Raw genomic sequence first — 62534 nt, 5'->3', positions numbered from 1 at the left:
TGTCCATATTTTAAACGTATCGATACGTATGAATTTATCATCGTACCGTAGCAAATATCTTTATTATTTTTATGTATATTTTATATTAATAATTAATTTTAATAATTAATTTTAACGTACACATAATATGATTATTTTTTTAAATTATATATATATTAAACAAAAAGAGTTTAACATAATTTAACCGTTAAACTATAATTTTTTTGTTTTTTATTATAATATATAACTAATAATAATGTTCAACAAGCTTGTAAGAAAAATAATTATATAGAAAATTATACAAGGCAAGTTACGTAAAAATAGAGGATCATGTAATATGTATTATTTATTATATTTTGTTTTATGTAGTTGTCTTACAAAAACTATTTGCGTAATATTATTAAGTAGAATTATGGAATTTTATCTTTTTCATGCATGATCTATTAGAGGTTAGAGCCTTAAGAGGGATATGGGTTGTGTGAAAATTTGTGAGCCATGTTCTCCTGGGTTTAAATTAAAATTTCTTAGGTAATGTTTTAAATTAATTTTTTTAATTAATTTAAAGCTTCCTAATAATTAGACGTAAATATAGTGACAACGACGGATAAAAATTAAACTGTATAAAGTAGCATTTATGAGAAAAATAAAATTTATATAACAATATTACTTAAAAAGGACTATCAAAATAGTAATAATAATTATAGGGTAGAGTACAAATAAATAAAGTAATGGTGGATAAATTTTAGATTTTTTCTTATTATATTTTCTATTTAAAAATTATATCTTAGTTAAAACATCTTGTTATTCAACACCATATGCCATAACTATCAAGTTCACAAATAATATTTATGCTTATTATACTGGACTTAAATTGTGTATCAAAAAAATTAAAAAACGTTCTCAACATGTAAAATCTTTGTCTTTTCTTTTTGTTAAAAAAATTTTGTCCTTTTGTTGCTTTGTTCAACAGAATCTTTGTTTTTTTTTTTAACATAAAATAAAAAAGTGTGCAAAACTCACAAAACTATTTTATTTTATTTGTTCCTTCTTTCACAGTTCACACAATTTATTCATTTTTTTACTTGGTTAGAATCAGATCACACAACTATTTCAGTATTTTGCAACTTATTTTTCAGGTCATCATTTCATAACCTAGGTTAAAAATAATGAAAATAAATCCTCTTTCTTAGTATTATAAGTTTTGGTTTGGTGGCGAGGAATTTAACAGTATGCATGAAATTTTATATTCAAACTTATTAGAGATCCAAAAATAATGTGACCCATATTTTTGTGAGACGTTCAAGTATTTATAACTTACACACACGCACATAATTAAACAATTAATCACTAAAATAATCAAATTTATAATAGTAAAATAATAAATATGTATTATATGAATAATTAAAGTTTATAATAATATAAAAATTATTTATAATATTAAATATGGTTAACCACAAAAAACGTTCCGAATTATTCAAACGCTGACAAAGAATGTACTCGAATTTTATTATTGACAAAAATACCTTTAAATAATTTAAAAACACAACAACAATACCCAACAGTAAATATATATTTTCAAAAATTTCTTAGATATTGAATTTTGATGTGAATTTGTACAAACATAATTAAAAAATGGGATATTATTATTCTTAAAATTTGGTGATTTTTTTCTAAGTATATATTTTTTGTAATTTTTTAAAAATATTATTAGTTGTTAACAAAAAATTACCAAAAAAATATATACTCAACAAAAAATCACCAAATTTTAAGTATAATAATATCTTATTTTTTTAATCATGATTGCAAAAAATTGCATCAAAATTTAATCTCTAATATATTTTTTGAGAAATACTTATTTAATGTTAGATAATCTTGGAAAAAAACTAACATTAAATATATATTTCTCAAAAAATACATTAGAGATTGAATTTTTTGATGTAATTTTTTTCTAACATGATTATACAAATGAGATATTATTATTCTTAAAATTTGGTAATTTTTTGTTATGTATATATTATTTTGTGATTTTTTAAAAGTATTATTGGTTGTTAACAAAAAAATTATAAAAAATATATACTTACCGAAAAATCACCAATTTTTATGTATAATAATATCTTATTTTTATAAGCATATTTGCAAAAAATTATATCAAAATTCAATCTCTAAGGTATTTTTTGAAAATATATATTTACTGTTGGGTATTATTGTTGTGTTTTTAAATTATTTGAAGGCATTTTTGTCGATAGTAAAATTCGAGTACATTTTTGTCGGTGTATGAATAATCCAGAGACGTTTTTGGTGGTTATTAAATATATTTTTATAGGTGGTAGCTAAATAAATGAGTATTAGATTGTATTTGTTTTGAGGTATTGAGACTGAGACTAGAGAATTGAGATTGAATATTGTGTTTGGTAAACGAAAATTAAAACAAAAATTTTAATTTTAAAACACAAAATTTGATTTTTTTTTAGTACTTCTAAAAAATAAAAATATCAGAAACTGAATTTTTTAAAAGTAAATATTAAAACTTTAATAATATTTTTTTATAATTTTAAATTTATCTTTTATTTTTTATTTATTTTAAACTAAATATAATATTAAAACAACTCAATTTAATCCATCTTCTAATTTCTATCTCGCTGTTTCAATTTCTCTCCCAAAAGAAACAAGTCACCCAGTGGGGACAATGAGGGACCTGAAAAAAAAAAGAAAGAGGGCGAGGGGGGTGGTTTTACAATTATAGTTAATAAGAGTATAAGTATCTGACAGGAGTCACAGACGCTCATGAAACACATGATTCAAAATCCTCAATTATTCAAACAATTATTTACAAGCATGATAGGTTTATAATTAGAATTGGCACCCATAATTTTACACTCCCACAAAAATGAAAAAGAAAAAGACAGTAGTAGGTCGCATAATTACCCCTCAAGAGTGAAGAAAGGGGCACACATAAATAGGCAAAACCACCATACTACCATTATTAATATCATAAATTCATGATAATGAAAATGCAAATGCAAATGCAAATTGAAAAATCATCCCAATCAATCATGTAGAAAAAATGTTACATTATTAAGCATGTACAATACATTACATTACTACACTAGACAACATTATTTATTTGTAACGCTACATCCACTATTTAACAAGTGTTGACATTTCATTCCAGTAACATACACTATACAATTTAATTTAATTTAATTTTCTCTTTCAGTGTCTATATTTTCCTGCGTTTTCTTTTTCTTTTTCTCGTTTGCAGAAAGTGGTTGGTTGCAGAGGATGTTACCTCTGACTATGAGTTTGATGAGGGTGCTGGGAAGTGGGAAACTGTTCCCACCGGAACACATAGTCACCGATTCAGAGGACATACCTTTTGGAACACTGTGGTGGTTTGTGTACGCTGGAATTTCATGTTTTCTTGTCCTCTTCGCTGGGATTATGTCTGGTCTCACCCTCGGTTTGATGTCTCTTGGTCTCGTTGACCTTGAGATTCTTCAGCGTAGTGGCACTTCCACTGAGAAAAAACAAGCTGGTACTTCTTACCTACCAACTTTCTTTTTTCTGTTTCTTGATTCTCAAATTTGTTCTTATTCTTGTTCTGTGTTTCTTGCAGCTGCTATTTTGCCTGTTGTTAAGAAACAGCACCAGTTGCTTGTTACTTTGCTTCTGTGTAATGCCTGTGCTATGGAGGTACTATTTCCAATTTTTTTTTAACTAATTTTTTTTGCAATTGAAGTAGTTTTTGAGTGAATTGGAGTCTGTGTTTGTTTGATGATGCAAGATAGAATCTTGTTTGCATATGTTATATGAATTGGAAGCTAGGGCTGGAGAATCATAATATATGAGCTAAGTTTGACTGAGTTTTCACATGGTCAACTAGCTGCTCCTTTACTTGTATGTAGTAATTATCTTTAGAGTAATATTAACTTGAATGATGTTGTGATTAAATATGTATCAGCATTTCATTTTTTTTAGAGTAACAACTTGTCAAGAAGAGCATGTTTTGTTGAGTTGGTTATCTGAAATTAGCAGAGTCTAAAAAGAGCTCAGTTAATACAATTCTTGATGATACTGGCTCATTGAATAATTCTTTATGAATCTTTTATTGTTGGTCCAAGAATATGGCAACTTCTTGTTTATTATCTTGTACTTTAATAGTGATTAAATTTTGTCTTCGCAGTAACTAAGCCATAGCATTTCTCTCGGATGCTCTTGCATTAATACAATGTTAATGGTGTGAGAACTTAAGGTGAAAAAAGATTATAAAATAAAAATATCCATCATGAGTATTTGGGTCAATTATAGAATAAGTGAACATCTAATCCATTGTATGATTTTAGCCGATCTTCTAACTACTAATGCTGGATTCTTCTCTTTTGATCTGCAGGCACTTCCTATCTACCTTGATAAAATTTTTCATCCTGTTGTTGCTGTTATTTTATCAGTAACTTTTGTTCTAGCTTTTGGAGAGGTAAAATACTTTTTCAATCCATGGTTTTTGTCATGCTCAAACATTTTGATCTTGACATTAAAGAACTAACTGTTTCGATGTCTTTCGGCTTAGGTTATCCCTCAAGCTATATGCTCAAGATATGGACTCTATGTTGGTTCAAATTTTGTGGGACTTGTACGTGTTCTGATGATAATTTGTTTTCCAATTGCATACCCTATTGGAAAGGTATATATTATGATTCTTTAAACATGTTAGCTTCTATCAAGGAAATTATATTAAGATAATAACATCATTAGCTTTTGGTCTGTTGCATTTGTAACAAAATCATGGCCATTTTTGAGTTCATACTTTATACTACACCTTTATGCTTCCAGGTTCTGGATATATTACTAGGACACAACGATGCACTGTTTCGGCGAGCGCAATTGAAAGCCCTTGTTTCAATCCATAGCCAAGAGGTAATCTCTGTTCAAATCACCATGTGCATTTTGTAAAGTTATTTGGATTTCCTGGAAAAATGTTCTAATTTATTACCGTGAAAAGCAAACCATGATAACAACTATATAGGGAAGGCTACTAATTTTACCATGATGAATTTTATAGTATCTTGTATTCATTTTTTTCCCCTCCCTAAATTTAATTTTCTTTATCATTTAAGGCTGGTAAAGGCGGTGAACTCACACACGATGAGACAACAATTATCAGTGGAGCACTTGATCTCACTGAGAAGGTATGCACTGATTTGAAGAAAAGTAATCTTTTAGGCTTTGTAATATAACAGAAAATTCATCAACATTGTTATGCAGACTGCAGAGGAGGCTATGACACCAATTGAATCTACATTTTCTTTGGATGTTGCTTCCAAATTAGACTGGTAAGTATGCATCTGCAAGATTTTCTGTTCACATATCAATACCGGCTAATTTTCTTTCTCATGTCTGCTTGATAGTAATTATTTTATAAGCCTATACCTTACTGTAATTGAAGTTAACAGAGAATTGTTGATCATTTAACTTTAATCTCATTCTTTCTCTTGTTCCATGATGAAAATTGAAGTTCCAGACTGTCAAATCATGATTTGTTCCCTGATGGAATTTATAACATAAATAAGAAGGCCTTCTTGATAACTTTATTTGTTATGACCTGTCACTGAGCCTAAACTCAGTTCTGATCATGAGCACGCACACTTAGAGGTGAAGCAAACTTATATATCTTGTTCCCTGCTTTTTGGCAGGGAAGCAATCGGGAAAATTCTTGCACGAGGCCATAGTCGTGTCCCTGTATACAGCGGAAACCCCAAAAATATAATTGGCCTCTTACTAGTGAGTTTGATTGCCTATAGTGTCCAACTTAATGAATTGTTTCGATGTTACTGGCTAAAAAGAACTGTTTGCCAATCTTTATGATTATTGATTTGGCAGGTAAAAAGTCTTCTAACTGTAAGAGCCGAAACTGAGACTCCTGTTAGTGCTGTTTCGATCCGGAGAATTCCAAGGTATGATCAATAATCTCCTTCTATTTCATATAATCTAATTGTATTTTCAAGTTTAACTGAATTTGTATTCTTGTAAAAAACACAGGGTTCCAGCAGATATGCCTTTATATGACATCCTAAATGAGTTTCAGAAAGGAAGTAGCCATATGGCCGCCGTAGTCAAGGTTACAAGAGATAGAAACAGCACTCAGGCTAATGGAGACACTGACAAATCTAAGGATAATGAAGTTTCCAAGCACAATTCTCAACTAACTATGCCATTGCTAGCAAAGTCTTCCGACAAATCGGAGAGTGTTGTCATCAGCATTGACAAAACTCATAAGCATGCTGCAGACAAACAATATCAACAAAATGGAACCGCAACAAACGGTGTTCACCATTTTTGTGAGAACACTGATGATGGTGAAGTTATTGGCATCATAACACTGGAGGATGTTTTCGAAGAACTCTTGCAGGTTTGGATTTGCTTGCACAACAGCACTAGCCTCATAGATTATAAATGTTTCACCCCTTTAAGCTTATGTAACTAGGATCTAGGGGAATTTTTGTGCTTTATTGTTGCAACTATGAAAATGCATTAGCAATATATTGTGTATAGTTTGAAGAAATTTTGGTGATATTTTTCTTTGCAGGAAGAAATCGTGGATGAAACTGATGTATATGTAGATGTACATAGAAGGTGATTTAAATTTTGCAGTTCACTTATACTCTCTTTCGAGTTTCGATCCCTTTGCTTATACTCTTTGAATTTGGCAGAATACGTGTAGCTGCTGTTGCAGCTGCTACATCAGTGGCGCGAGTTCCATCTGGCCGGAAGTTGACAGTTCACAAGCCTGTAGTAAGTTAGAATCAGTTTTTCTTTCACTTCTGTCATGATATCATCACTCCTCCTAAAACCTTAAGCTGATAGGAGGATGCAACATAAACGGTTATATCTCTAACAACTTCTATGTTTCTTTCTCTCTTGGAAGCATTCAAGCTTGGACTAGAAAGAAAGATAACTATTATCTTGGGGTAGTTTTTATTGCATACTGAAAAGAAAAATCAGTATTCTTTTCAATTGCTAATGAATTATGAAGTGCATACTAAAAAAATGGTTGCTGCTCTTCCAACCAAAAACATAATGTTCTATTAACATTTCACTAACTGATAGCCTGAGAAGTTGTTATGCAAATATTTAGACAATGACAGAATGTTGTTCACTTTCAGGGGAATCAAGCAAGCAAGTGAAAGTTTGATAAAGAAATTTAGAAGATGAACTTCAATCAGCAAAGTGTATTAACAAGCATAGTTTGTGTGGCCACTAGTGCTCTTTTTGTTAGGATGACATAGCATAATACACGGCCATATACTGCTATATAATAGTATAATACATAGATAATGTATTTTGGGCCATTGTAACAAAATGTAGAACTAGGATTTCTAATATAAACTCCTGAATTCTACTCTTTTTTGTCCTTAAATCCTAAGCTATTTGATTTAATAATATCAATGATACATTGATACTTGTTTTGCCTGTCATATTCATAGCAATGTTGCAAGCTGTATCTCATATAATTTCTACAATATTTGAACCAACATTTTTCATGGATAGTGTAAAGTATATTGTTGCTGGCAAAGAAAAACTATAGGCCATGGGAAATTTTGGGTTGTCATTTTCTGTTCACGTGAATCAATAATCATATATCCCAAAATTGAATTGTGTTATTATTTTTTACTTTTAAATATGAAGGTAACATGATGAAAATAATTAAAAGTAATAAATATATACTATTTTTGTGTAAAAAATGTATACTTTAAAATGTACCAAAAAATACTTTAGATATGCATATTTTTTTCGTATTTAACTATCTTAATATAAAAAAAATATAGATATATTTGGATATTCTTAAATACAATATGTATCCGTGTGTTCAATCTTATTCTTAATATAAGTTGTTGAAATAAATTTAGAAATAATATAAATTATTAATTATTATATAAAAATATTGAAAATACCTTGTATAAATAAAAAAAGGCAATATTTATATCCAAATCAACATATTTTCAGGCTTCAACACATGGTCAAACTATTTATTTTGGTAAAACATTGCATTCAAATTTAGCTACAATGTTTGACAATGTAACTTTCAAGTACTTACCTGTCTTTAAGATATTCATATTGATCGTGTTTGAAATATTGCATGAATAGACTCAAATTAAAATGAAAAAAAAAAACAATTATAGTATACTTATTTTGTAAATTTTTCATTTCACATCTTAATAGATTTGCACCTCCTTCAATTAATTTTTAAATAAATGAAAGTGAGTGATTAATGAATGAACAATAGTTTACCACCAATATTTTATTGGGAAAAAAGATATGAAAATGATATTAATGAAAATCTTTTGATTGGAATTGGAGGAAGCTTAATTGCATAAGTCCACATCTTGGCTTTAGTACAAGGATTGTGACCAAAGAACAATTTTTGTTTTAATGTTTTTCAAAAATGAATATTCTACAAATGGCTCAAGTACATTCCTGCATTACACTACTGTAGCTGATTTTTTTTTCAAATTTTCAATTATATTTTTTTTGTTGTCCACGGTATCCTCAACCCGACAGGTTAATGACTAATCCGTCGCGGATCGAAACTCCATTTAAACTTTTAAGGGTCTGCCACTGGCCAATAGGTTGCTGCATGCACAAAACGAAATTCAAACCCCTAACACTTGTTTAAGCGGACGAGTGAGTTGATCACTCTGACCAACTTAAGTTGGTTAAATTTTCAATTATATACTCACCCATCACCAACCATTAAAAAAAATGTCTAGAAAAAAAATATCTTTTTCAACAGAAAATTCCATACCTTGAACTGTTTATCACTTGTGGCCAAAAACAGAAAATTTAATTATTATTTTATCTTCAGGGATGCGATGAGTTTTCTAGTGTCAATCAACAGCTACACGTGGAGTATAGTGTAGCTGAAATAATATTGTTTATTATGACTCATAAACTGCACAAGTTAGTTCAGTTGCAATGGAAATAACAAAATAAGATCAATTTTGCAATGGAATGAAAATTGCACAGTTGCATTTGATTTGCATTGACTATTTTTTTTAGTTTGATCCATATTATTTATAACAAAATAAGGTTGATTTGTAATATAATATTATTTGTAGAATATATTAATATGGTGATTAATATTTATAATTGGTAATTATAAAGTGAAATTTAGAAATAAATAAAATTATTATATGAAAAATTATCTTCTTTTTATTTTTCCTCTCATCTTCAACTTCAACACCTCTTCCATTGTTATGAAAACAACACCTCAAATATCTTCAATGAATAATTAACAAAAACGTTTCTTTCACTTCCTTGTCCAACGCCGGAAATAGGAAAACCGCCGCCATAGCCTTTGTGTTTTGTCATGTGTGAAATTACATTGTTATCCTCGTTTTGTACATCAAGATTTCACCAAAAAAAAAAAATTGAAAATTAATTTATTTTTTTAATGATCTCTTAATCTTAGATAAAAATATTAAATTTTTGTTTTCTAATATCTTTAAAAAATAATATATATTTAATTAAACTTTTTACTTATTTAAAAATAAATTAAAATTTTCAATTATCAATAAAATTTAAAAAGACATAACTGATATAATTAAAGAACTTCATTATATACTATATATCGCATGTCTATTTCATATTTCATGTTAGATTAATAGATAGGATAACTACTAAATAATGATTGTACCTTATACATTAATGAGTTCTCACTTATTTCTATTCCCTAATTTTGGTATCAATTAACTAAAATCAATGATTAATATAAAATATAAAATACAAATTAAAATAAATTAAAAATAATACATATTTATATATAAATATATAATAACTAATTTTGATATATAAATAATATTTTTATTTTAGTATAGTATCTTCACCTTACCATTTTAGCAAATAGACTAAAGAGCAATATATTCAAGAGGAAAAAGAAAAAAAAAACAACTTCAAAATTCAAAGAAGGCAATTTGGTGATATATGATTATTACATACATGTTAGTTTACATATAAATATATATAATCTACACATGAAGGTAGGTGGAGCCTTGCTTAGTACTTACGTACCTAGCTAATAATTAAGATTACAAAAGGTTTTTGTAATAATAATTTGTTGATTGCTACTACCTTGTGCTGTGATTCTGATCTAGCTATGTAATTATCTCAAGAACATGAAGTACTACATGATACTAATCATGGCAGCACAAGAGTAAAACAGTGCATCTCCAAATAATGTAAAGACGAGTCCTCTGTTGCCTAATGTACTTTGAACATCTCCCTCTTGATGACCATACCTTCCTAACTGTTGTTGATGAGGCCATTTCAAGAACTTGATGTTTTTTAATTTGGGTTTGGTGTAATAGAGTTAGTTGTTATTGTTCAAGAATGAAAGAATGAATGAATGAATGGATGGATGCTTATAGATATATATAATGTAATGTAAGAGTTATTGAAGATATGAAGGAATTGAATTTGTGGTGGAATATATGAATGTGGCCCATGGTTGAAAAAATGTGGGACATGTTCCATTGTCCACCTAAGATGATCAACTTCCACCTCTGACTTTGTCTCCTTTTTCCCTAACCCTCTTGACATGGACTTCTCATCCACTTCTACTCAAACTCACTAATTAATAAGTAGGTAATGCTATGAAAAAAAAGAAAAATAAACATTTATCTTATTTAGTATTAATTAATTATTACTTAATCCATTTTTTTTTCAAAATGAATAATTTTATTTTTGTAATTTTTTAATGATTTTAAAGTCGTATAAATTGACTTAATTAAATTTAATTTTTTTATTTTATTTTAGAATAATCATTCACTCGACTAGACCGAAATTGGATTATATACATTCTCATTATGAGAAAGGGGTTATTTGAGTGTATCTAAATAGATATTATATTGCAATAATTAATTAATACTAAATAAAGTAAATTTGGACTATTTTTTGCTAATTTAGTTTGGTTATCAAATATTTCTGTTAATAAGTTTCTTTTTTATTCGCAATCGATGAGTTTAATTTTAATGCGTTAACAAATACAATAAAATAAAAACAAAAATATTTGATAATAAAAAAATATTAGCAAAAAAAAATCAAAACTTGTTTTATTCTGTATTCAATAATTATTACTAGAATTATCGAATGTTAAATAAGATAAATTTATGTTTTTTTTTTTGTCGATCTCACATTATCAAAAATAAAATTGATTTAATTTAAATTTGATTCGGATTATATTATTGGAAATATTCTTGGTTTTTTGCTTTTGTTGGATATGCATTCGCATCTACAGAACTATATGCTATAGTTTAGTAGCTTCACCTACACTATGCTTCTTGTTATCTTCCTTCCTTTTTTTCTCTTTTAACTGTTTTCTTATCCGATATATATTCCATTAAGATATGAAATCACAGAAGGGTGCAAGGCTTTTCATCTATCAAAATGAATGACTAATAACAAAATATCTTGCTTCAAAATATATTCTTGATCATTAGTTGGTCACTAATTAAAGGCATGCATATATATATATCATCATTATTCAAGATATTTTGTACCGTTTGTGGCAATATATATGGTTACATCACTGCATTTTATTCTAACCTTGTAATGCATTTCTATTTGTCACAATTTTTTAAATTTCTGTGAATGCTAAAATGTTTGCCACATTATTGTAATTTTAATATTTCATGATATACATAACATATCATAGGTTGTAGATTATTAGATATGAAATAAATCTATAGTTATGATTTTTTTTTCATTAGCAGTTAATGATCATATATCGCATCATTTAAACAACTAGTTAACACTAAATAATGATCATATGTTTTTCATAGTGGTTACTCGAAGTTGAAACCTTGAACTAACTATTTATAGTGTTAGTTGGAGAAAGCACTTGTGTGTGAGATTTATGTCTTAATAAGTAGTCTATCCCTAATATTAAAGAGATAAAAAAAATCTAAATTTATTTTATTTAGTATGTATTAATTATAGTAGTAATTAATTAATACTAAATAAGATAAATTTTAGTTATTTTTTATTAATTTTTGTTGTTATTAAATATTTCTGTAGTACATGGTTGGATTATCCTTTTCATTAATTAGATGGGGAATGTTAGGGGACAATGATTTTGTTAAACAATATGAACAATCACCAATCAAATAAAAATACACTACACTTTTAAATTAACCATCTAAATTTTAATATTAAAATAACTATCCGTACACTAGTACAATGAACATCCGATATATCTATTATTTATATTGTTTAATATTTTCATTGATCATCTATGCTTTTTCTAATTAGATATACCTTTTAACCTTTAATTTCAAGTTTAACTATTCTACATTATTGTTTAATAGTTTCACATACATACAAACAGAAATTTATAATTTAGTTAAATTTCAGAAAACAATGAATAGTTAGTCAAATAATTTTTGTTTAATTTAATATATATAATACATAATTGGATATATAAAGAGTTATATATATTAATAAGGCGGAATTTTTGTCATTCAAAAGTCAAAACTCTCTAATGGTCAAAATTATTTATAAGTAGTCTTTTTTAATTCGTTGACTCTTAAAAGTACAAATGTTATAAGTTACAAGATCTTAAGAGAGGATTGTTCCACAAAAATTAATAATTATGGTAAAAAAAACTCAATATCTTATAAGACGTTTTTTCATGTGTTGGCTCATATATTGGTTTTTCGAAACTCATAATAATAACAATAGTAATTAATCAAGGACATCCATATATGAATGAGATTTTTATTTTCAACATTCCACACATGAAAGATCTAACGAGAAACACGTATGATTCACTTTTCACAAGACATTTGATGCACCACAACTTATTCGAGAACAAGAAGAATAACGAAAAAAAAAAATCTTCACAGCTATTAGGAATATATATACTAATAATAAATATGATGAAAATAACTTCAAGGTGAAAATTTAGGTGCAGTCAATTTTGCGTGTAGTTAATAGTTAAGAATCGTTAAATAATTTGATTGATTTGACTAAATTTTTATTAAATAATTTTTAATTATTAATTTCACGTAAAGTTTATTACACTTAAATTTCTATCTAATCCTAAATATATATATATACACGTTAATCGTTATATAATAATTTAGTCAAATCGATTAAATCATCTAACGATTTTTAACTATATATATATATATATATTGAATAGAAGAAAGAGCGGCGTGGGTTGGCAGTTGGCACAGGAGGGCGAAAAGATCAAATGAAAAGAGAAAAGAAGAGAATTGAAGAAGTTGAAGAGGCATGCATGGACACAGTAGAGTCCACTGTCACGTGTTACGGTGTGGATCGGACAAAGCTAAACCCATAACAACGTCCCTCTCACCCCTCATCTTGCCGGAACTACATCATTAATATTTCATGGTATTTAATTATTTTCTTATGTCCAAGATTTTTTTTACCCTATTTTATATATTACGTACATTTAAAACACATTTTAATTCGTAATTATCCCAAGATACTCTTCTAATGGCTAAGAAATCATGGCAACGAAGATTGTAAATCATAGGATGGGTTTGATAGAGTTAATCGGAAATGTATAAGTTAAATAAAAAAAAATATGTATTTATAAAAATAATTTTTAAAGATAATTTGTATTTTTTAGTATTAAAATTAAAAATTTAATATAAAATTATAGTATATTAAAAATATTTATATTTACTTATATTTATTATTAAATTTATATTTTTCTAAAATTATTTTATCTCTTAAAATTATTTCATCAAACATTATTGTTATAACTTATACTTATTAAAAGTATTTTTATTTTATTTTAAAAAACATAATGGCTACTATTTTTAAAAAATTATCTTTAAAAATACTAAAAAAAACTAATCAATTTTAGAAAAATAGAACAAATTTTACCAAACCAACAAATTAAGATCTAAATTAATAGGAGAAGATTATGTTTAATAAAATTATGTAAAATGTTCACGTCAAATCTCTATGCGAAGATCTTCAGGCTGCAATGAGTGTTCTAAGATCTCTGCATTTATGTGCAAAGGCCCACGTGAGTTTGTCATTTATGTATACCTCCATAATAGATAAAGTGGGCCTAAATGGGCCACATTGTGTGAAGCAAATCCATTGAGTCCATTACACGTGTAATATGGGCTTTGATATTGGGCCATAGTTCTCCATTTTAAGTCAGTAATAATTTATACACATATTTATAGAAATTTTGTACACAAAAAATATATAATTTGTATATATATTTATCAAAATTTATACATATAAATTAATACAATTTGTACTTATATTTTTTAAAAATTATAAATATAAATTAATAAAATTTATTTATTAAAGATAATTTAATATTGGAATAAGTATGATTTTGGTCCCCAACGTAGGGGTTCAAAATTTTTTTCGTCCCTTGCCTTTTTTCGCAATAAAATGGTCCCAGAGATTCCAGTTTATTTTAAAATCGTCCTTTGCCCCCAAAAATAATTTTTTAATACCAAAATGCCCTTGCTGGTTGGTATTCCTTCCCGCGAAATCATTTTTCCTTCCCGAATCAACGCATTGTCTGAGAATAGGATTGCAGAGTGAAACGATTGTTTGAAACCCTTGGAAGGCCTACCTGCGAGGACTATTCTGCGTTGGTAGCTTGAGAGAGGTTGCCGCTCAACTTTGTGGCGTTAACTTGGCTTCGTTCATACAGAAAGCCCTTGGCGAGATAAGCATTATGTGAATGTAATTTCTCGTTTATTAATGTGGATTATGCGATGGTGTATTGAAGGCTAGGGTTTGAACTGATTGTAGTTGTTGTTGTTCATAGTTGGTTGTCTAACTCCCTGTGTTGATTAATAGGGTTTTTCGGGGAGGAGATGGCGCTCATCAACATGCGGGTGCACCATGGTGGGACATTTGGATATGAGAATGGTACGCTCAAGTACTTGAAGGGGCAATCTACAGTTGTGGAGGACATTGACGGCGATCGGTGGAGTGTGTTTGAGGCATACGAGGAATTGAGACAGCTTGGATACCTGAAATCCACCATCGCCGCGTTATGGTACAAAGACCCAACTGCGGATGATTTTGAGAGTCAATTGAAGCTGTTGAGAGGGGACACAGAGGCAATTGAAATGTATACCATAGCTGGGAGGAGAGGCTTTGTTGATCTATTTGTGGTGCATGAGGTTGAGGAGGCCGATGGGTTCCCAGAGGTGGGTTTTCTTGACGTGGGGGGAGAAAGGGTAGGTGGTGAGAATGAGGAACCTTTGGGTGGTGGTCTAGATTTAGTGGTGTTCGAAGGGAATGTACAAAAAAGTGATGGAGCTAGGGTTGCTGCTGAAGCCGAATGCGAGAATAAGGACGATGGAGCGGAATTAGGCCAAGAGGGACATGAGGCAGATAGTGACGATGTTACCAGTGGTGAAGATAGTGATGACCCAACATATTTGCCATCTAATGAAGAGGAAAATAGTGTGGAAGACATCCACTTCACTGACAGTGATGAGGTCTACGACTATGAAAGTGGATTCGGTGAAAATAATGCCAAGCCGAAGGACTGTAATGCAGAGAAGGGCAAAAAGGTTGTGACTAGTGATTTGGATGATGAGGATGCAGTTGACAGTGATGAATTGGAGCAGGACCATGTAATTACAGGAGATGGGTCGGGTGCTGATGATGGGGAGGATGCTGCTGAGGATGAGGGGCAGAGGTTTCCAGTGCACAAGACTCAAAAGGACATGGGAAATTACTAATGGAAGGTGGGCACATTATATGAATCCCGGCAAGAGTTCAAGGACACAGTGGCGGCCTATGCAGTCCACACAGCTAGGAACGTTAAATTCAAGAAGTGTGACTTGGTGAGGGTCCGGGCTGTTTGTCAGCAAGGCTGCCCCTTTTGGTTATATGCAGCCAAGGTCGGTGAGGAATCCCCTTTTGGTATGTCATATTAAGTTCTAGGGTTCATTTATCATTATCATTGCCATCTATTTAATTTCACTACTACATGATATGTGTGTAACTGTCTTTATGGTATACATTTTGATTGTAGGCTCAAAGTTCAACCAAAAGAGCTAAGCAGAAGACACCAAAGCTGGCACCTGGTCAGACAGTTTGGGGAGGGAGAAAGAGGAATACCACACCATCAAGAACCAATGTGCCAGCATCTCAGCACAGGAAAACCCCCACAAGGCCCAAAAATCTTCAAGCTTGGCCCACCACAGAAGCACCTCAGCCCAAGAAAGCTTTCACTCAACCCAACATCCTAGCCCAGACCAAGAACAAGGCTGCATCAGCTGCAACCTCCACCAGCAACAAACAGCCCCTTAGCCAGTCATCTGTGCGAAAGAGACAATTTTCCAACAATCAATGCAGTGCACCTCATGTACCCCTGCAGAAGCTGAGGATGATGGCCAAATTACCTCAATCGCAGTGGGAAAATCTTTAGGATATGCATCTGAAAATGTTTTCTTTCTCACGTGTTAATGTTTTGCAAGCAGTGTTTTTACTTTTGGTAATGGATATTTACCTTAAGAACATTAACTTAGTTACATTGGTTTGATTACTGTATTTTGGTATTAAGTGCTTTAAGACACTTGAAGTATTGTATCTCTGTGTTTTGGTATTAATTAAGTGCCTTAGGACACTTGAAGTGTTGCATCTCTGTGTTTTAGTACTAGCCATATGTAGGCAAACAGTTTAATTGTGTATGTTTTAAGTAGGCTGCAAATAAAATCTTTGCCATTACTAATTACTGAATTTTCAGATCTTGTATTCAATGATTTTGTGCTTTACTCAAAAACTACATTTACATTATAAAATAACACAACTCCACCATTAAAGAAGGTGATAATTTGGGCAACAATAAAAACTACTTTCCTTCATTAAATCAAACAGTTTCAAACATGCTACACACCTAAACCACTTTAACACCACAAAATACCCTCAAACTCTACCTACACATAACATTCCATACGAAATCATCTATAACCTAGGTGCATTCCATTCGACTGCTTTAGGTTATACTGATTCTGCAGTAATAAGAACAAAAACCCCACCCACCCAACAATACAAAGAGCACCAACGAACCAAAGCTTCGTCTCCACCTCCTTCAATCTTGCCTTTAATTTCGTTATCTTCCTCCTATTTCTTGCAAATTCAACCTCTTGCTGAACACCTCCAGTTTTCGGATCTGCCCATCTGAAGAAATCACAGCCATCCTGAACCTGACAGAAGCAACAGAAACATATGAAGAAATCCCAAATTCTCAGACCCACAATAGCAGAATAGGAAAAACACGTTACCTCATAGTATACACAACCCCAAAATCTTCGTCCCGGGTTATATTTCGTCGATGACGTTCGCAAAATCGACCTTTCACCATGGCCACAGAGAAACTCCTTCGCATCTGAACGAAAACGTGAGGCTCTTGAGCTCTGGGCAGCCATGGACGCCGCTGTCTCCTGAACCCTAGCCGTCAACCTTCAGCAGCAGCTCCCGTCGTTCATCCTCCCTCCCCTGTACTTCACATTCATTCAATTTCACTATTTACTCCTTTTATTATTATTATTTATATTAATTAACATTATCAATATCTGTTAAAACGGTCGTAACGGAAGCTAACGACCATAGGGGTAAAATCGTCCAAGGGACGATTTTAAAACAAACTGAAACCTTTGGGATCATTTTGTTGCGAAAAAAAGGTAAGGGACGAAAAAAATTTTGGACCCCTACATTGGGACCAAAATCATACTTATCCCTTTAATATTTATATTAATTAAATGATAACAAAAAATATTAAAAATTGTTACCCAAAAATTTCTCTAATTTTATTGTAGGCCATGATTTGTAATTGGTAGAATGGTAGCAAACTAGCAATCACCATGATTTTATTTGTGGGCTATCCTACACCTACAAACATTTTTATAGTTAAGTTTAATTAAGTTAACACAAATTCACCAAAAAAAAGAATGCGTATGCATTACCGTTTTTTTTGTTAGAAAGTATAAAAATTTATTGATATATTACATAAATATTTATATATAATACATAAATTTTTACACATAATATATAAATTTTTATTGTGAATATATTTTATTGGTTGAGTGAGTCAATTGTAGTCTTTAAAAAAGTTGTGTTTTGTGCATAAAAAATTTGTGCTAAATATCAAAATTTTTGTATAATATGTCTTTTGTTGGTTGCGTATTAATATTTTGAATATATAATCCTTTCAAAATGTGTATGCACATCAAATTTCTTGTATTATATATGTACTGATATTTTTAAATTGTGTATATTTTACTTATTGAGTATCAATGTTTTAATCATGTAGTTTTTTAAAATTTTGTGCTGTATACCAATATTTTTGTATAATAGATAATATTATGTTGTAAATTAAAATTTTTGTGCTTTAAAAAAAAAGATAGAGACGATATTATTAAAAAAGAGAAAAAAAAAAGAAGACAACGCCAACAAGTCAACAACTAGATAAAAATAAAATTGTACGTACATATTTGATTTAGTTGGAACTTGATTGATAAAATTAATTGATGGCGTAGCATTATTATTTATTTATTTCTTCAAAACTAGATCAATAATTTTCATTCTCTAATGGTGAAAAAAATATCTACTTTATTGAGTGTCAAGGTTACCATCATCAGCGGCTAAAGTTTGCCCGATTTTATGCTACTTTCCTTTATATATGAGTGGTAATAAAGTACTTTTTTTTTTTTTTGGATATTTTCTAATGAAGTTTTGATAACTCTTAAATGTTATGAACAATAATAATAAGGGTGGAGCAAAAGTTATATAAAAAATTGTTTATTAATAGAACAATGACGTAAGAAAAGACTGAAAAAAGATAAGATAAAACTTAAGGTATATTTTAAGGGTAATGTTACCGTGAGAAAGTAATTTTTTTTTTCACCTGTTTAAACGTACGTGAGTAAATAATAAATGTACGTGTGTAGTGTGGGTTTTGATGGAGGAAGATAAGATCTGCAAATTATCAAATCTATGTTGCGTATTGATAGAAAATAATTAATTAAGTGAAATTGATTATTGATTAATGTTATTTATTAAGATTGCGGGCTTTTTTTATTGGACCTTGAATGTTTTTGTTATCTAGTTGGTCTCCAATTGATTTAGGCTTAGGAAAAAAATAACTGAATGTAAATTAAAAATATAAATTTAGTGTGATAAAAAATTTTCACACAGAACAATGTAAAAAATGTTATTGAAATTAAAAATTAAATAGATTGAATTTAAATTAATAATTTAATGGGATTCAATTTGATAAAAATAAATGTACTGATAATTTGATATTATTTTTGTCGTATAATTAATTATGTTCATAAATAATTATTTTTTTGTTTTGAAAATAATTATTTTTTGTAATATACATAAGAAAAAAATCAAATTTTCTATTTTTATGGTAATATAAATACATAGGGAGTTTTTATTATGTTAACATGACGCTCATACATTAAGTTTAAAAATTATTTGCTTAGGTGTTGTCACTCAAAATCTTTAAAATTTTATTTATAAATTATAAATTATTATTATTTTTAGATTGTCATTTTTTGAATTTTTAAATATGTTTTATTAGGTTATTAGATATTTAGTTTTTAATATTATTAAACTAATTTAAAAAAATTATTTATAAATTATTTATGTAGATTGGTATCTTTAAAATTTTTAAACTATAGTTACATTTTATTCTTATTATATAATTATTACTCTTTTATTTAAAGAAAAAACAAATAAATTATAATTTTTGAAGAAACTAAGTTCACATAATAACTAACATGGATTTGAACCAACATATCGATATGCACAGACTTCCAGAATCGTCAGGATCTTATAATATGGATTTAGTTTTGTGAGTTTTGACACTCTCAATACTCCTGGATTTGATTACACCTAATTAGTTGGAAAGTTTATTGTTTTAGAAAAAATAAATTTATTGATAAATTTATTTATTTCATCGATTTTTTTCTTAGCAAACTTATTGACAACAAACTCTTTTTATCATTTTAAGTTATTTGCTTAGGTTGTTACTTTTTAAATTATAAGTTGTTTGTATTTTATTCTTTTAAATTATTATTTATTATTTATTTAGGTTGTTATTTTTAATTTTAAGTTATTTGCTTAGGTTGTTATTTTTTAAAGGTTTAATTATTTTGCTGATCCCTATAGTTTCACCAAATTGTTAATTAGGTCCCTATACTTTTTTTTCTTTCAATTGGGTCCCTACACTACTTTAATTTTGAAATTAAGTCCTTCCTAGTGTAAAAAATATTAGAGTTAACTGGATATTTTTTCTTAAATTGAAGATATTTATAATAAAAAATTTAATTTAATATTTGAACGCATGTATTTTGGTAAAAATATTATGTTAATTTTAATATTTTTAACATGAAAATGACGTAATTACAAAATTAAAAATAGTGTAGGGACCTAATTGAAAAAAAAAAGTATAGGAACCTAATTAAAAATTTGGTGAAACTATAGGGACCAACAAAGTAATTAAACCTTTAAAAAATAACAACCTAAACAAAATAACCTAAGCAAATAACTTAAAATTAAAAAATAACAACCTAAATAAATAATAAATAATAATTTAAAAGAATAAAATGCAAATAACTTAAAATTTAAAAAAGTAACAACCTAAGCAAATAACTTAAAATGATAAAAAGAGTTTGTTGTCAATAAGTTTGCTAAGAAAAAATCAATGAAATAAATAAATTTATCAATGAATTTATTTTTTCTAAAACAATAAATTTACCAACCAATTAGGTGTAATCAAATTCAGGAGCATTGAGAGTGTCAAAACTCACAATACTAAATCCATATTATAGGAAGGGCACTCTACTATACAGATTGAAATGGTATAGAGAGAACCAACGCAAGTTGGCACAGATGGATGAGGGTCTGTGTTCCTTAACCATCTCTCCCGGGTTCGATAGGGAATAGTCATTGGGCTTCCACCCTGATGGATACCCTGATGCAAATAAAAAAAAAAAAGAAGTGGTATAGAGAGAGAAAATAATTTTTTTTATAATTATTTTTTATTATTTTATTGTTATTCAAAGTGTGAGTCCTACCCTTTTTAATCTCTTTTTCATCCCATAAAAAAATATGTAAACTTATATCTTTACAGTATAATTCACCATTATAAGATACTTGATGATTCCATAACTTTGTGCATAATGATATGTTGGTTTAAATCCATATTAATTATTATGTGAACTTAGTTTTTTCAAAAATTATAATTTATTTATTTTTTTTTAAATAAAAGAGTAATAATTATATAATAAAAATAAAATATAACTATAATTTAAAATTAAAAAAATAACAATTTATGTAAATAATTTATAAATAATTTTTTTTAAATTAGTTCAATAATATTAAAAACTAAATATCTAATAACCTAATAAAGCATATTTAAAAATTCAAAAAGTGACAATCTAAAAAGTAATAATTTATAATTTATAAATAAAATTTTAAAGATTTCTAGTGATAATAATTTTTAAATTTAATGTATGAGCATCATGTTAACATAATAAAAACTCTCTATTTGTATTATTATAAAGATAAAAAATTTGATTTTTTTTCTTATGTATATTGCAAAAAATAATTATTTCCAAAATAAAAATAAATAATTATTTACAAATGAACATAATTAATTACACAACAAAAATAATAGCAGTACGTTTTTTTTTATCAAATTGAATCCTATTAAATTATTAATTTAAATTCAATCTATTTAATTTTTAATTTCAATAACATTTTCTATATTGTTCTATGTGAAACTTTTTTTATCAAATTAAATCCATATTTTTAATTTACATTCAGTTTTTTTTCCAAACCTAATTTTCATATGAAACAAATAAATGATCACATTCACCAAAACCAGCAACAATCAACTGGAGACCAATCAAATAACAAAAGTATTGGAAGTCCAATAAAAAAAGCCCACGCCCTTAATTAATAACATTAACTATTAATCAATTTTACTTAATTAATCCTTTTTTATTAACACGCAACATAGATATTGATAGTTTGCAGATTTTGTCTCCTCCATCAAGACACACACCACAGGCATTAATTTAGGTAGCGTTTGGTGGAGAGACAGAGACAGAAAGACTGAGACTGAGAGACAGAGACTAAGAGACAGGGATTGAAACAAATCTCAGTATTCTGTTTGGTGCAAAATGGGAGACAGGAATTGAAACAAGAATGAAACTCTAATTTAATTTGCATAAAGGGTAAAATTGGAATTAATTAATTGAAATAAAAGTATTTTAGGTATAAAATGTTATTAAAGTTTCAGTCTTCATCTCTAAAAATTTCAGTCCCCTGTGTCCCTACTTTTTGGAGGTACTGAAATACTGAAATTTTGGAGACAGAGACAGAAATTTTAGTACCAGTCTCTGAACTAACAAACACGATACTGAGTCTCAGTCTCTCAATCTCAGTCTCAGTACCCAAAAACAAACGCTACCTTATTGTTTACCCACGTACATTCAACAGGTGAGGAAAAAAAATTGCTTCCTCACCGTAGCATTGGTCATATTTTAATTATGTTAATTTTCTTTAAAACATTCCTTCCCCTTACAATACGGTTGTCACTATCATTATCAATTCACATGCTTCTGTTTCTTTACATACAATCTTTACAAATTAATGGTTTCTAATTTTTTTTTTTAAAGAGAGAAAATAGAATGAAACTTGCTTGAGTTTTTCTTTTTAATATTAAATTATTACAAGTAATTTTTTTAAAAATGGCTCAAATTATGTGTTATGCGTGGTTTGGACTCAAATAAACCTTATTCTGTTAATGTTGCAAGTGTGAGAAATGTGTGATGGACGAATACTTGTGGTGGAGGAACTAAAAAAGAGGGGAGTTCACACCTGAGGGAGTGTTGCAAGTGTGAGGAGTCCCACATCAAAAGAAGAAAGAAAGAGTGAGGAGTTTATAAGATAAGTGTGTAAAGTATATAAAGTTAGTCACACATTCAGTTGTTCTTGTTTATTAGTCTAGGAAAAAAAACAAAAGTTAAGATCCTAAAAGTAAAGATCAAAGCAGAAACAAGTCTCGAGGAATATATATAAATATTGAGTGTCATCATTGTGGTTGGACATGTGAAGGAGAAAGCACAAATAAAAATGGTAAGTTGATGGCTTGATGTGAAGACTCACACTTAAGGGGGAGATTGTTAATATTGCAAGTGTGAGGAGTGTTAAAGTTAGTCCGACATCAAAGAAAACAAGGATTCTTCTCTGAAGTCTCTCCAGTTGTCAAGAGCTTCCCACGGCGGCCCAACCCAACGAGTGGTATCAGAGCCGATGATTAATTGGTCTGGTTTAAGAAATATTCTGGTTTTGGTTTAAGGAGTATTCTGGTTTTAAGAAGTATTCAAAGTGAAGAATCTAAAACCTATTTTCTCTCTTTGCGTAGAAACAAAAATTCTGTTTTTCCTTTTTCTCTCTTACTTTTTGGCTACACTCTCTACCTCTCAATGACTCCAAAATCTGATTAAAATTTTGACACAATAAATACAAAAAAATACTCTCAAAATATTGGATTTAGACCTCCAAAAAAAAAAAAAAAAAAACTCAACACAAGTCATAAAGGAGAAAAGTTTTCTTCTCCAAGTTGAATATTCGTTCATAGGATCCTATATTTATAACTATATGACCCAAACCAGGGGCGGAGCTAGAAATTATTTTGGGAAGGGCTAACATGAAAAATATAAGTTAAGAAAAAAGAAAAATTAAAAATTAATAAAGGGTTAAACTAAAAAATTAAAAATTTAATACATACATTTTATTAGTTTGGGGGGCCATTGCCCCCTTGCTCATAACGTGGCTCCGCCACTGACCCAGACTATGTAATGTTAAGTCACAGGTCACTAGGTCAGTTATCCAACCAGTGATCTAATAATCAAATTAATAGGCCACAATATGCTTGTGTGTGGTGGTGTTTTTTTTTTTTTTTGGGTGGGGTTGGGGTGATGGGAGAATATTATACCAAGTACATTATTTTATTTCTAGTAGAATACAATTTATATATATATGCTTAAACAAAAAGCAATAACCATCTATCTCACCAATCCAACTTCCAAATATATAATGTACCAACTTTAGACTTCAAATCCAATTAAATCCTAGAAGTCTTGAAGAGGATTAAATTGGTATCAAAATTGTGCAAATTACATAGAGATTATGCTTGTGAGACACGCTGTGAAGCTACAAGATAGGGTAACAGAGATGTGATAGGAATAAGTGACCCATATTAATTACAAAGAACCCTAATAGGTCTACCATGAAAGTGATTACTTGCTAAGAAGACTAATAGTCTAATAGAGAGATACTGGTGAAAGTTAGCTCATTTGGCAAAGAAAGAAAAGGAGTTTGAATAGCTTGTATTTGTACAACAAACGTCTAGCATAAGAGCTAGCACCTGTAACATGAATCATTAAACCGATCGAATCCTTAAGGGTGATGTTAGGTGGTTTGAATAATGAATATATTTTAAGAAGGTCAATAGAACCCTATAAAGGAGAATGAATCGTAGTTAGATATAGAGGAAAACCTAAGGAAAACAAAAGAGAAATTATCAAAATCAATTCAGATATTATGCTTAAATATGGTTATGTAGAGTGCTATAACATCCTTTGATTTAACGTAGCCAACTCCATCTTGTTGGACAAAACTTTTGTGTTAATAAGATAATTTTGTCAAAACAAAACTTCAAAAGTTATTCAATATAATTACTTCAAAGTTCTAATCCAATATAGGTTATTTGGTAGTCCTTATGTGTAATTATATATCCTATACCAAATATATTATATTATGAATTTTTTTTAATTTAATATTTAATAATTTGCATATTAGATAAATTGGGCTTTTTTTTACATGGGCCATTAATTCAACTATGAAAATGAAACGGGGCATACCAACTACTAAATGCAACAATCGTTTGTTGCATTAAAAAGAAATTAATTTAAACCTAACTACATTTTCAATTTAAAGATATTTCTCTTATACCACTCAAATTTCCTTTTTTTCCTTTTTTTTAAAAAAAAATAAGCTCAATATATAAAGTGGAATAAAAAAAGACAACAAATAGAAATAACCTAAAACAAACAAAGAAAAACAACCAACGCAAAGAACGTTAATAGTTATTCTCATGTTATTTTCGGCATTGCTATCAACAACAAAAAAATATATATTTAATCATTCTTTGTAGTTCAAAAAAAAAACGTTAATAATTTCATCAACCCCTTTTTCTTTATTCTAAAAAATTTTTCTATTCTTTTTTAACTACATATTTCAATTTTTTTTCAGTATGTACACCAAAAAAAAATAACCAGTCAAATTGCATTGTCTGAATTACAAAAATTAAATTTAAACATAATTATTCAATTTTTCAATTTCAAGTTCATCTTAAACATAATTTCCATATAAATTAGAAATCTACTTGTTCTCAAAATATTTTCTTTTTATTCGTTTTTTTATTTTTCTAAATTTTTATTTTACCGTTTTCAAAAAACTACATTACTAAAAGTTAATTTCATGTCACATGCTCAATTTAACATACACCAAACTAACCTGGTGCCTTCAAGTTTCAAGGGATATATTTTCCAATAATATTAATCTCCCCTCATTCATGATCCATGTGAGGCCTCTATATACATCTGTTGCATGATATTACATAACTTAAAATTTTGTTCATTTATTCATTTAATTTATATTACATATATATTAAAATATTTCAATTTTATTAATACAAATAAATAATAAATTCATAATGGACAATAAACAAACGAAATTTTTATTTTTAATATTGGAGTGGTAGTGGTGTTTTTTTAAAATGTGGATTGCTGGGGTGTTATACTCAAATGTGGAATCGTTTAACAAGAAAAGCAGAAATCGGACCGTTTGATTTATTAGAGGTATAGAACTCGGACCGTCCGATTTCTAGAGGTACACAAATCGGACCGTCCGATTTGTAGTAAAAAAAATTTTAAAAATTAGAGATACAGAAATCGGACCGTCCGATTTGTAGAGGTACAGAAATCGGACAGTCCGATTTGTGACAGGTACACAAATCGGACCGTCCGATTTGTGGTAAAAAAAATTAAAAAATTTGAGGTACAGAAATCGGACCCTTCGATTTGTGTACTTCCACAATTTTAAAAAACACAAAAAATTACGATATTAAAGTATATCACAACTTCTACTTCCATAACAAAAAAAATTAGCCTAAACAAACTAATACAAATATGATATTAAACTGCACCCATTCTATTTTACCTAATTTTCCTCTCATCAAAACCATTATTGCCAAAAATAAATTTCTTCCATAATTACCAAAAATATGACTAAGCCCATTTTTAACACATCTACACAAAGCAATCTAGGCTGAACAAGCTTTCAACTTGGCTGATAGTGATGTTGATGAACACCACGCCTTATGCGATCCAGCTTTCACTGTCAGAGGAAACAATGTGAAAATGAGGCTGATTTTTTTTATACGAAATTTTTTTTTTCTCAAAATAAATAATTTAACTTTTAATTTTACTAGAATATATATTTTGTAAAACGAATATTAAAATATATTTTTTCATAAATTATATAAACCGCAACGAAAGATTCATCGTTTATAAATAAACGTAAGTCGCTGCAGAGATCTTACGGATTATGTTCGAAACTAAAACTGCACATAATCCGTAATAGCAGTGTTGCGGTTTGTGTGTGAATTACAAACGTACATAAACTGCTCTATCTACTCTACAACGGTTTATGTTGACATGCAAAATAATTAGAAATTGCGGTAGGAATCTTGCAGTTTCTGCGTATATATGTTTTTTGCTTACAGTTAAACATTTTTCAACCTAAACCTTTTAATTTAACATAGTTTTCACCAGCTTCAAGTTTCAGTGTTTCATTCATGTCTGACATCTCATCATAGAAAGAGAGAAGAGAGTTGTTAAGAAGGTTTAGATTTCATTTTTTATTTTTATTTTTTAAAAATAATTTTTATTTTTAATTTTTTATATTTAATTTTTTTAAAATACCATATTTCTAAATGTTAAAAATAATAAAAATATATTTAGCTAGTCTATAATAAAAATATTTTCAATTTGTTAAATTTTTTTATTTAGTATTAAGTAGGTACTACCTGAATTAAAAGAGTTATGGTGAATAATAAATTAATTTATTAGTCTCATTTTTTAATAGTTGATTTATATAAATGCAATTAATTATTTTAAGATTGTAATTTATTTTATATTTGATATTATGTAAATAAATTGTTCTTAAACTTAAAAGAAGAATCAGGAACATCATTGAAATTTTTTTTATCAAATGGCAGAAAACTTAGACAATGAAATGAACCAATAATTAAAGAAGACATAGCCTAAAAAAACAAAAATAAATAAATAAACACAACATCTCAACGCCAAAAAATTGATTTTTTGATAAAATTAAAACAAAATAATAAAAAAGATCGCTGAAAAAATCAATATATATATATATAAAAGAAAGCGGAATTACCTGAGAATTGGATGATGGGAGAATAAACAATGCAGTAGGACTAATGCTAGAAGCATAGTGATCATGGTGATGCAGAGCAAGAAGATGGAGAGATGTAGATGCGAAAAGGGTAGTGGTTTATCCACGTTTGCAAATCACACATAAACCGCGACACCTTTCTACCGGATTAGGTGCACTCGTAAATAGCGGGACTCCTGTCTCAATTTATATAGTTTATGAAAACAATGTATTTCAGTATCCATTTTGCAAAATGTGTATTCTGTAAATTTGGAAGCCAGTTTATTTATTATGGTAAATTGTCCGAAAAAATATTGGTGTTTTTTTTTAAATGGGATTATTTGGTGTAATTACGTATGAGTGGATTTTGTAGATGAGAAGTCAACACATGAGGGGCATGTTGCAAAACGTAGAGGCGTGTTGGACACGTGGCAACATATTGGCCAACACGTGGATGCATGTTAAAATCCGTGCAGAGTGTGTTGAATGATTTTCACACTACTATAATACATTTCAAATATCAATATTCAACTAAAATACCATCTTCATTTCCATATTAAAAATAATTTCTATAAAAATAAATCTTTTTAATTTTTTAACAACTAAAGAAGTAAGATGTAATTTCTCATCATTAATTTTATAAATATGAATTAAAAATCACACTTTATATTTTCAATTTTTTTAACAGTTGAAATGATTTATTATCAAGACGATGCAAAATCATCAATAGTTCAATACCTCTCAAGTACACAGCCAATCTCAACCCCACCATAAGGTCTTCCAAGATCTTCACCCTTCACATTATTTATGTTATATCTCAACGGTGGACAGAAACTGAACATCATATTCAGGTTAGGTACAGCAGAAAGTAAATCACTCTGCATCTTCACTAGACCGAGGCTCTTGCTTCAAAAATTGGTTGCATGGAAATTGGAAATGGCAGTATCTCTAGAGCTGAGATCAAACGAACAAGGTATATAAACTTAGGCCAATTATTCACCATTAAGGAAATAATGTTTTGCCTATACGTTCATCTTTCACGCTCTTTAAATGCTAATATTTCTTCTTTTACAATATCACCACCAATTCTCTCTCTTTTTTTTTCTATCTTTCTTTCGGAGACATCTCTTTCCCTTTTTCTTTCTTAGATGTCATTATTGATATTTGAACGCATGGATAAGTGGGCGAGCAAGGCAAGTCATGGTTGTACATATTGTTCTGTAAGTTAGTGTGGCTTCATCCTCTCCAAGAATCAATTTTGGTTTTGGTTTTCTTTCCTGTCTGGTTGATTGTTCATTCAGTCACAAGATAGCTCTTTCAGTGACAATGCAGACCTCCCTGGAACATTGTCTCGTACACTAATAAATTTATCATACAAAAATAGCGACACACTCGAGAATGTTCTCTAAATTCATTTAGAGAGCGTCTCGAGTGTGGTAAGAAAAAAGCGGAGTGACCAAACTGTGTCTTTATTCTTGTCTGAGAAATTTCGTGACCGTTTGAGTATGCAGCATTTGATGTTAAGAATTATTTTTGTTCTGAAATTGTGTTCTATCACAAACTCTCTTAAGAAGGAAAGAATCAAAGGTATGTTTTGCCGGTATGGAAATATCAAGCAAGTAAGTTTCTTCTCTTCTCTTGTGGCTCTTCAAACACTAGTTATTACATCAAACAATATTTACTGTGATGTCTATATTGATACTTTGCAATGTTCTGGTTCCTAATATTGTCTGCTCTCATCCAAGCCCTAATAATATAATAATTTTGCTACAACCTGTAAACAAAACTCAAGATTTCTGATACAAGTTATGGAAGTGCATAGGAGGGGATGAGCAAATGGTAATAGAACTCCAAACAAAATCACATTAAACTTAGCCTCTAGTGCAACTATGGAGGTGCTTCTTGAGTTTAAGTTCAATAACAGATAGAAAGGTTTCTAAATAACAAAAAGGAAAAGAAGATTTTGGAAATTTTAGAAATGTTTGAAGACTAACATTGGGAGATAGTTTAAAAGTTACAGTTGAGCATAGTGCAAGTATATGTTTTTAACCTTTGTCTAAACATTTTCTCCTTCCATAAAAAATTTACTTTAAGCGATCTATATTATCTCTGCTTCTTCCTGCTTTGTTATTATTCCTTGGAGCTTTGCCATTCATGTTGACTCAAAGAATGTAGCAGGAAGAGGAATTTATGTTATCTGATCATTTGGTATGCATTTTATATGCGTATGGAGAAGGTTTAACTGTGTGACTGGCTTTTTGTGTTGATGTTGTGGAAACAGATAATGGAATAATAATTTGAGGAAGAGGAAGAGGTGATTCTCATGTTGTTTTATGAGTAATTTTGTGCCATTTGAAACAATTACTTCGATGATATGCAAATTTGCCACGAGTATGATTATTTGTAGGCATTCATGTTATGGGAGCTCTTGGGGACTAGTTGGTTTTTATTTCATTTCATGTTTCTAAGTTCTCTGCTTTTGGGGTTTGAGTCTTATGGAGGAAATAGTGTAACAAGATTTTATTTCTTTTACTGTCTTATTCCCTTATAGCTCACAAAATTATGATATAGAAAACACTAAAAGTGAAATAAAAAACAAACAGACCCTTGTCTTCTCTCTGTGTTGTTAATTTATTTGTCTCAGTTGTGGTTTATATGCATAGAAAGACCATACACGAGGTGGTTGCAGGAGATCTACGTAGACATGATACATGATAGAGCACAATATGTCTGGTCTATATGGCCAACCCCACTAGGTAGGATAAGGCTTTGTTATTGTTTTGTTGTTCTGGTTTATTTGCACCCATGCACACAAAACTGTTTGTCCTAAAGCCAGTCTAAAGAGTTTGTGAAATGCCGATTGGTTGTCTGATGCTGTGTGTTTCAGGGGTTACAAACGATTCTTTAAGAGAACGGCTCTAGAGACATCTGACTACCTTAAAGATCAGAATAGCGATTGTAGGTTGAAGATATGTTTTGCTATTCTTTTTTAATTTGCTTTGTGTTCTTGATCCATTCACGCAGACCTGCAAATAGAAAAAAAAATCTGGCATATTTATTAAATCACTACATGGTAGATTGGAGATTATAGCATCTTGTAACTTAACATTAAGATCCACCTCTCTCTAACAAAGGCATTGTATTATTATAGTAAGACTAACACAAAGATATGTCATCTGTACAAGTTATAATTCAATAAGCACACTTGCAGTCACATGCAAACAAAGAATGCCAAGGGTCTACCTTAGAGAGGCAAACTCATCTTCAGAACACATGTGCATGTAAGAAGTTAAGCAGATATGAACTGTCTATTCATCTTTGAAATAGTAGTTGTGCAATTAACAGGTTAAGCAGATATGAACTGTTTATTCATCTTATGAGTGTGTGGTGTATGAATAACGTCTAGGATTAGAGACTGTCAAATCCAACTAACAAAAAAATGTATTGTAATTCCATCGTAATTCACTTATTCTATTCTAGTGCTAAATTTGGAACAACAAATATTAAACTCAAATAAAATTATGTAAAACAAAATCATGTTATAAAATTATTTGGTAGCTAAATTTTTAGTATTTATAAATTTTTTATATTCAAATAATATTATAGTATCAAATATAAATAAAATAATTCTATCAGAAATTACTTTTTTAAAAAATTTAACATGATAAAAAAGCACATAAATTATTATATTTCTAACATTACTTATCACGTAATTTATTTTTGAGTTTGCATGAATTTTTTTCATAAACCTTTTTCTTTTATTTTTATTTGCATTATGTTATTTTTTAAAAAATAACTAGAATTTAATTCTAAATCTTTATTTTTTAAAGATTTAAACTAATAAAAAAAATAATAATAGTATTTCTAACAAATTCATTTGATATATGCTTTTTGGCTGAAGTGCACATGCAATTTACCATGTGCATACCTCGTTATTCATTCACATATATATAAACCTTATTTCTAACAATTTTTATTTATTTTAATTTTTTATCATTAATCATGGATTGTAAATTATTTTGTAACAAGTTCAATAAAATTTATTAGCTGATCAAAATAATTATTAAAAAAATAATAATGTCACTATTATTTTTTATAACACTCCATACATGATCATTTTCTAATCATTATTAAAAGATAATTTAGTCAAATAAAATAAACAATAATTTTACCGAATAAAAAACTATATATTTGTAATAAAAAGAAAGAAAATGAAATTAGTGTAAGAAGTTAAGCAGATATGAACTGCGTATTCTTGTGCAATTAAGAGGTTAAGCAGATATGATACAGTAGAACAAGCCAAGATTTAATGGTTCTGTTGAAAAAACAAAAAGTTATAATACACACAGAAAGTAGTGTATCTTTTCAAATTGACCTCAATCTTTTGTTTCAGAACATATTTTTGATACTGCAGCATAATAGCAATTAGGATCATAACCACCAAACATTATAAAAGTTATATGCAACAAGATGTAAGAGGGAGTTATCTCTAAATCGTTTATTATCCTCACATTTTTTTTTAAATAAAACGAAACCTTATTATAAACCTTGGTCAAGTCATCAATAAGAAAAATTTTCTTCTCCAAGTCGAATATACGTTCATAGGATCCAATTCATAATTATATGACCCAGACTAGGAAAGGTTAAGTCACCAGGTCACTATTTAACAATTAAATTAGATAGGGATAAGTGATCCATATTAATTATAAAGAACCTATTTGATTATGCCTAGTAGATCTACCATGGAAGTGATTACTTGCTAAGAAGACTAATAGAGAGATATTGGTAGATATTGGTGAAAGTGAAACCAAAGAGATTTACATATAGTTCTTGACTCTTTGCTCATTTGGCAAAGAAGTATAGAGTACCAATATATTATTTGTCAATTTATTGCTAACAATGATTATTTATTATATTTTAAATACATATATAAAGAGACACATCCAGAAGATATATCTATAAAGACACTTCTATTAAATACAGCTATAAAAAATATATTTTTATTAGACACATCACAAAGACACTTCCATTAAACATAATTATAAATAAGAGTTGGCAGATATTGGCAAAAATGCTGTTGATAATGTAGCGGAGTTGAATTTAACATATCAAATTTTCAATATATTGAATATAATAACTCTGATATATTATTTTTTAAAATTTGGCAGCATTTTTATTCTTTTTGTGATACATTTGTTAGTAACACTTAGCACGTGAGCACGTGACATAGGAAATTAGGAACAATATACTTTGGTGATATAAATAGAGCATTTATGTTGATGTGGCGTGAATAATGCAACTCTGATTTTTCAAATGAATCTATGAATGGTCTATTACACTATTAAGAACGAGCAGCAGGTAATCCCTGCCAATACGCAACTACCTATTTCTTGCAAGTGACACAGCCAATACAGCAACTACCTATTTCATCTTTCATGCTCTTTAATAAATGCTAATATTTCTTCTTCTTCTTCTACAATATCACCGCCAATTTAAAAAAGAGACTTACAGAATTCTAATTAAGGAAAGAATCAAAAGTATGTTTTGCCAGTATGGAAATATCAAGCAAATAAGTTTCTTCTCTTCAAACACTAGTTATTACATCAAACAATCTTTTGTTGTTGTTGTGTAAACATCATTTAAAAAGTTCTTTGAAAATAGATTTATGGTTGGGACATTATTTGAAAGCACATTTCTGCTGCATACACATGGCCATTGAAGTTTGCCTTAAACTCGTATAAACTTGGATGTTCAATTCAGGGTGGGATTTGTTTTTTTTTTTTTCCAAATTCTTGTAAAAATAATTTAATATAATATTTTGTTCAAATATTTTTCCTTCTGATTTGATGATATCCTTCTTATGTATGTATATGTATTGCTTGTCATGTAAAATATTATCAAATTTAGACATATCTTCTTGAATCCCTGAAATGCTCTTTAAGTTTTTATTCACAGAAGATATGCATGATTGCTAATATGTGCCCAAAAACTGTTGATTGCCTTTTGGTGCTGAAAGTTGTCTTCTTAAGTATATAACAATCTCATTTCTTAATTGATGATTATATGTTCAATAAGTAAGTGAGAACTGTCTTGAATAAGTAATTCAATTGCAAATTCGATTATATGTTCAATAATCTTTTAAATATGGTGGTTTTCATTTTGATTTAACATGAGCACCTCCCTATTATTTACATAGAAGATAAAAATATGTCTTATCATAGAATTCACCAGCTAGTTTTATGGCTATTATATCCAATAGGATGATGACATTTTATGATATTTATGTGTTTCTTCAAAGATATTTAAGGCCATAACGAAAAAGGCCACTTTTTAATTTAAATATGGAAACAAAAGTGGAGTTAGACTCAGATGTGGGGAATATAGGTGCTTCACAGTTATGTGGTGTTACTGAAACAGAACTCGGACCATGCGAGTTCTCCATCACTAAAAAAATTGAAAATAACAAACAACTCGGAGGGTCCGTTTTCTAACTTCCGAAATTTATATTTGCCCAACCACAAGTCGGACCATGCGATTTCTTAACCAAAATTTTAAAATCAAACAACTCGCATGGTCCGATTTGTATACTTCTGAGTTTTTTCAATTTTTTTAACACAAATCGGACCCTCCGATTTGTGTACTTTGAATTTTTTCAACATTTTAAACACAAATCGGAGGGTCCGATTTGTGTACTCCCATAATTTTAAAAAACACCAAAAATTACCATGTTAAAGTGTATCACTCATTTTACTTCCATATCAAAATTTTTTAGAGCACCTCCCTATTGTTTCCATAGAAGATAAAAATATGTCCTATCATAGAATTCACCAGCTAGTTTTATGGCTATTATATCCAATAGGATGATGACATTTTATGATATTTATGTGTTTCTTCAAAGATATTTAAGGCCATAACGAAAAAGGCTAGCTGGTGAGCCTTTTTTTTTTAAATTTTTTTTCTTTCATTGTTCATGCTTTTGTCTCAGTATTTTTCTGTATTTCTGCTTTTATTATTGAGGGGCTTCCTTTTTCATGTATTGTAAAAGCAGGTTTGCCATTAAGGAAAACTGAGAGTCTGAGAAGTAATCCTTCTTTTAAATGAAGCATTGTGCCTATTACGTTTAGAGTTTACTAACCGAGACAATGTAATTTAAAAGTTAATCCATGTTTAAATGCCCTAGACCACGGATCTTGTCTTGTACGTGTTAACTAAGTAATCTTTTTTTTATCCTTTTTTTCTTTTATTAAATTCTAAAAACAGAAAATGCTAAATACAAGAACTCCTCAGAATTTATGCTTGTGAGTCACACTGTGAAGCTATAAGATAGGTCAAGAGAGATGAGATAGGGATAAGTGACCCATATTAATTACAAAGAACCCATTTGGTTATGCCTAGTAAGTTAATAAGTTTACCATGAAAGTGATTACTTGCTAAGAAGACTAATAGAGAGATATTGGTGAAAGTGAAACCAAAGGAGGTCAATAGAACTCTATAAGGGTGATGTTAGGTGGTTTGAATAATGAATATATTTTAAGAAGGTTAATAGAATCCTATAAAAGTGAATGAATCATATAGAACTTAGTCCTATAGCTAGATATAGAGGAAAATCTAAAAAAAAAAAGAGTAATGATCAAAATTAATTTAGATATTATGCTTAAATATGGTTATGTAGAGTACTATAACATCTTTTGATCCAACATAGTTAATTCTATCTTGTGGGACAAAACTTTTGTATTAATAAATTTCCAAATTTTAAAGTACTAAAATCTTCTCTCTCCATTGTCTTTTCAATTTTCATGCATATAAATACGAAATTTAATATATTTATTTATTTAATTGATTCAAGATAATTTTTTTCTAATGAAAAATTATTAGAGATGAATTTATTAATTTTAGATTTCAAATTTTCAATTGTAATATAAATTGATAAAAGACCAAATTTCTCTTATTTTCAAATTTAAGATTATTTATAATTTGAAAAAAAAAGTTATATTCATTAGTAAATTAGTAAACAATAAAAAAGAAGCAATTTTGAATAATGGGCCGTGACTCCAATCCCATTGTGGAGACCAAATTGGGTAACTATTACTGTTTGTTTTAGTTGTTGGCAATGGGCTTCTGGATACCACTGTCGAAACAGGATTAGGCACTTCTGTCTGCCAGATTCATATTCTTATTTGGACCTTTCTTAAGTATAGGACTATAAAACATTATTTTTATTTAACAAAAATGTCTATTGTAATTTTGTATATATATTTGAAATTAGTAATTAATTTTAATTAATGTCAATTTTTGATATACACTTAGTACTTGTTTGGCGTCATTATTTTGATAAAAAAAATTTTTAGTATGTTTAGCAAATTTTTAATAGTAAAAATAAAATCACTAGAAAAATAAAAAAAATATTTTTTTGAGAAGTTGTAATTTATATCTTTTTTAAAAGATTTTTTCTCTTAAAAAAAAGATATTTTTTATGTAATAAATAAACAAAAAATTACTTTTGTATTGTTATATCTAAATATAATTGATAGATAAAAAAAATTTTTGTATGAGATACTCAAACATAAAATTATTTTTACTTTTTCATAAGATCTTTTAAAAAAATAACTCAAAATTTTTTTTTTTTAAAAGCCCATCCAACCAAGCTCCTAATATACCGGTATTTTGTATTGTATATATGTCTCTCTCTATTGCATGCTAATTATGCTTTAAAAATTAAAATCGGAAGAAAAATGTTCTAGGAAGGGGGATATATATACACACAACTTTTGATAATGAGAAAATAGCATCAAAATTTATGAATGGCCTATACGCAACTACCTATTTCTTGCGACATCTTCAACTGTGTTAAAAAGAAAAACAAAGCTTAATATTATATCACTCTGCATCTTCACTAGACCCAGGCTTCTTTAAATTACATGGTTTCTATCTTTCTTTGGAGAAATCTTATATATCCATGCAAACTTCTCTCTCTTTCCTTTTCTCTTTCTTAAATGTCATTATTGATATTTGATATTATAAGATACAGAGATGGTGATGGTGACGGTGATACATACACCTTTTTACCTTGGCTTTATTATGAAATGGGTGGTGATCTTTGACTTGCTGATTCTCGTAGTAAGAAGAGAAGGATCTTTGAAAAGCTTCTCCTCCTCCTTCCGCTGCTGCCTACCAAAGAAGCATGGATAAGTGGGCGAGCAAACAAAGTAATGTAAGTGTGGCTTCATCCTCTCCAAGAATTAATTTTGATTTCGGTTTCCTATTATATTGTTCTTTTGTTTTGTATTATTCATAAATTTTTTGTGCATCAAACAGTAAAACAGTTCATTCCTAGTTGGTGATCCAGACCTTAAGCCTGGTGAAATCGCTGAAGGTCTGCAGATCACCAAGCTCAAGGTATGGATCACCAACTAAGAATGAACTGTTTTCTTGTTTTCTTGTTTGATGCACAAAAAATCTATGAATAATACAAAACAAAGGAACAATATAAAAGGAAACCAAAACCAAAAATTGATTCTTGGAGAGGATGAAGCCAAACTAACTTACAGACAGTATCTTTATTTTTAGTGACCGGAGATATGGGTTTGAGAATGCAGCATTTAATGTTCAAAATTATTTGGAAAGAATAACATTTTCATTTAGACAAGGAAATTATTCGCAGAAGAAACCTGAAATTGTGTTTTATCATTAACTCTCTTAAGAAGAGATGTGAAATTCTAAGGAAAGAATCAGAAGTATGTTTTGCCAGTATGGAAATATCAAGCAAGTAATTTTCTTCTCTTCTCTTGTGGCTCTTCAAACACTAGTTATTACATCAAACAATATTTACTGTGATGTCTATATTGATGCTTTGCATTGTTCTGGTTCCTAATATTGTCTGCTCTCAACAATTATGCTTATTTCCCCAGCTACTTTTCATCCAAGCCCTAATAATATAATAATTTTGCTACAACCTGTAAACAAAACTCAAGATTTCTGATAGAACACAGGAGGGTATGAGCAAATGGTAATAGAACTCCTAAAAAAACCACATTAAACTTAGCCTCTAGTGCAACTATGGAGGTGCTTCTTGAGTTTAAGTTCAATATCAGATAGAAAAGTTTCTAAATAACAAAAAGGAAAAGAAGATATTGGAAACTTTAGAAATGGTTGAAGACTAACATTAGGAGATAGTTTAGAAGTTACAGTTGAGCATAGTGCAAGTATATGTTTTTAACCTTTGTCTAAACATTTTCTCCTTCCATAAAAGATTTACTTTAAGCGATCTATATTATCTCTGCTTCTTCCTGCTTTGTTATTATTCCTTGGAGCTTTGCCATTCATGTTGACTCAAAAAATGTAGCAGCAAGTGTTCAGCTGCATAAGGAAACTTTACTTCTACAGATAAGAGAATGGAGGGTGATGATTGCATCACTGTCACACTTGTTGAATACTCATAAACAATTCCATACCACTTGATGGTGTTTCATAAATTTAGTTTAATCTGGTGATTTGCACATTTAGAAATTGTCCTCTTTATTTCTATTTTCTTGTTGTTGTTGTGTAAACATCATTTAGAAAATTCTTTGATAAACAGAATTATGATTGGGACATTATTTGAAAGCACATTTCTGCTGCATACACATGGCTACTGGAGTTTGCCTTAAACTCGTATAAACTTACATGTTCAATTCAGGGTGGGATTCGTTTTTTGTTTTTTATTCTTGTAAAAATAATTTAATATAATATTTTGTTCAAATATTTTTCCTTCTAATTTGATGATATCCTTCTTATGTATGTATATGTATTGCTTGTCATGTAAAATATTATCAAATTTAGACATATCTTCTTGAATCCCTGAAATGCTCTTTAGGATTTCCGGAGATCAAGAAGGTTGATATTCTCTGGAAGAGTCTTCCTAAATCATTGAATTCCGGAATTGGTTGTTCCGCGGAACTTTACTTGAGTGTTACTATGTCCGCTGAGAGCTGTGGAAGATTCTGGGGTGTTCTAAAGTTAGGTTCTTTTTTGTTATTTATTTACTCTTTGAGTTGAATTTTTGGTTGGGAAATTGGGATTGATGCTCCCACTAATGACTATGTTTGAGAGTGTAAATAAATAAGTGGAAGCAAATGGCCCCAAAAGAACATCAACATGTATTCCTGTTGTTTGCATGCTTACTAATTAAGTATGTAAGGTGATAGAATGAAAGAGAAGTTCATGTTAACCGTTTTGATTTTGAGGAATGAAAAATGGAGGATGGAATTGCTGTTTTGCACCCTCCTTTTAAATTGTTTTCAAATGTACTTTACTTGAGTTTGACTCCTCTACTGCCTGTAATCAAATCTTACTTCTATTTGGTTGACTTATGCAGAACTTCCAGAAAATATCAGCTGCCTAATGGATTGTGAGGCTGCTGATATCTTGCAAACAAGGTATTCAAAAGCAGATAAAACAAGATATCTTATCCATCTGCTTTTGAATGCCTTGCAAGATATCAGCATACTTGTTTTCAGGTTTGTTTACATGGATAAGAAGCACTAATGCTTTGCTTTATATGACTGTTCTCTCTCTATCTACATTTTGTTCAACTTTGTTCTTCCCTTGACTCAAACATTAGGCCACGTAAAGGTCATGGCATCTCTGAGAATGAGGTATCAATCTCATTCTATTTTCCCTTTGTTATGTATTATTTAACATTTTTTTTAAGTTTTTATTCACCGCAGATATGCATAAAGTAATATCAGGGGCAGGAAATTATGTATGACACAGAAAGGGAATAACTAAAGGGAAAATAAAGTAAATAAACAAATCATTACATAATTTCCTGCCCAAAATAATTCACATTTTCTTACATGTTTACAGAAACAAATAACTAAAGGTAAATTCCATCAATCAACTACTGTTTTTTCTGGTACATTTCTCATCAATCAACTCTTAAAATAACAAACTATACCACAAGGCCTAAAGTTCATTTTTTTTTTTAAATACAACAAACAATATAACACAGAGAAGACCCTAGACATGAAATATGTGATCAATAAACACTAGAAGAAACACCATCTACTAAATATACATTCTTCCTGTTTCACTTATCTTCATCACAATCAATTTTAAAATAACTCCAAAGAGTTTCAAGCCTCCCCCAATGCCTTCTTGATCTCATCCTGCAAAGATGACAAAACAACTTGTAAGTCAGTGATTTTCAGCTACAAAAACAAGCATGTGCAAGAGAGAAAGCACCCTTGCACGCAAGTGCGCGCACACAAGAATAAAGAGAGAATCAGAGAACTAAGAGGGAGAGTACTTCAATTGCCAATGGTTCAGTGGTTGGACCGTATCGCTGGATGACATCCCCTTCCTTATCAATCAAAAACTTAGTGAAATTCCACTTTATCCTAGACCCCAGAAATCCAGATTTACGTGACTTAAGAAATTTGAAGACAGGTGCTGCACTTGATCCATTCACGCGGACCTGCAAATAGAAAAAAGAAAAATCTGTGCATCTTTATTAAATCACTACATGGTAGATTGGAGATTATAGCACATACATCTTGTAATTTAACATTGAGATCCACTTCTTTATAACAAAGGCACTGTATTATTTTAGTAAGACTAACACAAAGATATGTCATCTGGGCAAGTTATAATTCAAATTTATTCAATAAGCACACTTGCAGTCGCAGACAAACAAAGAATACCAAGGGTCTAGCTTAGAGAGACAAACTCATATCAGAACACATGTGCATGTAAGAAGTTAAGCAGATATGAACTGTGTATTCATCTTTGAAATATTTGTGCAATTAACAGGTTAAGCAGATGTGATCAGTGTAACAATCTTTCCACTAGTCGTCTAGAAGGTTCAAGATAAATGGGAATAGATAAAAATTAAAAAGAGAAAGGAGAGGGTTTAAACTATGATGCAGTAGAACAAGCCAAGATTTAATGGTTCTGTTGAAAAAAAAAGTTTATAATACACACAGAAAGTAGTGTATCTTTTCAAAATTGACTTGAATCTTTTGTTTCAGAACATATTTTTGATACTGCAGCATAATAGCAATTAGGATCATAACTACAAAACTTATGCAACAAGATGTAAGAGGGAGCTCTGCTTTAGAGGCCACTATATATATGGTTTGACATTCGATGCAGTTATCTCTAAATAGTTTATTTTCTTCACTTTCTTTTTTAATAAAACAAAACCTTACTATAAGCCTTGTCCAAGTTGAATATACGTTCATAGGATCCTATTCATAGCTATATGACCCAGACTAAGAAAGGATAAGTCACCAGGTCAGTGGTCCAACTACTGATCTAACAATCAAATTACAATATGCTTGTGTGTGGTGGTTTTTTTTTGGGAGAGGGGGGAAGAGGGGGATACTACATGAAGTACATTATTTTATTTCTGGTAGAAAACAACTACTATATATATATATATGCTTAAACAAAAAGCAATAACCATCTATCTCACCAATCCAACTTCCAATATATAATGTATCAGCTTTAAACTTCAAATCCAACTAAATCCTAGAAGTCTTGAAGAGGATTAAAAAAATGGGTATCAAGATACAGTACTCACCTATTTACCAAAAATGCGGATATACAAAATTGTGCAAATTACATAGGGATTAAGCTTGTGAATCACACTGTGAAGCTACAAGATAGGGCAACAGAGATGAGATAGGGATAAGTGACCCATATTACAAAGAACCCATTTGGTTATGCCTAGTAGGTCTATCATAAAAGTGATTACTTGCTAAGAAGACTAATAGATATTGGTGAAACCAAAGAGATTTACATATAGTCTTTGACCCTTTGCTGATTTGGCAAAGAAGTATAATAGGTTACCACGGGAGCTTTTATGGAAGGCCATGGAGAAGAAAGGAGTTTGAATAGCCTATATTTGTACAACAAAGACATGCAGCCAATAGGTTATGACCACAACTAGCATTAGACCATAGATAGGATAACCAAAGGTTTTCCTTTTCGTATAGGACTACACCAAAGGTCAACTCTAAGACCTTATCTTCTCAGCCAAATCTTGTGTTTAATCAAGCGCTTACCACTAAGCCAAAAGCTATAGCTTGCACATCTAGCATAAGGACTTGCACCCATAACATGAGCCATTAAGCCCATTGAATCCTTAAGGGTGATGTTAGGTGGTTTGAATAATGAATGTATTTTAAGAAGGTCAATAGATGACTGTATTTTAAGAAGGTCAAAAGGACCCTATAAAGGAGAATGAATCATATAGACCGTAGTCCTATAGCTAGATATAGAGGAAAACCTAAGGAAAACAAAAGAGAAATGATCAAAATCAATTTAGATGTTATGCTTAAACATGGTTATGTAGAGTACTATAACATCCTTTGATCCAACGTAGCCAACTCCATCTAATGGGACAAAACTTAGTTATCATTATTGTATATTTCTCTTCCCCTACAACTATTCTATATTCAATTGTTTTTATCTATCTTTCCCTTACAAGTGACCAACTTTTATCACTCACCTCTATTAAATAATGGCACTGGGTCCATTGCATTCAATGGAAAATAATATTTTAAACAATCAACCAATAGATCAATTTGCCATTGTCTTTTCATTAGTTTTGTAAGATTCCTACAATCCTATACATTCACTTATAAGCTAAAAATTATCCAAGTATGAAGACTTCAAAAGCCCTAGAAAGAAACCGACACCATACCTTTCCGAAAATGGGATATTCAGCCTTGTATCTTGTACAGGCAAATTGCTCTGCATCTTCACTAGACCCAGGCTCTTGCTTCAAAAATTGGTTGCATGGAAATGCCAGTATCTCTAGACCTGAGATCAAACCAACAAAGTATATACTCAACTTAGGCCAATTATTCAGGTCCAACACTAGCATAAACTTAACTGAAAATGAGTTTAGTCACCGCAAAGCCACAATATCAAACCCTTGAAAAAAACAAAAACACACCTTTATCCTTGTATTTGCTGTAAAGCTCAGTTAACTGGGTGTAATTGGTGTCCGTGAATCCACTATATTTTGAAACACCCCATGAACTCAATTAGCTAAACTATGAACAATTACAGAAGGATAACAAGGAAAGATTGAATTTTTATGGTAAAAAATACCATTTTGAAGCGACGTTGACTATAAGAAGAACTTTGCCCTTGTAATTGCTGAGGCTCACATCTCTTCCCTTGGCATCCTGTGGAAGAACCATGTAAGAGATTTCACAGTGATATAGAAAATCAGAATTATCAGAGGGAAAAAAAAAGGATCTTTCTTTGTTTGTCGTGCTTACGATTCAGAAGAGAATGAAGTAACTGTGTTTGTATGGGTACCTTAACAGTGAATTCAAAGATGGATTTTTCCGAAACCGAATTTGAAGCTCCCATTTATTCTTCGTTCCCTTTGTTAGAGGATGTAAGGGAAGGTAGTCTTAGTTGAGTTGTGACTATTTTCTCTCTCCTCTTTCTTAATTTAGATTTTAGTGTGTACACTCTTCTAAACTGTTACACTACATTTATAGTTGTTCTGCTTAATTCTAAATTTTGGTTTAATAATGTTTGTGGTCCAGCAATAGCTAAGAGACATGTAACAAATTTGATATTTCATATGTTGAATTATGACTTAAGTCTTGTTAATTCTTATTCAACTTTTGTATAATGATTCTTAGAATAACTTAGTAAACTCCACCTATTTGGCTTTTTTTTCTCTTGGTTATTTATTTTACTAACATGATTATGATTACAACCAATGAAAATGTATAGAGCTCCTCCCACTAATTTAACTGAAATGGCTGCATGATGAATTAACTTTGCATTCTAACAATAGTTTGTGTTAACTATAGATTATTGATTTATGCGCCTTTTATTATGTCACTGTTAAAATGGATTATTATTTATTAGTACACATCATACTAATAATAATAGGCAGTAATTATTCTCTAACATTGCGTTTCCTAAGCTGATAATTTGCATCATTTAATTTCATTTGATAAATTGCATCTTTTAAGTACTCATTAAAATAACTGGTTCAATAAATAACTATTATTAAGGGATTATATAATCCTTATCTTTATTAAATAAGATTATAATCTTATTAAACAAAATTATTCGTTTCGCAGTTTGAATAAGCCAAACTTTTGTCTCGTAATCTCAACTGAAAGATATTATGTTTCTCTTTTTTCTTTATATAAAACAAGGCTGCTAAGAATTGTCTTTAAACCAATCGATTAAGGATTCAAATGTGAATTTTTATCTATAGTTTTTAATACATCAAATTTCTTTTTACTTTTAATTTAAGCGTTTTTTGTTTGATAACTCCTTTATGCAAGAAAGATAAATATGTAATCAAGTATCATGTACCTGTCTTTGCCCAAAGAAAGGAAATATATAAAATCAATTAGGTAGTTTGGAGGTTCCTCATTAAGTTTTATGAATAAAAATTATAGAAAATTATTACTAATATATATTATGTTGTATATGAGATATATACAAACACCCTAACACATTTATAGCTCCAGCTAATAGAACAGTTGGAATGCTTGGTAGGCAATCATCTCTGTCATGTGTTCTTACTTCTTAGAGGCCACCCAAAAGAGAAAAAGGAGGCGCACTCAAGTGAAACAAGAGTAACAAGATGAGAACAAAAAACAGAAAGTAATGCCCTCCATGATTTTACAGGCTTGCATTAGGTGAACATGTCAACTACCCTCATAAATTCCAAGTGGCCACCAATGCCCCACACACGTTTTTATGATTCATTGTCAGCCATCAAAATATCAAATCATGGGTTGCAATGCATTCACAACGTGTATTAAAGCAACGCATTTCACAGAATAAAAATAAATTATAAAGCAAACCATTTATAATAAGCAGCAGACAAATTAGATCTCACTGCACATAAGTTGGCCAAGGAAAGCTTTTCCATAAATTAGAGAACGTCTTCAAGAAACAGCTCCCCAAAAAAAATTGTATGTTGTTCTAACATATATATAAGGGCCTCTATGAAATAAATTATATGCAAATTTGGAACAAAAAATTTGATACATGATGCCTAGATAAGTTACAGCTCTCCAAAAAATCTACAATGAGACTTCCTGCTCTGCTGCATTCTGCAGAAGAGGAGACACATATATATACAATCTAATAGAATATGATTTAGTCCTGTGCAGAGATTCATCATAACTCAGATTATCCTTGCCTTGCATGTACAGAGTAATGAATTTAGATTCACCTCCTATATATAGCCAGATCCCATGCCAAAAGTGGGTCATATCTAAGCATTCAACAGGCAAGAATATAAATAAGGGTATTAATATTGATTGAAGGACAATCCAAGAGGCCTTTCAAAGGATAGAAAGTATACCAGTCATCATTTCTTGAAATATATGTTCATCTCGGTCGCCAATAGCTTGGGCCTGAAACATGATTATCTTGAAACCTTAATATTGGCGAGCAACATTCATAATTCAAAGGGGGAAAAACCCAAATTAACCAATAAAAAATTTAACATGGGAATGAAATTTCATTTGTGAATGCGCATGTCCATACCTCGGTTAGCTACTGGAACTGCATCTTCATAGGGTGGTCTGTAAGGCATGGAATCCCAGTGATTCATTGACTGGGAAGGAAACCTCCATCCCTGACCTGGTAAACTAGTAGATTCACACGGGTGGCAACCATAAGGTACATGCATACCATTGTCATGATACTGAGGACCTAGAGGCAAAAAACACAAGATAACTATTAAAACATCAAGCATACCCAAACTAACATGGTTAACCACCAAGCCTCCCCACTTCCAGGTGCCCAATTTATATATTTGTATATATTGTATATGCATGATCAGTCATCACAATCTTACCAGAATAAGGCATGGGAGGATTCCATCTCTCTTGATAGTCATATGGAGGTGGTTTTGATCTATCGTGATTGCTGGAGAAGTTCTCTCTTTGCATGTTCTGCACAAAGTGATGCCTATGGGAGTGGAAAGGTGGTGGTGGTGGTGGTGGACCATCCCGAGGAGGTTTCAATTGTTCCCCGTGAACGAAAGAAAACTGATCAGATGGCACAGGTTGAGGTGGTCGTAATGGATAGCCATTGTGTTGCAGGGTAGCACCATCAGAATACCGGAAACTGTGTTGTGGCTGAGCCATGGATGTCTTGAAAGAACATGAAGGCTCCGGTACTGTCATATGCATGCCTCTTTGTTCTGGGTCTTGATAGCACACTGCATCATTGATAGGTTGGCTACTTCTGGGTGCAGTCATGGGTTCAGCCATAGAGTGGTGCATGTTGTCTCTCACAATCTGCATGCAAATATGAGCCCAATCAGATGGTAAAAGCGTTTAACATGAGTTCTCACATTTTGAAGCCACTAACTACATCTACCGTAAAATTCCAGACGATGTAAAGCATACCTGTGAATCTACAAATTTTTTTGCATCAACTGCAGCATGATACGGACCAGTGGTACTAGCTGACATCAAGTGTAATGTAGGAGTAAGAGGTGGAGGTGGAGGTGGAGGTGGAGGAGGTGGAGGTGGAGGCGGAGGAGGTGGGGGAGGAAGCGGAGAAGGTGGGGGAGGTGGTGGTGGTGGAGGAGGAGGAGGAGGAGGTAGCAGAGAAGGTGGCGGTGGTGGTGGTGGTGGAGGTAGCATAGAAGGTGGTGGTGGTGGAGGTGAAGAGGATGGTGGTAGAGGTGGCGAAGAAAGAGGAACCTCCTGTGGAAGAGGAGGAACAAAGGATGGTTGGACATTCTTTTTCAACTGTGAGGCATCCCCATCTCCTCCCTCCACATTGCAATTTGAATTTGATTCAACATCAAAAGAGGGAGCCACATCTTCCATTTCAAGCTCACCATCAACGTCTTCCAACACACGTCTGTGTTTTTCAATTGCATGAGCAATTTCTGGCACTTCATGTACTTCAGAATCATGCTCGGGAGTGACAGCCTCAAAGTTCCCTCCATCAGAATCACTCCCTTCTTCATCTTCATCTTTAAGCATTTGAGGCATGCAAAATCCAGGAAGCTGAAAACTTGAGTTGCTGCACAACCAAATGCAACTTTTAAGTAAAAATTTCCTAGAAGTACGAGAAAGAATATCAGGACGAACTTTTTATCACAACAAATTCAAACCTTCCATATTCGTCAACAAGCATACCCTCCATTTCTCTAACAGGGTCATCTAAAGGCCTCTCTGTCCGTAACGTACGTCGTGAATAAACACCTGCTGAACTATGATAGGTGTCCAGTTCCCGGATATGACGACGAATAATGGATTCTGGAAGGATTCTTCTCTCCAACCACAGCCTTAAAACCTAAGCAATTGCAAGGGAAGGTTATCGAGAATAATGATCCAAAAGAAAGATATATGAAAAAGCTACAAAGCATAAATATTATAAGTAAACTGGAATATCAACTTGCCTTAAGACACTGCCTGCGATTCTCTTGCGAAGTATGTCCAGGAGGAGCAGCAGCAGACAATAGGCGTGAGAGGACAGCTTGCATAGCGGATGGATATGCTCCACCATCACCTGAGAAACCAGATTTATTTTTCAAGATCAATGTATAAACAAGCACATATTTACATCTTCCTTTCTGTAAGCAAGATTCAAGACTCACAAGTCATAAAAAATCACCTTTCAAACCACGAGAACTTTGAGCAATAGAATCAACAAGGAAAAATAGGTCCACCTTCCGATGCAGGCTTGACTCAGTTTCCAGACTTCGGACAAGAATTTCCATCACCTAGAATACAACCCCACCATACCCAACCCCATAAAAGTACAGATATATCAAGAAACTAACTGAGAAGCATTAAGTGCAAAAATTTTGTTTAGGAAATAACATCGATGTAATTAAATGATGTTAATTCCCATTCAAAGTCCAGAAGGTTTACATGAATAAATAATTGTGCAGTTCTACACTATATTAACAAAATCCAAATTAAATCAATAAGCTTTCTGAAGTTGCAATTGCAAAACCATTTGACCAAATCTATACATTATACATATTATATGATGCACCCATTTATTCCTACTTCCAACAATACCATCGAAAGCAATGTGGTTAATCTTGGTGCTTTTATTGAATAATGCAAGTATAAAGAGAAAATATGGCATACTTCTCGAACTCATTGTAATTTGTAAAATGAAAGGTAAACTGTTGGAGTGCGGAATATTATAAAAGATTATTTGGAAGCTAAGTTGATTAAGTTGGAAGTTTATATACATGGTGAAATTATTCAGGATTCAATGATTAACCACATACTAATGGTGTTATGGTGGAAGGGGGGAATAACTAAAATTCAGAAGAATACAATTGTATTACCTTAGCAGCAATGCCAAACTTTGCACAGTCCATAGCTATTCGGGTTGCCCGCCCAATACTTTCCTTTGTCCTTGTCAATGTTCCAAGCATTGCTTCAAAGTACAACAAAGCAGCATTCCCTGCATCAGTTGACTTGCCTGTCAATCTTGATTGTTGATTTGCTACAGACCCATCTTTCCATCCATCAATGGGACCAGATGAAGTGTTCTTCTGGTGTACGTCAGGGCTACAACTTCCATTTTGTAGAATATTACTACTGTCCGATGTAGAAACATTGCAAACTGATGTATTTGGAGGTGATCCTTGAGGAACGCAGCCTCCACCACCAGTCAAGGACGGGCTTGACTGAATGCACAAAGTACCATTTTCACCCAAACAACCATTGGATATCGAGGTCAAATTCATATACTCCTCTTGTCCCTTGATTTCTACCCCTCTCACAGCCTCGTGCCTTTAAAAAAAGTAATTTAAAAAAGAAAAGCATTAACTTTCTTTGATTGAAGGAAATGCAGATATTACTGTTGAATAATCGTTTTCCTTTCATATGCACTATACAATTCTGCTAACTGATCACTATTTGACCAGGATCAAATTCTTCAAACGTGAGTAGGTTGGTAAAACGAGAAGGTAAGAGTCTAATCACCCTTGAATCAAGATAGTGGGACTCACACATTATGAAAACTACAAATTCAATGGTGATTAATACCTCACTTTATCACTTTACTAATCTCCTCACTCTAGAGAATCTTTTTCCATTTGACAGAACCTCAATAAACAGAACAAGTGCCAAAAGGCAACAAGGAAATTTACCTTTGGCTGTACCAAAGTAAGCATGCAGAGCAGAGATAAGAACAACAAAATGAACAGACAGAAACCAAAAGAAGCAGGCAAAAAATCAGGATTCAGAGTGTGTATGGGTAATAATCGACAAAGGGGAGGATAAAGTGGAGTGTAGGGGATTGGGGCAGCAATAACTCAGATTGTGGGATACCTGAGAGCTTAATAGTCTTTTCTCAGCTAATGGAATGGCAACTGGCAACATTTTTTTTTTCCATTTTTTCAGTTTTCATTTGTAAGGAGGTCTACCTCCATTTCTGATCTTAGTGTTCATTGCTGATGGTGTCTGCCTCCATTTTTTTTTTCACTTTTCCCTTATTCAAGTGTTAGCTTGGAAACACAAGTAATTGATCTAATATAGAAATTACAAATTCCACGTCAATGCTATTGTGAACAATGGTTCTTAATGGCGAACGGGAAAACAGCAGGGAACTTCAATGGTTTAAGACTACTACAGTGAAAATTTGTATAAGCAATGTAAAACCCAAAAACTCTCAGCATTTAGAATAAACTGGAAAATCTTCTTTAGTGCTTAAGCTTTACTAAGGGACTAAAAAATATTTGGATTTTCTAGAAGAGATCCATTTTAAATAATAAAAAATGTGTTTTCAACCCAAAAAAAGGCAGTAAAAATGGTTTCAGATGGTCAAAAACTAGTAAATAGTTTAAGCAGATGCCAAAAGCTAAACTCACATGTTTTTAATTCTGCTGCCTTCATCAATGGCTTGCTTTGAGCATTGTGTATCCTCACAAACAACCTTGTTCTCACCCACATTAATGCTACTTTGAGGTATCACTTTACCACTTTCATCGGGACCTGCCACAGGATCAACACTTATTCCATTAAGTTCTAATGTATCAGATGGATTTGAATGATTCACAGTTTTCATATTGTCTTCATCTTTTGGTGGCAATGATGGACCTGGAGAATCTTGATTGCTTCTAACTTCACAACACTTCACATCAAGATTGGGAGACATGTTTCCATGTAACTGAATTTGTGAATCTGTTTTAGCACCCTGATCGACCACAGAATCACCAAGATTTTCACCAACTTGATCCACACCATCTAGGACAACATCTTTGCAAGCTTCATGGCATTGATACTTGCTCAACTGCTTATCCACTTCAGAAGATGACTTATTCTCTGTTGAAATCATTGCATTTGAACAGGTGGTGATACTAGATACACTGATGTGAGAACAACCAATGGCACACGATTCCAAGCCTTGCGTTTCTAAATCAGTACCTCCTTTACTGCAATTTGTGGTCATGCAAGGGCATCTCTTTGTGGAAGTTCCACTCGATGTCAATAAGGATGACAATGGCTCGTTGCAAGCTTGATCTTCTACAGCAGCATTAGCAGACATAGCTTCTAAAGCACGATGGAGGCGCTTAGATGGAGGTAAAGCAGCTTCAACATCCATTGTGCAGCCAAACATTTTCTCTTTTTTTGTTTTACAAATCTGAGATCCACTTTCAAAATGTGGCTCTAACAAATTTGAAGAAGAAACGAGAACCACTGTTCCATTCAATGCTACCGGATCCTCACCAGCCAGGCTACCATTTTCACAATTTGAGGATGTGATTATCTGCTTTGGTGAGTTAACAATGTCTTCCTTATAGCTTTTCTCTTGAGCTTGCACAGTGCTATTGAGCTCTGCCTCACTGGATGATTTGCCCATTCTAACTCTGGCTCGTTTTGATAGGGGCAAGTGTTCATCTCCGTCTTGATTTAAGCATTTCTCAATTGAATTTCCACACATATTCTGCAAACTGTGATTGGCATTTTGAGATTCAGGCTCCTCTTTCCTGATGGATGGCGTGGCAGAATCATTATTTGCCCTCTTCCTATTTGGTTTTCTTTTCTTCTTATTGAATACAGCCTTAATTTCTAGATCAAGCCCTTTCTTCAACTCAACTTCAAATTCAGGCCACTCACTATTCTCAGACTGTCCAAGTTTAAAATCTGAATCTAGTGTACTTCCCTCATTTGGGCTAAAGGAATCAGAATCAACAGCAATATTTTCAGAACCATTGTCCTCCATGCTGACATCGGAGGCATATGCTGAAGAATCAGCATCATCACACCCAGAGAGATCAGGTGATTTTTTAATCCGTTTGTTCCTCGTTATAGGCACAATATGAGTTACTTCACCAGCATTACCTCCAGCATCACAAGGCACAACAATGTTGTGGACTCGTGATGAGCTTCTAGATCTTCGAACAGGCTCATTTCTTTGTAGTACATGGCTTTCCAGATGCAAGTCTTTGCATCTTCCTGGAGATGGGGAAGTTACTGGCAAAGGTGAGTTCCCAGTTGCAGTTGCAACAGCATCATCAGTAGGTTCTTCCAATGATACCTCATTATTACAGGATTCACCCCTAATTGCAACTACTGGACCATTCTCAGCTGCACAAACTAACTCTTGTCTGTCAGTCAAATTTGAAGATTTATTTTGTGAATCATGTGTCAAAGGAGCATCTCTTTGAACCTTTACGTTAGCATACGAGTCAGCTGGCTTTGAGACATCTACATTAGTAACTTGATCATTGGAGCAAGTTTTCTGAACTTGGATGTCTCGCTTTAACTTTTCATAACTGGCAATAATCTCCTTTACTGCACGCACAAAATCAGCACCCCTTCCCTGTCGTTTGGCAAGAGACTGTTTCTTCTCTTCAGTAAAGGCTTCAACATCAGCAGGATTGCAGAATGCTCTTCACAACAAAATATCACTCAAAATAAGACAAATTGCAAGCCAAGCAAAATTCAGACTTAGACATAGGAAAACAACTGAAGGCAGCCAGAAGAGTTTGCAGTTCCACATTGCAACACATATAAACAAAGTCTTCTAAAGCCAATACAGTTAGCGGAAAGATTATTGTATCCTGCCCTATCATTCAATTGAATCATCATGAAGAACTAAATCAAAATTTAACTTGTGATATTATCTTTTCATATCCTTCAAGGATGGTGCAAATCATTTCCTCCCCTAATTAAAAATGCAGGTTCCAATCCATGTTCAGTCACATAACCGAGAAAGAGAACATTTCCAACTTACAGAAATCACCCTCAACTTTAAATACAATATAAAAAGCTACGAAGATCAACATAAGCATTATTATAACCAACTGTAACCTCAAACCCTCACGTTGAAGAAAATATGCCTAGCAATGGAGATGTATCAATGTTCTCATATAAAAGCTGCACATGCACGAAATTATATATTCTTACTTCAATTTCAACTAATTTCTAACTTCCATGGACATCAAATAAGCAAAGAACAAAAACAAGTTTCTAATTAGTTTTAATAAACATATGCAGAGGAAGGGATGGGACTACAGGAAGGGTGAGAAGTGGTTTTAACTACTAATAGCAATTCAATCAACTGAGAAATGGATTTGATTACATACATTTGTTGGGTTCCAAAGAAGTAAACAAGTACTTTCTTCCCATCAGAGGAATAACCCCACTTCTCCGGCTCACTTACCTGCAACCAGCAAAGAAAATCAAGCAAAGCTTACAGGATAACCAAGAAACAACAATAAGAACAAAGCCCTTTCGACTAAGCACAGGCAGTTACGTGGATCAAATGAATGCTCCTATCATCAGCCATATCTTAAACATCTAAAAGCACATGCAACCAAGCAAGAATAAGAAGAAAGAAAAATTAATAAAATTCATCGTGCCCATTAAAAGAAGCATAATACAAGTCAACTAAAATCTATTGTGGCCATTACAAGAATTAGTCCACAGTCTCTCTCTATTCTCCACCTTATATTCCTCATCAATTTTTCGAATCATCTAACCCCAGCGTGAGTTATACAACAAATATAAATATCTCTATATATCTACAAGATTATCATTTGACTAAGCCTGTAAGTATATAACATCAAGATGATACATAATTCATGAAAACCCAGAAAATAAAGAACGCACCCACAATTCATCTCCCCCCCCCCCTTCCCAAAAAAAAAAAAGAAAAAAACCAGAAAAATTAAAAAATAAATAAAATAAAAGGCCACAACAACACAAGTAAACCGCATGATGACAGGAAAAAGCTTCATACTAATGTAATCCAGCATGCAATTCGATTCAGTAAAGAATACGGCGTTATAAACAAAATTTTAAAAAAAGCACAACCAACCAAAAATATACAAACTTTCACTAAAAATTTGGGAAGTGGCACCTACCGTGGCGGGCCAGGCAGGGAAGCCCTTAACCTTAGCAAGCACGAGATCTCCGACCTTCCACTGCCGACGTGCGGCGGCAGCCGCCGCCGCCTTCCTGGCGCCCTTCTTGCGACTGGGCGCCATAAATTACGCAGAGTCAAGAAAAAGGAAGCGATTCGAACTGAATCAAAGAACCAGACTCAAGAAAACACCGAATTCGCCAAGAAATCGAATCAGAAATGGGCTGCACAGTGTGTAATTGGACGGTGATGGAGCTGACAAGCATTGAAACACAGGTGTAATCGAGAAATTGAAGGTGATCGAAGGAAGAAACCCTAATTCATAGAGAGAAGAAGTGGTGTTTTGTTTTGTATTGGTTTGGTTCAGCGAATGAGAGAGAGGGGTTGAAGGAGGTGGCGGTGGTGGCCGCTTTAGGGTGCGCAGGTAAAGAGGGTAGAAGTGTGGCTCTGTGCGTGTGGGTTCATAGTTTCATTGAGTTCATATACTCCGTGAAGTGTGCTAACGTGCGCTGCGTGCTCACTATAAACTATAGGCACGTCACGTGACTGACACTGTCCCGGTCTCCAGCCCCAAATGCCCAAATATTTTCAGTACTTCCAAAGGATCCTTCCTTGGTTTGGGGAGATTAAATTAGCGACTAAATTCCTATTTTGGTCCTGAGATTTACGCGATTATTTATTTTGGTTTTTAAAATTCAAAATTATCTATATTGGTCCTCCAGATTCAAGTTTGGACAACAATATGGTCCCTCGACTCTTTCCGGTGATGATTAGGCAAATAGAGTGCTGAGATGACATTGTCATGTTGGACGCTGTCACAGCTAGCTGACATGGCGAGAGTTGTATTTGTATCCAATTTAGTCCTTGAAATTCTAATTATCTTATTATTTATCTGAGTTATAATGACAAAGTTTTAATAAGGGAGACTAAATTGGATACAAATACAACCCTCGCTACATTAACTAGCCGTTACAGCGTCTAACGTGATAGGAAGAGTGTCATCTCAGCACTCCATTTGCCTAATCATCACTGGAAAGAGTCGAGGGACCATATTGGTGTCCAACTTGAATATGGAGACCAGTATAGGTAATTTTAAATTTCGAGACCAAAATGAGTAATCACGTGAATCTCAGGGACCAAAATGGAGATTTAGTCTTAAATTAGCACTATTACTTATTTCTCTCATTTAATTTCACATTTTGCTGAGCACATTGGTTAAGAAACCACAAAATAGTATTATTATTTATTTCTCGCATTTAATTTCACATTTTGCTGAGCATATTGGTTAAAAAATCAACAACTAAAATTTAAAGTAAACTATCAAAATAGTATTAAAAAATTTACATTTATAAAAATATAGAAAGAGAAAATTTTGTAATGAATATATTTAGAGTTTGTTAGTGAGTGTGCATGACTCACATGTCTTGTGAAAATATAAAAGGTATAGTCTCTGCACACATCATGTAATGTACTAATTGTTCTATAATCAATTACTATCACTCTCATGACAGATTCTCTTTGTTCTCATTTGAATCCATTACACCAACATGGTATCATCGAGCTAAGTCACTACTGATTCAGGAGATTTTTTTTTTCATTCATTCTTCTTTTTCTCATGACTCTTGTCACATTCTCAATCACAAAAGGTGTTCTTGTACCTTTACAAGATAAACTTGATGAAACAAATTTCATCACATGGCAACAATTGACTTTATTTATAATTTATGGGCAAAAGCTCCAATATCACCTCCTTACTGAAAAAGTTCCTGCACTATCTCCACTGCATATACCGAATGGCGTACTATTGACTACTCTCTAATTTTTTGTTTCTTTCTTCCATAGACGGGTCCTTCAAAAGTCGCAAGGTGCACTGCCAATTCGCTCATGAAATTTGGAACAAGTTTTAAGAATATTTTGTTGCCTCAACACGCACAAAGATCAAGCAATACGAGGCTCAACTACAGACTCTCAAGAAAAATAATCTCTCTGCCTCTGACTACATTGCTAAGATCAAAGATTTGGTAGACTCTTTTCGCGCCATTAGCTGCAATCTCATTGATGAAGAACATATTGATGTTTTGTATGCTGACCTTCCTGAGGAATACATTTCATAAATCATTATGGTTACGTCCAAATTTGATGCCTTCACTGTAGGGGAAGCTGAAGCATCTCTAGTTACTCATAAGGGTCTTCTTGTAAAATACAAGAACCTACATTCTGGAAATTCTCAAGCAAACCTTGTTCAATCTATCCTATTCAATCAACCTTCACATTCTCGAGGAAACCTTGTTCAATCATACCTTGCAACGCCATTTATCGCCGCTGATTCAAACTGGCACCCTAACACGGGCGCGTCCCATCATCTCACATATGATGTTGGAAGCCTAATCTCTTCTTCAGAATATACAGGCCACGACCAATTGTTTATCAACAATGGTAAATAGTGCTCCCCTTAAATTGATTGGTAATTCCGTTCTTGAACATTTTCCTTCTAAAAGAATTTTTCAATTAAAGGATATATTGCATGCACCTGAAATTGCTAAGAATTTTATTAGTGTCTCTAAGTTTTGCCTTGATAATAATATCTTTTTTTAATTTCATTCATTCCATTGCATTGTCAAATCACACGAACCAAGAAAATACTACTCTAAGGACTTCTTAGGCATGGCATTTATGTTTTTCAAAATATACGGATTCCTGGCTCTTTACCCTCTCTTATAGTTCCTAAATCTTTGTTAGCTTCCCTCACCAACACTTACTCGTTTATGTTTTTCAAATATTATGTGAGCTTTGTGTTGGATTTTTTCTCTCCTTTGTGAGGCCCAAGCCCAATATTTTGGGGTGTATTCTTGAACCCTAGTGTCACAATCCTAATTCTTATTTTGGGGATCATTTGAGAGAAAGAGAGTAGCCACCAAAGAGAGAAAGAGAAGGGGAAAAATAGAATTATCGTTTTTGCCCAAAGCAGTAAATTTCAAATGGCAGTTTCTCAATTGTTTAGCGTTGGATCGGCTTGAAATTTAAACTGCGTGTTTCTATCATTTTGTTCTTCATTTTGGTCGGTGAAGATGTTGATTGGAGATTTGTAGTGAGAGAAATTAGGTTTTCCATTTTTACACAGAGCAACAATTTTGGAACGGCAGTTTCTCATTCTTTCATCGTTGGATCGACTTGAAATTTGGACTGTAGATTCTTTGCATCTTGTTCTTCATTCTGAACGGTGAAGATTTTAATTGAAGGTCTGCAGAAGAAGAAATTGGCTTTGACAGCAGCTCTGTTTTTTGGGTATATTTCATCTTCTTGCTTCTTATTTGTGAGCTTTGGTGCTTTGATGTTTTGACTGGTTATATGCACGTTTTTGTGCTTTGTTTGAAACTCTCTTGTACCTCATTTGATTATAGTGGAGCTATTTCATTGGTCTGGACGACCCGTGATTTTTACCTCTCACATTGAGGGGGTTTTCCACATTAAAATCTCGGTGTGTTCTTGTTATTGCTTTACTTGCTATATTTGCTTGTTATAGTTGCTACCATATTGAGTTGTGAGTGCTTCCATATTATTCTTGTGTTGGATATTTGTATCGTTTCCGCTGCTAGGCTCTTTCATATTGGTATCAGAGCTTGTTGGTATTTTTTCTGGGCTTGTGATTCTGTGAACAATGGAAGCTAATACTAATACTAGTAGGATGATCACTCTTAATGGTCCTAATTATGATTTGTGAAAGTCAAAGATGGAAGATTTGCTTTATGTCAAAAATTTTCATCAACCAGTTTTTGGTACAGAAAAGTCTAATGATAAATCTGATGATGATTGGACTTTGTTGCATAGACAAGTTTGTAGATATATTAGGCAGTGAGTTGACGATAATGTGTTGAACCATATTATTGGAGAGACACCTGCTCGGACCCTTTGGATTAAGTTTGAACAGTTGTATGCTCGAAAAACTGGGAATAACAAGATGTTTTTTATCAAGCAGTTGTTGGCTTTGAAATATACAGATGTGACATCAATGACAGATCACTTGAATAATTTCCAAAGAATTATGAATTAGTTATCTTCCATGGGTATCAAGTTTGATGAAGAGGTTCAAGGATTGTTACTTCTTGGCTCCTTACCAGACTCGTGAGAAATTCTCAGAATGTCATTGTCTAATTCTGCTCCTGATGGTGTAATCTTTATGGATCTTGCCAAGAGCAGTGTTTTGAATGAAGAGATGAGAAAAATGTCACAAGGTACATCAACTACACATTCAGATGTTCTTGTTTCTGAGTATAGGGGGAGAAACAAAAGTCGAGATCCTAAAAGTAGAGATCAAAGCAGAAGCAAGTCTCGAGAAAAGTATAAGAATATTGAGTGTCACCATTGTGGTCAAAAGGGACATGTGAAAAAATTTTGTTGGCAGCTAAAGAAGGAGAAAGCCAAGGCAAATAAAGACAAGAGCACAAATAAAGATGATGACAGCAAGGAAGACAAGGTTAATGTAACTCATGATGATTTTCTTATTGTTGAGGAGTTTGAATCTGTTAACCTTATTGATAATAGCACTAGTTGGGTGATTGATAGTGGTGCTTCTATTCATGTTACATCTAGGAGGGATTTGTTTACATCTTATACTCCTAGTGATTTTGGTGATGTGAAAATGGCTCATCAAGATGTTGCAAAATATGCTGGTGTTGGACAAGTTTGCTTAGAAACCTCCAACGGTACCAAGTTGACTTTGAAGCGTGTGAAGCATGTTCCAGATATTCGGTTGAACTTACTTTCTGTTGGTAGGTTGTGTGATGAAGACTTGGATAGCTCATTCTATCATGATAGTTGGAAGCTCACCAAAGGTTCCATGGTTGTTGGTAGAGGTACTCGACATTCTACTCTTTATTTAACTCAAGCAAAGATTGTGAAAGATATTGTTAATGCTGCTGATTTTGCTGATGAAACTGATTTATGGCATAAGAGATTATGTGATATGAGTGAGAAGGGCATGAATATGTTATCCAAGAGAAATCTTTTATCTGGTTGTAAGGTTGCTTTACAAAAGTGCAACCATTGCTTTGCTGGGAAACAAAACAAGATTTCTTTCAAGAGCCATCCACCTTCAAGGAAGTCAGAGATACTTGACTTGGTGCATTCTGATGTACGTGGACCGATGAAGACAAGAATACTTGGAGGGTCTATCTATTTTGTAACCTTTATTGATGATCATTCTAGGAAAATATGGGTTTACACTTTGAAGATCAAAGATCAAGTTTTGAATGTGTTCAAGCAATTTCAAGCTTCCGTTGAAAGAGAAAATGGGAAGAAGTTGAAATATATTCGTACTGACAATGGTGGTGAGTACTCAGGTCCATTTGATGCTTATTGTAAAGAGCATGGTATAAGACATTAGAAAACTCTTCCGAAGACTCCTCAGTTGAATGGCCTGGCTGAAAGGATGAACAGAACATTGGTTGAAAGAGTTAGGTGCTTATTGTCACAGTCTGGATTGGTAAAATCTTTTTGGGGTGAAGCTTTGAGCACTGTTGTTCATGTCTTGAACCGGATACCATGTGTTCCTTACAATTTGAAGTACTAGAGAAGGTATGGTCAGGTAAAGATGTTTCTTATGATCATTTAAGAGTCTTTGGATGTAAAGCTTTTGTTCATATTCCTAAAGATGAGAGATCTAAGCTTGATGTAAAGCTATGGCATGGATGAGTTTGGTTATAGGTTTTATGATCCTGTTAACAAAAGGTGATTCGGAGTAGAGATGTTGTCTTTGTTGAAGACCAAACATTGAAGGATGTTGATAATGCAGAGAAGCCAATGGTTCAGCCTAATGATGATTTTTCTGACTTAGATATTATTCCCTCTATGTCTATGGTAGAAGATGGTAGAGTTGAAGCTCAAAATAATGAGCATGATACAGGTGCAGGTGAAGATGGAACAGTTGATCCGATACTTGATGAAGTTGGTGATGATGATGAAGATGAAGAACCAGCTTTAGAAATTCCTGCAAATACACTCAGAAGGTTTACAAGAGAGAGGAAACCTTCGTCAAGATATTCTCCACATGAGTTTGTTTTGTTGACTGATGGGGGAGAACCTGAATGCTTTGGAGAGGTTGTTGAAGATGAAAGTAAAGCTCAATGGCTTGAAGCTATGCAAGAAGAAATGAAGTCCTTACTTGAGAATGATACCTATGAGTTAGTGAAGCTACCCAAGGGTATGCGAGTTTTGAAGAACAAATGGGTATTCAGAATCAAGAATGAAGAACACAATTTTAAGCCTCGATATAAGGCTAGATTCGTTGTTAGAGACTTTAGCCAGAGAAAAGGTGTTGATTATGAGGAGATCTTTTCTCCTGTTATGAAGATGTCATCCATTTGTGCTGTGCATGGATTAGCAGCGTCTCTTGATTTGGAGATTGAGCAAATGGATGTGAAGACAGCTTTTCTTCATGGTGATTTAGATAAGGAGATCTACATGGAGCAACCGGAGGGCTTTGTTGTTAAAGGAAAGGAAGATTTTGTGTGCAAGCTTAAGAAGAGTCTTTATGGGTTGAAGCAAGCTCCAAGACAGTGGTACAAAAAGTTTGAATCTGTTATGGGGAAGCATGGTTACCGTAAGACAACTTCAGATTATTGTGTATTTGTGCAAAATTTTCTGATTATGATTTTATCATTCTTTTGCTTTATGTGGATGATATTTTGATTGTGGGCAAGAATACTTTGAGGATTAATGGGTTGAAGAAACAGTTGAGCAAGTTCTTTGCTATGAAGGACTTGGGTCCTGCCAAACAAATTTTGGGCATAACTATTACTCGTTATAGAGATTCCAAGAAGCTTTATTTGTCACATGAGAAGTACATAAAGAAGCTACTTCAAAGGTTTGGCATGAATGATGCCAAATGTATTGCTAGTTCTTTTGCTCCTCATTTTAAGTTGAGCACCAAGCAGTGTCCAATCACTGATGAGGAGAAACAAGCAATGGATGAAATTCCTTATGCCTCAGCTGTTGGAAGCTTGATGTGCTATGGTGTGTACTAGACCAGACATTGCTCATGAGGTTGGTACTATGAGTCGTTTTCTCTCTAATCCAGGTAAAGAACATTGGAATGCTGTTAAATGGATTATGAGATATCTCAAATGTACAACTAACTTGAGTTTGAGTTTTGGTGGTGAGAAACATTTGCTAGTTGGCTTTACTGATGCAGACATGGCAGGAGATATTGATTCTCGAAATTCTACTTCAGGTTATTTGGTCAAGTTTGCAGGAGGAGCTATTTCATGGTAGTAAAGGCTACAAAAGTGCGTTGCACTTTCTACCATAGAGGCAGAGTTTATTGCAACAACTGAAGCATGTAAAGAGTTGTTGTGGATGAAGAAATTTCTTGCAGCACTTGGTTTCAAGCAAGACCGTTATGTGTTGTTGTGTGATAGCCAAAGTGCTATTCATCTTGTCAAGAATTCTACTTTTCATCCAAGATCTAAACATATTGATGTTAGGTATCACTGGACACGGGATGTGTTAGATTCTAAGTTGTTGGAACTTGAGAAAGTTCACACAGGTGACAATGGTGCTGATATGATGACAAAAGCATTGTCAAGAGAAAAGTTTGAAACATGTTGTTTGATTGCTAAAATGGCGAGGGACTCCACCTAGTCGAGAAGGGGGAGATTTGTTGGATTTTTTCTCTCCTTTGTGAGGCCCAAACCCAATATTTTGGGGGTGTATTCTTGCACCCTAGTGTCACAATTCTAATTCTAATTTTGGGGGTCATTTGAGAGAAAGAGAGTAGCCACCAAAGAGAGAAAGAGAAGGGGGAAAACAGAATTCCCGTTTTTGCCCAAAGCAGTAAATTTCAAATGGTCGTTTCTCAGTTGTTTACCGTTGGATCGGCTTGAAATTTAAACTGCATGTTTCTATCATTTTTTTCTTCATTCTGATCGGTGGAGATGTTGATTGGAGATTTTTAGTGAGAGAAATTGGCTTCGCAAGAGAGAAATTAGGTTTTCCGTTTTTACACAGAGCAGCAATCTTGTAACGGCAGTTTCTCATTCTTTCACCGTTGGATCAACGTGAAATTTGGACTGTAAATTCTTCACATTTTGTTCTTCATTTTGAACGGTGGAGATTTGGAGGTCGGTAGAGGGAGAAATTGGCTTTGACAGCAGCTCTGTTTTTTGGGTATATTTCATCTTCTTACTTCTTATTCGTGAGCTTTAGTGCTTTGATGTTTTGGCTGGTTATATGCACGTTTTTGTGCTTTGTTTGAGACTCTTTTGTATCTCATTTGATTATAGTAGAGCTATTTCATTGGTCGGACCACCCGTGGTTTTTGTCTCCCACATTGAGGGGGTTTTCCACATTAAAATCTTAGTGTGTTCTTGTTATTGCTTTATTTGCTATATTTGCTTGTTATAATTGCTGCCATATTAAGTTGTGAGTGCTTCCATATTATTTTTGTGTTAAATATTTGTGTCGTTTCTGCTGTTAAACTCTTTCACTTTGTTGATTCCTTTACACGCTATACGTATTTATATCTTCTTTCCTGTAAAGCATAAGTTTATAATTGTTTTGTTCAATACCAAACACTCGTGGAACGCCAAATTGGACTTAAGCTAAAGCCATTCAATCGGATCATGGATGGAAATTTATCTCACACCAGTTCAAACAACATCTACAAATTAATGGCATCATTCACCGCTTTATTTATCTATACACACATCAACAAAATGGAAATAGTTGAGCGCAAGCATCGACATATCACTGAAATTGGCCTTGCTCTCTTAGCCACTGCCTCATACCTCTTGAATATTGAGAAGGCCCCTTCCTCCCAACAACTTTTCTTATCAACCGCCTACCTTCTTCTGCTCTTCAACCACAAGTCTCCATATGAATTTTTTCATGGAATCAAACCAAATTACTCTATGCTTCGAGATCTTTAGTTGAGCTTGTTATCCAAATCTTAGACCATATAATAAACACAAATTTGACTTCCGATCTAAGAAATGTGTTTTTTTTTAGTATGCACCCCAACACAAAGGATTCTTGGGTATGCTCGTTTTGCTTGTTGAGTAATAATGGTATGGTTCTACTTCTTTAATAGGGAGCTCATCACCAAGATTTCCCCTAACAACCACGGCCTGAAAAGAAAGAAAAGAGTAGTGAGGTCAATGAACATTTTGTAATATGTGCTAAATCAACTCCATAACTTAGCACTAAGCATTACAAGTAATGTAAAGATTAGGTTAAGCACCTCGTCAAATACAATGATAGTGGAATGTAAGCTAAGTTCGGTGTAAAAAAAAAATCTGAACTTTCAATTTTTATAATGATATATATATCAATTTAAAAAGTTTATGGATTTAATTACAACATAAGTCAATTCAAGTTAATTTTTTTTATTTTTAATATTAAAATTTGGAAAATTAAGATAGTAAAATTTTTTTATTTTATAACATACATATTTTTTAACTATTTGACTTTAGTTCACTATACTCTTAATTAATTGATTCTTTAGCGAAACTTATATCAATTTTATATTTTATAGTAATGAATGAAAAATTTATTATTCAAATACTAAATTTATTGGTACTACAATATGTACTATTCAATTACTCTGCAAACAAAACAAGTACAAATTTTCTAATAAAAGAAAATAAAAGATGAATATAAAAATGTTG

At 32.0% G+C, this 62534-nt stretch overlaps 2 protein-coding genes and 1 long non-coding RNA gene across 3 annotated transcripts; 2 read left to right on the top strand and 1 right to left on the bottom strand.

Annotated features, from left to right (window-relative positions):
- The first annotated feature begins 2765 nt into the window (after window positions 1–2765).
- LOC112696186 (DUF21 domain-containing protein At4g14240) lies at window positions 2766–7451 on the top strand. Its single transcript, XM_025748806.3, has 13 exons — window positions 2766–3514; window positions 3596–3672; window positions 4370–4453; window positions 4547–4660; window positions 4810–4893; window positions 5094–5165; window positions 5242–5309; window positions 5670–5757; window positions 5857–5930; window positions 6016–6385; window positions 6563–6609; window positions 6687–6768; window positions 7140–7451. Exons 1-13 carry the CDS (start codon window positions 3262–3264, stop codon window positions 7158–7160), a joined length of 1434 nt encoding a protein of 477 aa, XP_025604591.1. The 5' UTR covers window positions 2766–3261; the 3' UTR covers window positions 7161–7451.
- A 20831-nt stretch (window positions 7452–28282) lies between these two features.
- LOC112696184 (uncharacterized) lies at window positions 28283–30804 on the top strand. Its single transcript, XR_003150667.3, has 2 exons — window positions 28283–30290; window positions 30422–30804. It is a non-coding gene; the product is annotated as an uncharacterized lncRNA (long non-coding RNA).
- Window positions 30805–39308: 8504 nt separating this feature from the next.
- LOC112805343 (protein HUA2-LIKE 3) lies at window positions 39309–53461 on the bottom strand. The gene is made up of 17 exons (XM_072198101.1): window positions 52874–53461; window positions 52094–52170; window positions 49373–51397; window positions 47843–48293; window positions 47152–47260; window positions 46937–47046; window positions 46649–46830; window positions 45930–46557; window positions 45374–45818; window positions 45061–45228; window positions 44876–44950; window positions 42847–42902; window positions 42634–42710; window positions 42476–42537; window positions 42221–42339; window positions 39821–39988; window positions 39309–39680 (listed from the first exon to the last, which is right to left on the bottom strand). Exons 1-17 carry the CDS (start codon window positions 52994–52996, stop codon window positions 39648–39650), a joined length of 4908 nt encoding a protein of 1635 aa, XP_072054202.1. The 5' UTR covers window positions 52997–53461; the 3' UTR covers window positions 39309–39647.
- Window positions 53462–62534: the final 9073 nt, after the last annotated feature.

The sequence above is a fragment of the Arachis hypogaea genome, chromosome 6 (assembly GCF_003086295.3).
Source record: "Arachis hypogaea cultivar Tifrunner chromosome 6, arahy.Tifrunner.gnm2.J5K5, whole genome shotgun sequence".
Classification (NCBI taxonomy): domain Eukaryota; kingdom Viridiplantae; phylum Streptophyta; class Magnoliopsida; order Fabales; family Fabaceae; genus Arachis; species Arachis hypogaea.
The sequence above is the reverse complement of the archived record's forward strand: the minus strand, read 5'-3'. Positions and strand labels throughout refer to the sequence as shown.

Coding starts and splice junctions, on each gene's coding strand:
- LOC112696186 (XM_025748806.3), top strand. CDS start 3,262: ATGTTACCTCTGACTATGAGTTTGATGAGGGTGCTGGGAAGTGGGAAA. Junction 4,454..4,546: donor TTGTTCTAGCTTTTGGAGAG/GTAAAATACTTT, acceptor CTTTCGGCTTAG/GTTATCCCTCAAGCTATATG. Junction 4,661..4,809: donor TTGCATACCCTATTGGAAAG/GTATATATTATG, acceptor TTATGCTTCCAG/GTTCTGGATATATTACTAGG.
- LOC112805343 (XM_072198101.1), bottom strand. CDS start 52,996: ATGGCGCCCAGTCGCAAGAAGGGCGCCAGGAAGGCGGCGGCGGCTGCC. Junction 51,398..52,093: donor TTCTTTGGAACCCAACAAAT/GTATGTAATCAA, acceptor TTTGTTGTGAAG/AGCATTCTGCAATCCTGCTG. Junction 46,558..46,648: donor CTTGTTGACGAATATGGAAG/GTTTGAATTTGT, acceptor TTGGTTGTGCAG/CAACTCAAGTTTTCAGCTTC.